The sequence below is a fragment of the Platalea leucorodia genome, assembly GCF_965183815.1.
Source record: "Platalea leucorodia genome assembly, chromosome: 9".
Taxonomy (NCBI): Eukaryota; Metazoa; Chordata; class Aves; order Pelecaniformes; family Threskiornithidae; genus Platalea; species Platalea leucorodia.
The window spans coordinates 30,598,516-30,668,829 of record NC_138831.1 but is presented as its reverse complement, the minus strand read 5'-3'; the positions used below and the strand labels follow the sequence as shown (position 1 = coordinate 30,668,829).

Genomic DNA, 70,314 nt, shown 5'->3' with positions numbered 1-70,314 from the left:
AGCTTCTGTGAGCACCCTAAATTTGAGCTGAGTTTGGTAAAAGGTTTTTTCAGCTGAGAAGTGAAATTTTGATAGTCAAAACACTTTGTTTCAGATGTATGAAGTAGTTTTAAATTACTTTTTTTGGACCAGATTTCCCTGGAACTAATCCTTTCTCTTGGATATGACATACTTTAGACCAACACTTGGATGTTTTGATACAGAAACAATGTTCTTCAGTTGGGGACAGCCTAAAGCCCTTTCGGGAAGGGAATTGGGGTCATTCAGCAGTCAAGGATTCATACAGCTGTGCCTGCATCTCTCTTAGGTGCCAGCCCATCACTGCCTTCCAATTCAACAGCAGTAGTCATCCAGGCAAGGAAAAGAAACCACATGAAGTGACCCACTGCAGAGCGTGATTAACTACTGAGAAACGAGGGTATTGGCCCCAGCTTCCACAATGTGATTTTTACCTAACTGCAAGGATGCTGGTGGCACCTCATGGTCATGGTCTCTCTGACTGTACCTTAAATTGCGATACACTGTGATTGAATTTGATAAAAATCAAACCAGGAGATATTTTGATGTGAAAGTAATACCTTTGTATGAAAAGGGACCCCTCTTTCTATTTTTAGTCTGCAACAGTGCTATCGCAAGCTTCTTTGTGGCTTGCAGTGCGCTTTTATTGTGGTGGATCCACTGGGCAAATATTCTTCAAAAACCAGGCTTTTTATCTTCTCTGCCACAGGCAGGTGTTAGCCTCAGGTTGCAGGAGAGCAAAGAGAACTCTTATGGGGAAAGCAGGAGCCTGTTGGTCTATCGGTGTCCTTGGCAGGCTCGTGGGGTGGGTTGTTCTCCGGGATGTGGGAGCGGGGTGGATGTGAGTCATGCCTCGCCCTTGTCATTCCCTTGTTTCCTGAGCTGTACTTGCTCATCTTTCTGAGCGCAGGATGTGGCTGGCTTTATTTGGAATGTTACAAGCATCCCTGTCCGAGTTAATTGACCAAGACAAATTTTGTTAAAAAACCTTGACATTAATAATGAGAAATAAGAGCTGGGAGGTAAAACACATGCTCTCTAGACATGCATTAGCAGTACCCCCACCCTTCCAGACTCCTCCTGAGGTAGCATGGCAGAGAGCTTAGGTCAGTTAGTTTTAAAATTAACTTTTAGTCCTCAAGGCAGCCTTTAAATAGAGTATTTGAGCTGTGACTATCACTAGTCTTTTTAGGCTGTATAAGGGTGTGAGTCAAGGAGGGATGGGAAGACCCAGAGAAATCCATAACTCCTGCCGACTGGTCTCATGACTGATCCTGGGCAGATCCTTCATCTCAAACCCCCAGGCCCTGCAAACTGAGCTGGGATAAGGTACACTAGTTAGCACCGGGAGCTGGGCATATTCCTCTCCTCCAAGGAACAGTCTCCATGTGCTGCAGCCCTAATCTGTCAAGGTCTTGCTGTGATAATGCAATCCACATGGATGTTTTTCCTGCTCCTCTCACCTTGGGCACTGGTGTGCTGATGTAGCTGTGCAGAAGGCTTGGCCTTGTATGTATGTGGAGGGACTGGCTGATGTTGCTTTGAGCATGAAACATGCGCTGAGAAGCTACATTAGTCCATCTGTGAGGCACGGAGCAGTTCCCTTCTCTTGGAGCAGTGGGTTGAGCCCAGGAGATACACGGGTTCCTTGCACAAAGGCAAGAGATAATTTTAAGGGGAGAAAATTCCTCACATGAAAAAAAAAAAAAAGGCCCACGCACCCTCCAAGCCTTGTTAAGCAAGGTGAGGCTGCTGAAAAAACACTTGCTTCTTGGCTGGGGTAGTGATGTGACAGTCTAAGCTGCAGTGACACAGGGTTTCCCATGTCAAAGCATGACGACGTTAATGTGCCTCCTCACCTTCCCTTTACTGTCAGTCGGGAGGAGTCTCCAACAGCACTACGGCTGCTGGGGTGTGAATCACATAATATATTTCTCCAAAGAAGCAAAGTTATCCCTGTTCTCTGCTTCCAGACCCAGACAGAAATTAGTGATGAAAAGATGCTCCTGAGAGTATCAGGACAGCAGTAAAAGGAATATCTTCATTTGCTTCTGGAAATAGGCAGAACCTCGACGCTTGGGATGGCTCCTGTCCAAAGTCATGGTGCTGTACTGGTCTCTCTTGGGACACTGTGCTCCCTTGCCTTCCCCTGTTGATGCGGGTCTTGCAGGTGATCCATCAGCCCGCATCTTTTCTGAAGTGGCAGGACTGCAGCTGTACATCTCTGATCAATACCGCCCAACCTTGACATGGAATCAGTCACTCGTAGCCAGCTCATTACTGCTGGCTAACCGTTTGCCTGCAGCAGCCCCTTAATAGCCTTTCCCGGCTGCTGTCGAGTCACAACAGGAGTGTTTAGCAGTCTTATTTACATGCAGCATTTCACCAGTCCCTCCTTCCCCTTGCTCACAGCTTGCCATCTGCTCCAGAGCCTCGGAGGAGACGGAGGTTGTGAAGCGGGGACGGAAGCATTGCGCCTGTGTGTTGTCTCTATGGTGACTGAGTGCCCTTCCTTCTGGTGGCTGAGGGGGCTGGTCCCAGGCCTGCCCATTTTAGGCCTTCTCTGCTAAAAACTTTTCTTTTTCCAGAAGATTTTGGCACTGTGCTTTGCTTTTATTCTGGCTTTGAAGCTGATTTTAGTTACAGCGATTTTAATCCACTGTGTGTTTCAGTCTTCTCATCTGTTTACACTTTCCAAGGGGTAGGGAAGGCTCAGGATGCTCTTCCTAGAGAGCAGCTTTAAAATGGCTATTTATTATTTATAAATTGGGGGATGGATAAGGTCTGGGAATGGAGTTCCTGCGAGTCTATTAGCTGGGCAGGTTGTGCCCTGTGTCACTGCAAAGAGGCTTGCCTTTGTATCAGCAGCAAAGTCTTAGACTTGACTCCTGACCTTGGTCATGAGCCATTAATGATCTCTGAAGGAAGAAATACACTGACACATGCACGGGGGGCGGGGGGGATATTTTGTACATCTGCTAGCATGCTATTGATTTACGTGAGCAAACTCAGAGTACAGGGTTTGGTTTTGTTTTTTTTTTTTAATGGCTTTTACTTAAACTGAAGTCCAAGTTTCAGCCTTGGCCTCTGATTTTCATGAAGAGAAACAGTTTCACCCTTGAGAGCAAGGAGGTGGATGATGGTGAGAAATGGTGTGTTTGTGCAGGCAGCAGGGTTGGAGAAGCAGCTGACCTGGGTGGGGAGGACAGACAGAACTGAATGGTGGAGAATGGGAAAAGGTACTGGAAATCAGGGGAGGTGGCATTTGAGACAAGTGATGTTTGTTATGTGGCACTACCAGGGACCTCTCCTCCTCTTGCTGAGGTGACCCTTCTCTTCCTCTTCATGCAGTCTCTTCCAAGGCAGTGTCACAGGCCTATACAGTGCAGCGTTGTCGCAGAAAACCCAGGCAGAGCAGTATCTGCATGTTTGCTGCTTTGCTGATTGTTGTGATATTTGTGATGCTCAGTTGTGGTATAGGAACCCCATGCTCTGGCACTGCAGTTGCACAGAACTGAGATGCAGCCCTGCCCTCAAACTCCCAACATCACTACTGAGGGTCAAACCGATGTATATGCCATCCCTGCCGAATAAAAGTGATGTTTTTGTGAATCTTAACTAGTTCAGTAAATTACATGATTATCCTATTTCTTTCCTGATTAGCGGAAAATCTTATTTAAATACATAGAGGGTGAGACTTTATTCTTAGACGTTTCAGGAGGAACCAACAGTGCTGTAGAATGAATTACATTAAAGGTATCTTTACTCTGGTGTGAAAGATGGGAAGGCTTCAGGAAGCTTATGGACAAGGAATCTTTTCGAATCTTGTGTCTAGAATCACTATCTTAGGGCCTTAGTTTGTTTTCAGTGGTGAGAAAGAAATGGGTGCTTTAATTTCCTTATTCCAGTGCAAGCAGTGTTTTGAGTATTGAGGTGCACTGTCCACTGCATTTAATGCCAGGGAGGGAAAGGTCCTTTGCCTAGAGCTTGTTTGGTGGAGATTTGAAACTGGAGAAGGCTGGCAGCTAAATGTTTTCCTTGTTATCAGGGTCTGCGGTCAAGCAGCTGGCAGGCTCTGGGAGTTTGACCTCCGTAAAGTATCAGCAGCAGATACCTAAAGACTTTTTGTCCCCTATGGTGTGGGACAGTCCTTGCCATCAGCACATCTGCACTGCACACTGCGTGCACACCATGGACAAGAGGTACCTGACTCAGTGAACTGAGGTTTTCAAGCCCGTGCCTTTCCACACGGAGGTGGATACAGTGTCCCTGGGAAAGCTGGGTCTCTCGGCATGTTTGACAGAATACTGTCAGCCTCTCAAGATAGAGCTGAACCTTACTGCTTCCCTCAGTACTGAGACCAGGCTTGCACAGGTGCAGAGTGTGCGCTGCTCCCCCAGCTATCTCTGCAGCCTGCCTCGGCAGACCCTGTGAAGTTATTAATGCTCCCACCAAGGGAGAGGCTGCAGCATGGAGCTGCACCGTGTTAGCTTACAGGATTACAGAGGAGGATTATGGAGGAGAGACTCTGAATGCTGAAATCATGGGAGCACTTCAGTCGGCATTTGTGCTTCCTGCCATGGGAGTCATTGAAGTATGAGGCATGGTCATAGGAGATGAGGCTCAGCACAGTGCCATGCACCTGCCTTGGTCCTCTTCTGATACTTATCTTCCGTGCCCTGAAGGGGCATGGCTGTTGAGTTCATCTGGGACTCTGTCCTCACATCAGTTGCTAACGAAGGAGTTTTGTGTTTCAGGGTAAGATTTGTAGGCCTCTGTTTCTCCTCTTGATTTCAGGAGCTGAATATATGGTTTCACAAGAGAGGACTTTGTGCTAAGTTCTCTTCTGTACAAATGTAGCTCCAGAGACTTGGAGGACAAAGGCAGCCTGAAATGGCTTTGCAAACCAACTTTTATGCAGCAAAGACTGTCTGCAACACAACCAAAGTTATTTATTGTAAGTGTTTCTTTGCAAAAAGTTTCCCCTCCTCTCATCTAAGTTGCAATTGGACAGCAGATTAATTTTCTTTTATATGGGAAAAGTTGGAGCTTCTCTGTGGGGTGAAGTAAAAATAGATCATCTTGACTTGCGCATGTTGCGTAATTTCCTGGATTTTGTTTCCTTTGGAAAAATTATTAGGAAAATAAAACAATCCTCCTTGGCTGGCTGGCTGGCATGAAGATGAGAGGGCTGGGCTGGATGGAGAGAAGGCCAGGCTAATAAATAATCTTGCCTTTTTTTTTTTTTATTTTTTTTTTAATTCCACTGTCAGAAATTGAATAACCAAGCTGTTAGGCTTCTAATCTTTGTGGTCCCAGCAACTGGGATGGTGCATCCTACCTGCAGGCTGGATGCTCTGGAGTGAGTAAGACTTACACCGGCATCAATAACATAGCACTGGGATATGTTCATCCTCTGTCTGAGGCTGGGCAGATCGGTGCAGTTCTGGTAGTGCAGGGTGATACATGACATCAAGGTCTGAGCAGCTGTCTAGTCCATCTCCTTCTCAGCCAGACCTCAGCCCCCTCTGCTGCAGTAATCCAGATGCAATCAATCCGGCACTTTCAAATATTTATGAATCACTGATGGATTTTTTTGAAGTTTGAAGTTGTAGCTTTCATGGAATTTGGTTTGATTAGCTGGAAAGTCAATATTTTCACTGTGCTGTGTCTGAGCTGCATTAATTCCAGCCCAGGCAGCAGCAATAACAGCACTGCAGTGCTAATGGCTCTCTGCCTGCAATGGCTGGCATTTAGGTAGTCTGGGATGAGCTTGGAGCATGTGAAGGAACCTTAGAGATGATAATAAAGCAGTACGGGTCATGGTGAAAATTGGCAGAGGCAGGTAAAGCAAAGGCCTATAGCAGTGCTTGGGAATCTGCAAGATGAGGTGTTGAGGCTGCCTTTCTTGATAAGTCATCTTTTTCAGCACATCCAAACAAGGTGGATTGCTTTTTACCACAGCTCCCATTAACTTGTCTTAAAAGAATAAGGCACCTTCAGCAGAGTGAATCAGAACCTCATGGGACGAGACCTTTATTCTTTTTAGCTGATGCAAATAGGAAATTGATAGGTGAGCAAAGTTATCCTTGTCTTTACAGGTGAGGGAGCTAAGCCATAGGGGAATTGTATGAGCTCAGCAGAGGCACAAACACCATCTCTTTCTTTCTGTCACCTCATGCCATGGTAGTCATTGCTTACATTGGAGAGCGCACCTCTCCCATTCATGTCTGTAATATCTGTCCTGTTCCAAATAAACTGTCCTAGTCCTGTTCCAAAGGAACCAAACAACTTCCATGCTAATTTGATATGGCTGAACAGACATAGGCTGTAGACAGAGCTTCCTGTGCTCTGAGGGTGTGTATCTGAGCATCTTTGAGTCATGCATTACAGTGAATATGCCTGCATCTGTCAGGGTCTGGATATTTCAGTGTCATCCCAGGAGTTAAGTGCCTGCAGTGGCAAGTCATGTTCTAGGGTATTTCCTTTAAATCCACATGTCATGGTGTACTTCTGTCAGACCAGGTAGCCCAAAGAAACCCAGTTGTTTGCAGCAGGAAATGTTTATGATAACCTGTGCTCCCTGGGCAGAGACAGCTCAATGGGGGCTGAGAAGGTTGTCTGCTGCGTATGGATGAGATCAGCCCTTGTGAGGCACAGTGGTGCTCTGCGATGGTCAAATGTACTCCATCCTGGAAGGCAGCCTTAGCTCTGGTGCTGAGGCTACAAGAACATGAGAGCCAAGGCCTTGAGTCAGATTTCTCCTGGATCTCTGCATCAGGAGCTGTGAGGCAGGGGACTAGCCTGGTGTGGTTGTGGTAACAGGATTAGAGAGCACTCAGGGATACAGACCATATTTCAGCTAGAACTTCTTGCATGCTACAGGGCTGTTATATTGCTGCGGTCTAGCTGAGAGGTGATGAAAGGCAAGAATAACTGTGGCTGTGGCACTGTTCTCAGGCTGGGATGAGCTGAGATCCTGGCATTAATAGTGTGGATCACAGGTGCTCTGACATGGTAGCTTAAAGGCAGTAAGGGATGCAAGGAAGCATAAGCTAAGAACTGAACTGACTGTGCCAGTAGCACCACTAACCCCTGGCTTCCAGTACTCAGTGCAGTTTTTGAGGTGAGTTTACATAGCCTGTAGCTTCCATTCAGCTCACAGTGTGGTCCCTTAGCTGTGAGCTGATCTTGTCTAAGTTCTAGGACACCCTTGTGGCATTGGCATCCGTGTGAATGACAGAAGCGATGACCATCCTGTTTTAAACTTCGCAGGCTTTTCAGCAGTGTTAAGTGTGCAGTAATGATGCCCAAGCTCTTCTGAAGGAGGAAATGCAATGGCAGGCTGCGGAGCCTCACCTGACTGCTCCAAGGTTGTCAGGTGCTGTGAGGCTCTTAGGCTGAAAGAGTGTGTACAGAGGTACATGCATAGTCCATCCTTCAGGAGAGAAACCGCAATAAGTAGCAGTGAGGGAGATGGCAAATCCTCACAGATTTATGCTGATCATGGAGGTGCTAATGCCTTGCTTTTATGGCTTGATCTTGCTCCTGTCTTTTGTGGTGGCTAATAAATACAAGCCAGTTCATCTTCTGCTTTGGCTCTTCCTGTGACCTTTCTTTAAATTTTGTCCAGTTCCTGATGCATAGATTGTCTTGCCCCTCACCATGAAGAGACCTGCCCTGGGATGACCCCGAGTCTCACTATAATTTCTGCTGCAACGCTTTATTTCAGACTTTATTCTGGAGGGATAAGTCTGCATTCAATCATGCTCCACAGGGTGCTAAAAGCCCGTGGTCTGGGTGATGCTCTGTGTAATCTGCCTTGTCAATACCCATCACTCACATCCACAGCAGTGAAGAGGGTTTTGCCAGCTGACTGGGTGCTTCTCAGCCTGAAGTGTGATGCTGACTTTCCTTCCCTAGCCTGGATATCCTGCTTTCATTTCAAGCATTTACTTCCCATTCTGGGTTCTTGGAGCATGTGGCAAAAACGTACTGTATTCGCCCCCAGGAGATGTACACACAGGAACGTGGTACAAGGATTCCCTCATTAGATGTGAGGGAGGTGTCTTCTTACAAAGGCAGCTGTGGGGGGCACTGCCATCTAGTCCTCTGCCTTAGCTGTTGGATCATGTTCCCATTAGTCACCTCCATAGGAGACAAATAAATCCATTGCTGCTTCACAGTCTTCCCTGCAATTGCCTGCCAAAAGCAACTCTTTTAAGGAAAAGAAATGTCACTTATTTGGAAACTCTGCTTTCTTATTCTGGCAGTGAATGAACTTACTGGAACATCAGAATTCCCAGGGCTGCAGGGTTGGTTCCCTACCAGCTCACACTAAGATGAATCAAATGCATGGTCAGAGGGGAAAGCCCAAAGATCATGTGGAGAATGACTGCAAGTGTGTCTTCCCTGCAGGCTAGAAATGTAGCTCATTGCAGGGGCTTGGCCATGGCGTTCTATAAAAAGTGCCATGTCTGGACATGCTGGCTCATTATTTTTGCAGGGCTTTGTTTGCTTCCAGTGGCAAACGCAACTGGAGATGGGAAGTCCTTGTCTTGCAGAGACTACAGGTTAAAATTGTGTGAGATGTAGCAGGGGAAGAGAAAGATCACTTGACAGCAGAATCAGATGCAGCTGGTTATGGGAAGGGCTTGAGAAGGCAGTTGGGACAACTTTATGAAACATGTATGGTGTGCACAGCAGTCAGATCTAGTATGTGCTTGGCTGTCATCATTAGCATGATGTGCTGCTGGCACAGGAACACCCTCCCTGCTGAAAGCAGCTCTCAGAAGAGAGAGTGAATGTGCCAGTTGCAACGAGGTGACAGTGATGCAGTAGATAAAGAGCAGCCTGGGAGTGGGAATTCATGTTTTCTGATACTGTTCATGGCCCTTTGAGCTTGATATTGATTCTGTTTGCAAGCTGCTTGGGAAGGGATGCTCTGAGTACATGCCTGCCTAACACAACATGCTGCTAGTCTGTCTTGGACCCTAGACACTACTGTCATAGGGTCAAGAACAAGAGGCCCCAGACCCCTTGCAGCATCAGTAGCCTTTGATATGCAAGAGTAGTGAAGCAGTAGTCCCTGAAAATTTGTTCATTGTATTTGGACACTTGTTCTTGGACAGCTGATTATTCCTGCCTGAGAGAAAAAACTGGCCCTTTTATCTGCCTGAAAAAAAAGGATGATTCCTTGAGATATCAAGATCTTCTAATCCTGTCTTCTAAAAGTACCTGCAGTTCTTCCCACCTTCATGCTACTTGCAAATTTAACAAGTTTCTTTTTTGCTCCATCATCCAGGTCAGTAGCGAAAGCCCTGAAGAGAGCTGGTATGTGACAGACTCCTACAAAATCCTGTTTGTCAACATGTTCTTCCTTTGCAGCAGAGGAGACCACTGGTATCTGCCCTCTGCATATGGCTATCTGAGCAGTATTACCTACCCTGTCATAGTTTCTCTTAAGACCATATTTCCCTTGCTTATGGGAATGGCAGGCAAGACAGTGTCAAAAGCCTTACTAGAGCTGAGATGTTTGACAGGTAGTGCTCTCTGCTGAAAGCCTGTTACGCTGTTATAGGAGGAAGATAGATTGGCTTGATGTGATTTGCTCTTGACAAATCCATATTGGCTGCAACTCATCTCCTTGTTATCTCATTGATTTTTGGAGGGCTTGGAATTGGGTCCTTGGGGAACAGGGCAGTGTGTGTGAAGGTAAAAGATCTTCCTATCTGCAGTACGCACATTGTGGTGTTGGCCACTGTCACTGAAGCGTCCCTCTCCTGGACCTCAAATTGTTTGTCGCTCCTTAGCACCAAAGTGGCAATGGGGTGGTTATCCGTGTGCCCTCGGTGGTGTTTTGTCACACCCTAGTGGCTAGATGGCACAGTGGCTATGGATGTGGTGCTGCTGCAGGCTTCAGGGGACTGACTCACTTTTCACTCTTCCTTTGGAAGCTTTTGTCCTGTGATCCAGTGGCCTGGGGTTCAGTCCCCCCTTGCTCACAGCATGCCTGGTTGTCTCCTTGCAGACACTGACAGCATTCAACCCCAAATCTTCCCAACATACAGCAGCCCTTGGGGTGTTGACCAGCTGTGCTGAGTGGAGGGTGAGCTTGCTTGTGCTTCTGTAGCACCAATTCTTTTCTCCTGTGTTAAAAAGGATGATGCTTATTCCCCCCCCCCCCCCCCCCATTAAGAGGCTTAGCTAGGGAAAGGCAGGATGAGATGCAATTTCCCTAGTCCCTCTCCTCTGAGCTCCCATCAAAGACGTGAGTCACTTTCTGGCACTGTAATGACAATGCCAGCAAAAATGGCCTTGTGGAGTCAGCACCAGTTCCTGCCCACTTGGAGGAAGGTTTGGCTAAGATAGGCTATTTACTTACTCTTCTGTGGCTGCTATGGGATCATAGTGTTCAGTCTTGTGGTCAGCACCTGGCTAATGGTACAACATGCAGACACCAAAGCTGGGGCAGAGGGAGCTTGTCACATACCTCCCTCACATGTGTTGTGGGTTTGAGGCCAGACTGGTTTGTGGCTTGAGCCCATTCCTTCCTGCCTTAGAGGAAATGGGTGGAGGGATGTTACCACCATCCTGAAGAAGACACATCACACTGTGGGTGCAAGCTGAGCTGCTCTGACTCACCAGTAGACACAAATACTTTGTCACAAGCTCCTTGGTGGCTGACTCTCTTTTAGAGCTCCCTGAGCTGTGGGGGGGTGATGAAAGATTGTTCTTTACGGGTTTTGGGTTATGAGTGCCTAAGGAAGCACTCGGCTCAGTTGCGGGACCGCTTTTGCGCTCTTAGTAATCGAGCCTGAAATCGTAGGGTTGCTGACACGTTAGTGCTAGCATGGAGCTGCCCCAGTGGGAACGCTGTGCGGATGGAAACCTTTGTCCTTCTTGTGAGGCGAAGCAGGGGATCACACAGTGAACTGTGCTCAGGTCTCCTGAGTCCCATTCCCGTCCTGCTAGAGGATATTCTGCCATACTGAGAGTAGGCTGCTGCTCCCTAGGCAGATGTCTGGGTGCTCATATTCAGGCCCACAAGAGGCAGAAACTATTCTTGGGCCTTTAAAATCCAGAAATAACCAGTGCTGTGAAAAGTCTGCTTCAAATTCCCATCAACCTACCAGAAGAAAACTGCTGAGTTTGTGCCCTTTCCCATATGGAAGCAGTGAGCATGTTTTCTGCTTACAGATGTTAAGGAAGTCAATGCTGCTGCGATCCCATGTTGTCTTCCTCGCAGAGCTTTTATCTCACCTTTGTCTTGTGTAAGGGATGTAGCTGAATTCTGATTTCCTACTAATGGGACTCTTGTGCCCCTGCCCTCGCCTTCCTCCTCCTCTCGCTTTGATCACGATATCTTTAAATATCCATTTCCAAAGTGTCTGAGTAGCATCTGGAGTGGATGGAGGAGAATATATTTGAACCTGAAAGTTAAAGACAGGTTTTTCTCGATGGTCTGTTTACTTGTTCACAACATGTGTCTGTCAAAATTCTTGTGTGGTCCTGGGTGAGATTCCCATGGAGGGGATCTACTGAAGGCTTGAAGGTCTGAACCTGATGCCTGGTGCTGGCTCAGGACTATTGCGGGGAGAGGTTGGAGAGGATGAGGACACTTGCAGATGGCACTCATGACAGCTGATGAGCGGTACCTGTTGGTGGCTGTGCCATATTCATCATCTGGCTGTGCTTTACCAAGCTGGGCTTCTCCAGGTCACAAAGCAGCATAGAGATGCACAAAGACAGGTTTGTCATAAGGGTGTTGATAGCAGGAGAGGTGTGCTGAGAGGCAGTGGGGCCCTTCTCTGAGCTGGAAGTGACTGGATCCAGGGGCACGGCGGCAGCAGGACAGAGAAGGTCATTCCCTCTGTTCTTTATAGCCTCAGAAATGCAGCTGAATCTGGGACAAAACATCTGGGCTGTCCTTGCTTTGTTTATGCTCTTTCCTACCCATATCTCTAATAAGAAGCAAATCGTGCTCTTGAGTCAGTGAAACTCAAGGTACTGGCCTCTCCAGTAGGTAGCACTGTGGTGGTTCAGATTCCCCCAGGGATGGCTGAGGTGTCCCAGTAGACTTGCTCTGCAATGGTGCTCAAAAGAAATGGCAGCAGCTTCAGGGTCACTGAAGCTTCCTGCTGTTCACTGTAAGGTAAAACAGGTCTTTGTGGATGCTGGGTTCCTGAGCTGGCTCTGCTGACGCGCTCTTCATTTTCCTCTCCTCCTTAGCCACCGGAGGGCAGGCAGGAATCCCGCAATCACCAGCCACCAGGGAAGGAAAGCACTGGAATAATTAAAAAGCAATCAATGTTTGCACTGCTAGATCTGTGGTGGCATTGCTCTTTCCAGTCGCATTCTCTGCCTCTGGCCCCTTCACCACCTGCTTCACTTTGTGGGTTTTCCTTTATCAGTTGCTTTTCATTTTCACTTGAGCTGGCTGTGAGAGCCGAACTAGAACTTCAGATTAAGTTGCAGCTGAGATCCGCTTTGCTGGGGGGATTATGGAGTTGGCTGTGATGTGTTAGCCACCAGGTAGGGCAGGATGAGCAAAGCCTTTTAGCAGGCTGTGATCAGACAGAAGCCTCTGCTTTCCAGGGCTGACAATGGTGCTGTGGGGCCAAATGTTCCTAGGCTCCGGTCTGTACTGGTGTAACCAATACCACTTCCTTTATGGAACTTGTTGATCCAACCTAAACAGGACAGCTGGGCTGTGTTGACCTCCTTGGTGAACTGAAGCTTCTGGGCTAGCCCTGTAGAGCTGTCATCACTGGTGGATGTTCAGGCAGCAACTGGAGAAGAGCAGATTCTGCTCCCACTGATGCATTTTAGCCTGATGTGGGTCCTAGGTGTAGTAGAGAGAAAAATTGGAGCTTTGAGATATATCTCAGCTTTTTTAATTGTTTGGGTGAGCTCAATTTCTGTAATCCCTTCCTTCAGGAAGCTCTGTGGCTATGCCTGCTGTGCATGTCGAGGAGATGCATCACCTGAGGATTAAAATGCAACTGTTGTGAGTTGGGAGGCAAAACAGGCCAGGGCCAGCAGCTGCCATGGAGGGAGCGGTAGGGCACTAGCAAATGTACATGCAATAGGACTGGTCTGAATGCACGGACTCTGTACTGAGTTAAAATAACCGATGCTGAGTGGCTGCTTCTTCCAAAATGTTAAAAATATCCCAGATTCTCCATGAATCTGAGCTGCAACTGCAGTTGCCTAGCATGAGTGTGGATGACCGCCCTCCCTCAGAGCCCTGGTGGGAGCTGTAATACTTGCACTGAGTTGATATTTTAAGGACCCTTACAGAGTAAATTGCCTTAATCTTTAGTTTGGCAGCTGGGCTGACCCAGCTGGGATGTAAAACAGTGGTTCAGGGTGATCTGCTCCTTCCAGTGGCTGAGCGTGAACCGACCTCTCATTCATTGCCCTCATGTGGGGCAGAAGGTCCAGCCCATGAAGTTGTCTGTATGTGATTGAGACTAAATATTTTGAGCAGACTGCCATATTTCCTAAAGAGTCCTCCAGAGGTGAGAGCCTCCTCTGTCCCGGGGTGGAAGGTCCCTGCTCTCAGGTTGGGGGAAGGCATCCCACTTCCCTCATCTCCCGAGCTTGCTGGGCTGCAGTATTGCCCCGCCATCATGCCACCGCACTGGGGTTACATTGCTGCTCCTGTATAACAAAAGCACACAGTAGCACAGCAATGCTGTTCCTTCACTCTGCCCTTTGTGCACATCTTTTCATTGCAGCCTGTTGCCAGGTGCTGCTGGCATCCTCTCCCTCTGAGCCCTGGCTGATAGAAGACTGATTTCCATCCTGCCACCTTCAGGCCTTTCTTTCCCCTCTGCTCTCACTTCCCTGAGTTACTCTAGGAGAAATTCAACAAGGAAGTCTGCCAGAAGGGCTGCAATTTTCAGAGCTGTAATTTCCCCACCCCACCTCTTCCGAGCTCCTAGTGTCACAGGCACAGCCTTGCTTCCCACGTGCTTCCAACTCCAGGACACACATGGCAGAAATGCCGCACAGCTTAGCAGGGGCCAAGGTGATCTCTAAAAGCACCTGCGTGTTGTTGAGATAGAGCTTATCTGTTGGGAGGGGAGTGAAGGAGTGAGCAGGCTTGACTTCAGAGCACAAATGAGGCTAAAACCTCATGCCTGAATCTCTCAGCTGATCTATCAGATCTCCCTCCACCTACAAAAACATGAAAAAATCGGTAAATATGATAGCAAGGTGCTAGAAGACACTTGGCAGAAAGGCGATGGTACTAATGGAGAGCAGCAAGAGGGTAGTGTGGTACTTGCAGCCATGAAGTATGCTATAAATTGGGTCCTGTGTGATGCTGAGCCACTGTCGCAACATATGGCAACCAGTGTGGGTTGTAAAGTCTGAGCCCTTCGGTGGGTGCCTACTGCCACCCAAAATGGCTCAAAGCCATCTGCTGTGACTACCCCTCCTCCCACCTCCTGCTGTAGTCATGGCCTGAGCGTGTATTTCCTGCTCGTAGCCTTTGCGAAGCAGCCGCATCCTTCTCTTAGGAGAGTTTGGAAAGCTGTAAACCCAAATGTTTCATGTAAACCTTCATGTCAACAGCATGTTAATGTGTTGGAGATGTTACAGATGCTTCCTGCCCTCCTCAACTGTTTGTTCCCTACTGAAAGGGGTTGGGGTGCTGCAAGAGCAGCAGTCCCAAGAGTTCATGTCCAGGCTGAAATTCCTAAAACAGGGACAATGAATGTTTGTTTAAAATTCCCTTCCATCTAATCTCCACAGATGCTAGTGAGATAACATTTTTTTGCAGGGTTACTCAGCAACGAAAAAATATTTGGGTCAAGTTGAGCTGTTTACATTTGTCTTGGTTTATCCATCTTGTAGGGAATGAAACAAGTTTCTTGTTAAGTTTTTTCCCCTTCATTTTATTTTTATCTTGGTGCTTTGTATAAAAAGCCTTCCATGTGAATCATGGATATTATGATTCCAGTCATGATGAAGGCCTTGTGACATCTCTTTGCTGTGGTGGTACACGAGGGATGAGTAAGCTGGGTTCAGTGCAGTAAGACCCAGCCTAGTGTCTGTCTCCTGCACTCCCTTGGCCTTCTGGTTTTGAATGGAGTGGCCCCAGTTTGTGAACCGGTGATGGTAATAGGAGTAAATTTAAACTCTTGTCTTCTAATGAGACGCCCAGTGGCCCAGGGTTTCACACATGATTCTCCAGTCTGTGTGTGAAAATGCTCTCAAGGGAACAGACCTGTTCTTTGCATTCCTATTATGTTTTCATGAACTCTTCACTTTGTGATTCTAAGTGAAGGTGCAAAGAACAAAATGTCTTTCAAAAGTCAGTTTCTGCTTTTTGTGTGATCACAAAGTCCTGATAAAGAGACTTACTGAAAGATTGGTTGTACTGGCCCTGGTCTTGTGGAAAGCTTAGTGTTGTCTGTTGGGGATTCATCCATCCTAAAAAAGCACTAATTGATTGAAGATTGTCCCATAGCTTTAGAGGAATGTCCCATGCCTATCCCAATATATTGGTGCCTCTGATTTATGATCTATGTCCTGGGGCTCTGTTGGTCTTTAATTAAAATAGTGGAGGCTGGAAAGCTAGAAATGATCAGCCATCGTTAGAGGAGACCATCTTGCCTGTTAGCCCTCCATGCTCACTAGCCAGGGGAAGCTGTCTCGCTTTAGGCCTCCTTGGAACTGCTGCCACTTGAAAAGCATGGAGAAAAAGCCCTGAAGGAACTGACTGTTCAGTGCGTCCAGCTGGCCAAGAAAGCCAATAGCATCCTGGCTTGTATCAGAAATAGTGTGGCCAGCAGGAAGGGCAACGAAGTTGGTGAAGGGCCTAGAGCACAAGTCTTATGAGGAGCGGCTGAGGGAGCTGGGGTTGTTTAGCCTGGAGAAGAGGAGGCTGAGGGGAGACCTTATTGCTCTCTACAACTGCCTGAAAGGAGGCTGTAGCGAGGTGGGGGTCAGTCTCTTCTCCCAAGTAACAAGAGATAGGACTAGACACAATGGCCTCAAGTTGTGCCAGGGGAGGTTTAGTTTGGATAGTAGGAAAAATTTCTTCACTGAAAGGGTGGTCAAGCATTGGAACAGGCTGCCCAGGGAAGTGGTTGAGTCCCCATCCCTAAGGGTATTTAAAAGATGTGTAAATGGGGAGCTGAAGGACATGGTTTAGTGGTGGACTTGGCAGTGCTGGGTTAATGGTTGGACTTGATGATCTTAAAGGTCTTTTCCAACTTAAAAGACTCTATGATTCTATTCTATGACTGGCGACAGATGATGCTGCACAGCTCCAAGGAGGCGCCAGGCCTGGCTGAATAATCTGAAAGCTTTAACTATCATTAAAGTCAAGGATGCTATCTTAGTACCCAGGGGCCTGTCCCATGCACAGAGCTCCTGGTGTTGCCACAGGGCTCTGGGCAAGGTGTGGATGGCTGCTTCCAGGAATACCTGGGGCTGCCATGGTAGACAAGTGTGTTGCAGGCACATGAATGAAAAGTAGGTCAGCAGTGGGAAGCAGGTCTTCATGGGCATTAGCATGCTTGTGTGTGTCTGGCAAACTCAGGGAAAGAAAAAAAAAAAAAAAAAAGCCATTTTTTATCCTCTCCTTCCCAATGTGTGCTGTGGAGGGAAGAAGGGGTCTTCAGGGACAGCAGGACAGATCCTTCTCTGGAGCAAATCTTTGTAGCTCCATTGATTTAGTTGATACTTCACTGATTAATACCAGTTGAGAATCCAGGCTGGCATGTTTTGTATGCTTGTAAATAATTGAACACCATGTGAATACAATGATGTAAGGGAAGGTGGGAATAAAGCAGAGACTCTGAAAAATTTTAGGGTTTTTGCAACGAGGCTTTTATGTGGAAACACATTGGCATCTTGGCTGCAAGGCTCTATGGTTGAGTGTGAGGTTTTTTCATCGTAATTATAAGGACTAGAGCTGGAGAGCTGTTGAAACTGCGAAAAATGGCAAGCACATGTCAGATGGGGAGAGGGAGACTGCTGCCAGCTGTTTCCCCCTCCCTGCTGCCTGACTAGGTTTGATAAATATGCATTATTTTTTAATACTAAAAATGAGTCCTAGTTCTGGCAAGGTGCTAAGTTGACAAACCTGGAGATTAAAGCCCTCGTTATCCAGGGCGAAGTGACGACACCACAAGTGTCCCCCACGTGCTGAGGGACCCAGTTAATGCTCCACTGCTTTGGTGAAGGCCAAGAGATGTGACTTGTGGTGATGGTGTTTTGTGGTGTGGACTACAGGCTCCTTTTACACGCTGGCTGCCAAATCCCTGCCCGTAAAAGATGGCTTTTGACAGCAGGGGTTGGTGGGAGCTGATGTTGACCTGTCCCTTCCCACAAGTTTGGGAGCAGATCAAGGGTTCCCAAATTCATGCCTCTCCCGTTTGCCCCCGCGTAACATGCCTGTGACAGCTCCAGCCCCTGCTCGCAGGGAGATGTGAGGTTAGGAAATCATTTGATGTATTTAAACCCATCTGCGTGTGTGATTTAGGGACAAGAAACGAGCCAAGCCAGTGGCCCTGTGAGCTGGTGGCTGCCCTCAGCTGCGAGGCAGGCGCTCCAGGGAGCCTGGATGGAGGGCTGCTGATACACAGATGCGAGCTTCAAAGCCTGGAGGCTTCCCAGGAGCTCCTATGGGAGGAGATGAAGCTGTGAGGTCTGGAAGGGGGCCTGCAGATCATCTATGAGATTCCTAGAGCTCTGTGTTATGCATGAGCTGGTTGCCCAGCAGAGAGGGGCTGTGTCTGTGCTGTAGCTCCTCACAAACCAGGGAGAGTAAAATGCAAATATTTAGAGGGAGTTGTTACTCTTTCTAAAGATTAATGCTTGAGTTCCAGAAAGATTCAGGTTTGGTTAGAGCCTGTGGGTTGTTCTTTTTGCCCATCACAGAGTAGAAATTAATGTCCCTAGTTTCTTGTCCACCTCCTGAGATCCTGAGCCAGGACTGAGGCGGAGGCTGCTGTGCAGCAGCAGGAGCCGCCGCTGCTCTTTGCGCTCGCGAAGGCAGGAGCTGGCTTTGCCCGCATGCAGGAGCAGCTGCCATTTTGTCTCTCCCTCCAGTTAGGCTGCGCGGTGAATTGCTGTGCTTAGCCTCTTGGGGAGGCTTTATAGTCTTCTTTTCTTTGTTGCTGTCTTTACCTTGAAATAACAGTCAGAAACAAATGACCATTTTGTGCTGGGTGTGGGGCAATGTAATAGGGGCTGCAGGTGCCCTCCATTTCTTGGACCATGGGCACAGCTTAGCACCATAAGCCATTTTTATCCAGGGCGTGGACTTTTCTTGCTGTAGTATTTGTCAGTTAGCTATTCACTATGTTGCAAATCCCTTTCTGCTGCAAGATACTTTTGTGTGCTGCCAGATCTATGCTCTGCTGGTCTCCGGGTCAGGGCCAGTCTGCACAGAGCCTGCGCTGACTGGAGTTGGCCCCACTCGTTGCCCATGGCCCTTGCCCAGGAGGGGCTCAGGCGGGAATGGAGTAGCAGGGAGTGTTGAAAGTCAAGATTAAGATGTGTTGGGTGACAGATGCAGCCTGAAATTACGTGGATGGATGCCCTTAGGACAGTGTCGCAGTGGGAGATGACAGGAGTGGGAGGGATGGTGGTCTGAGGGCAAACAGCAGAGCCCTCCAAAGTTCCAGGTGTGGTATGCAGTACTGCTGGGGGTGAGGTGGTTTGCCTGTGTTTTGAGGCAAGATGACGCTTTGCCACTGCTCCCTGTAACAACAGAACAGATATGGAGAATGCCATGTAAAACAGCAGTCCTGTCCCACCCAGGTAAATGGCAGGAATGCACAATTTAGGGGGCTGCAGTCCCCTCCCAGCTCAGCAGAGGTGGTGTGACCGGGAGCTTGTCTGAACGCTGCTGCAGGAAGAAAACTAGAACCTGTGGGGAAATGTCAAACAGCAATTGTTAGAGAACATGATGCTGGAAAAAAATTCAACCCTCACCCCACAAATTAATTCCAAAACATATATTAAAGGTTACCCAGACAACCTTAATACCTCCAGCAATGTGACCTTGAGAACCACCTAGAGAGCAAGAAACTTGCAGGCAATCTCAGCTGCTGGCCACAAACGGTGCCCACAGAGTAGCGTGCTTTATTCCTCACCTTGATTTCACTTGACTGCGGTTGCTGTCACCTGAGACTCAACTGGCATCACGTTTGGCTCGCAGACTTATTGCCCCTTGGGGGGGTTCTGGTGAGGCATCTATGCAGCACTGAAATATTTATTTCATAGGCATCCACCAGGGAAACTAAATTTCAAAACAAGCCAGCCCTGTGGGGGTACTCCTGAAAGGACATCTGAAGCAAATGTTGAGCTCCCTGAAAAGCATTTTTTTTTTTTTTTTTTTTTTAATTGTACTGGGACCTAAGCTGCCCATTGCAGGAGTGGCTGCCTTCCTCTAGAAGGCAACAGCTAGTCCCTGGGCCAGAGGGTTGCAATCTAATTTAAATATATGAAAATGGAGTTGGGGTAACTAAATCATCCCCATGACATTCCTCAAACTAGCAAAGACCTGACTTCTTTCTAGGGACTGGAGCAAGAAAATAGTGGGATTTCTACACCTGAAACATTAGTGTTAGGACATTGCCTTGGCGGGAAGGGAAAACAGTAGAAAAATGCTAAAACAGCAAGACAATCACAACTTTCAAACCCTCCTTTGTCACTTGTGTTTCATTTGCCTCAAGCTTCCCAGGGGCCTGCCCTGCTCAATGAGCTCCCCTGGGGCACATCAGGCTCATCAAGCTGTCACTGGCCAAGGCTGGGGACAGGGAGGTAGGAACCGAGAGTCTGGCATGTGGACTCACACAACCTGCTGCTTGTGGCCTGTCTTTGTGGCTTTGATAATAAGAAGCTCTTAGGAGTCCCTGAGACCAACCCCAGGTTATAGTCCCCACAGGAGAGGGACACTGTGGTGCCTCCACCCCGTTTGGTCTTGCGTTAAAGCACCAAGTTAAAACAGGAGTCAGACTGCAGGGGATGCTTTGGAGTGCCTGATGAAAGCTCCATGGATGGCCAGGAGAGTCAGGGAGCTGTCTCCTTGTGCAGACCATCTCGGAGGCTGTGGCAGCCCATTAGCCATAGCTTGCTTACTGCTGAGCAGTGGTGAAAAGGGTTGGAAGCTGCAGCAGGAAAGCAAAGCTGTTACTGAAAAAGGCCCAAAATGCTCAAGTGGTGACTTTCATGCCTGCCTATTTCAGGGACACTTGTAAGAGCACTATTTAAAAAAAAACAAAAAAACAAACAACCAAAAAACAACAACAACAACAACAAAAAGGCAAGTGAGATTTCTAATCTATTATTCATTCAGGAAAAATCATTTCAGAGTAAAATAAAATATTTTCCTTCTCCACCTCATTCTTAATATACTCTCTTCTCTCTTTCTCTCTCCCCCGCCTTCCCTCCACCCTGCAGGGCTCCAGGGAACAGTATGTATGAAATTATTTTGTGAAATCCAATAAAAATTTTAATCAGGTCAACATCATTACAGGAGAGGAAAGTGATGGAGCTTTCCTGATGCATAAAAAAAATGTAAAGAAAAAAAGCGATGTAAACATGCAGTTGTAGAAAGAGGTACACAGAGCTGAATGCCTGGACACCACGCAGTGCCGCCTCCTCATCCTGTCTCCATGGAGCACAGTCTCGCTTTCAGCCACACACATGCCAAATTTGTGGCTGCTCGCTGATACAGCCAGAAGCATGCACACGTGCCTTATTCCCTTGCACATATACCAAATATACTCCAAGGTAGGGAGATGCAGGCAAAAGTCTTTGGCTAGCACCATTTAGGAGAACATCCGCCTCTGCCTGTAGATCTTTACAGAGCCTTAAGCCCATATGTCCAGATATTGTCTTTAAACAGTGGTTAGTAAAGCAGAGGGACCAGCTAGTTATGTGGCAACTCCTCTTTTTAATCCTTGTCTCTCCGATTACCACGGAGGGGAATAAAAAGCCCTGGCAACACATGGTCATGCTCTGAGGATTTGCATAGTATATTAAGGCTTGCTAAGATCTCATTCCTATCCTGACATTTACAGAAACTGCAGCTGGTGAGACTCCTCTCCATCTTCCCTCTTTCAGATTAAATGTGAACTTCTAAATCTGCCAGGAGGAGCGAAGGGAGGGCTGGGGAATGTAACCGTCTCACGCTGACCTCGGTTCATTACCGCCATCAGAAACATGGAGCTAGGCCAAACGATAGGAGTGATGGATGTCCGTGCAGGTCAAAACCCCTATGGGAGAGGAGCAGACATACCAAGCCCTAAAAGTAATATACTGTTGACTCCAAGGGATTTGCAAAAGCCTCCAGGAATGAGGCAATCAATGTTGGAATAATTTAGTGTCACCATCAGGTTCCTTGGGAAGAGTGCAGGAGGGGCTGGCTACCTATCACACCCTTCCTCACCAAGGTCAAGGTAGCGATTGTGGCTGACAATGCCAGCTCCGGAGATGAGCACCATATGCTGGGGTGCCCACCCATGCAGTGGGAAATGTAACTCCTGAGAGCAACACAGCTACTGGTAGAGATGCTCATCTCCGCAGTTAGGACTTTTCCTGTGGAGTTTGCTGCCTCCCTTGGGGAGGCAGGGATCAATGGAGCAACCACGGGTCCTTGTGCTTTTCTGACTCTGCTGGGACATAGAATTGTCCTGGCAGACTGGGGATGTTTCTGTTGCAGTTCAGAGAAACTGGGGTGGGGGCTTTACCTCTTTGGGATTAGGATGCCTTGTGTTTTCAAGCTGGAGACAGTGGAGGCTGAGTGGTGGTTGAGCTCACCAAGAGGGTGGCATCAATAGGAGTAGAGCAGGGATTGCCAGGGCCACGGGCTGCCCTACAGAAGATGGCTGAATCCTACCCAGGAGGTGTCTGTGGGGACTGTATCCCCAGGCGGGATCAATCACTGAGGTTTTTCTAGTGACAACACTGACTTACATCAGGGTCGGAGTGTGTTGCAATTCATCACCTCAACTGTCCCCTTGGTGGTGGTGCCCCTCTACATGGCGGTGTCCCGTGCAGCTTGTGAGAACGCGTGGCTGGGCCTGTGAGCTGGAGCCTCCGCTCTCTGCTGGCAGATGGGCTAAAATAGGAGTTGAAACATTCAGCGCTTCTGGAAAGAAAAATAAACTCCCAGGCAAGTGCCAACTGCCGCAACCATTTTGGCAGAGTACCGTTATGCAGGGGGGTGGGGGTGACAGCCTCATGGTCAACGGGAACATCCATAAGTGGAAACAGCCCCAGCCCAGGCTATCTGCACTCACAACCTGCCCAGCAGCATTCAGGCTTGTGCCTTCGCCTCCCCCAGCTGCAGGCAGACGTGGGCTGTGCAGTTGGAGGCAGGTAGAAGGCACCCTGCCCATGGCACATGGGCTGGCACCTCTCCTCCTCCCCATGATATTTCTTTGCCACCCTCTGAGTACACGCACACACACATCCTACGGCTCTGACGTTATTCTCCTTTGGTTGATATGAAGGACTCAAAAATGTCCATTTTAGGGTTTTTATATTTTGGGAGGCAGACTGAAAAATCTTTTCATGGTCAGTGACAAGCAGCTTATGGGAAACAGATGAACAATACTCCCAGGAATTCGTCTTATTGCTGCCTGTGTTTAAAATCTAAAGTTAGAAAGGGAAGGGGGGAAAAAAAAATAAAGTTTTGTAGGCTGAATTCCAGTTCAGTGCTATGAGAGACAGTCTCTGCAGCTCTCCCTGTATGGATACAGAGCTCAGATGGTAGAAGTGGGCATGGAAAGCTTGGCCGGGCACAGATCTGATTTGGAGTGAGGCCCTGCTCCCCTGCTGGGAATTTGCTGATCCTCTCAAAGGGTTTGGTCTTTCCTGGAGCCCAGAAAGAAATGGCAAGTGCACCCAGAGGCCGACCTGCTGTGAGAGTCTTTGCATGGTGCACCCCCCTCCAGGTCTGGTGGCTCTTTGCAAAGGAGACCACGTTCCTCTGGTCTCTCCCACTGGGGAGAAGTGATTTGCTTCCAGGCAGCCTGATGGTGATGGAGGACTTGGTGACCACCCTCAGCCAATGCTGGTGTGTGCAGCAGGGTCGGTCTGCCTGGCTGCCACCTTTCCCAGCATCGTAGATGTGACTGTGTAGGTCCTACAGGATGGATGCCCTGGACCTGCCCAGTCCTGGCTGCTGGACCTTTCCTCTAAGCCTTGTGCTGCTGCCTGCAGGGCTATGCCTGGTTGTGTCTGTAGGCAGAAGCCATCCTGAAGCTGGGAAGGGAGAGCTGCAGCTCCCTGTAATAAATGGCAAGAGGGACTGATGGCCCAAGTGGTAAATAAATCTTGTGGGCTGAGTGATATAATAAAGCACTTGACCTTTGCCCTGGTGGTTTATTTTGTAATCAGTGCCCAGCAATTGATTTATGGGATAATCAATCTCTCCTTCTCTCCCTTCCTCTGGCCTTGGCGTTGCCTGCACCATGGTCCTTGCTTCTGAGTGATGACTCCAGGCTACAAGCAGTGCCCAGAGACAAGGCTGCCTACCTCTGCCCCCTTCTGTCCCCCATGCCCAGCTCAGGAGTGGACGTGCTATTTACAGCCTCATCTGCCCAATAAACATTTATTAGGTAGCTCTCATCCCTCTTGCAGGGGCAGCCCTCTTCACCTTGCCAATCTGCAGTGCTCCTGGCCTGACAATTGGCTTCCCAGCACCTCAGTTTATAACTCCTGCAACAAATTGTCCTGAATGAAAGGCTTTCATGCTTTGTGATGGATTTCCCTCACATAAATTGAGGCTGTGAGCATCCTTGCTCTTCCCAGGGATGCTCTACACTGGGAAGCTGCAGCTGGAGCAGTGAAGCTTGTGCAGGGGCAGAATTCATGCCCAGGAGATGCAAGTCTCTGATGCGTGTTCACAGTGTGGCTGCGAGTCCCCAGGGCTTCAGACAAAGGGCAAAGCGAAGTGCTGATCAGTAATGTGCAAGTAACTTCCTCCCTGGCTATAATGCACAATTTTTCATCTTTGTGGCTGTTGTTCTCCTTTCTCTTGCGCTGGCTTGTGTCTTTTCTACTTAGCGCTATGCTGCCTGACAGCTAGATGCAGCTGCAATCTGGATGGGGGGGCAGGCAGATGGGAAGGACCGTGGCGTGCCTTGGGATGGGGCTAGCAAGGATGGGGGCTGTGTCCTCCTTTGCTGTCCGGTAAATCTGTTCTTGCTGGGCCCTGGTTCCCCTTTGCTCCCTGGTTGAGAGGCTGGCGGGATCCTCGCTGCTCTGATAGCTGCTGTGTGGCCAAGTCTGTCCAAGCAATTGATGGAGACCTTGGAGGGATCTCATAAATATGGTACCATAAGGAATGAAAAGAGAACAAGTTAGGGAGCTCAGTGTGTAGCGGGTCTCTGACGAGGAGCAGGTTCACCCAGTCAGAGATAGCTTGAGGAAGGCATTTCGGTGCCAATTCCAGACGGATGGCGTTTGTGATGAGCCAGTGAGATATGAGCAAAGGAGGAAAGGTCTGAATCTCACTAGGCTTTACTGGCAGAGATGCAGCAGGGCTGAGGCCCTAAGTTCCTGAAAAGCTCTGGAAAATTCTTCCCAATTTTAATAGCATTAAATTCGGGCCCAGATTTCTTTCAGAGACTGATCCTAGTGATGCAAGATTACCAAGACCTGTGTGTCTTCCACCCACCCTGAGGATATGATATCATGTACCATGCTATGGGCAACCATGGTGAAATGGTGGCACCAGGAGAGCTGCCTGCATTGATGGAGACCTGTGGGATGGACTGAGGGGAGCTATGGTGGATATAAAGTGCTCTGAGCAGGAGGCTGCTGGGGAGACAGAGCCCCAGCCCCATGACACGTAGGGCACAGCTCTCTGTGTGAGGGAAGCTGTAATCCTGAGGGGATGCTGTGTGGGATGTGGGGCTGCGATCATTCCTAGTGATGGCACCTTTTCTTGGAGTTTGTTTTTAAACATCTCCTTCTTCCTTATGGGAAGTATTTTCTTATATCTATTCTAAACTTGCCCTTCTCTTATTTAAGGCCATTCCTTCTTGTAATACATCATCCTTGGTCAGCCTTAAAGGTTGGCAAACCCTGAGGGAAGAAAGGAAAGAGTTATAATGTCTGAGGGACTAAAGGTTTGATTTGGATGCAACCACATTTATTCAGCAGCAAATTACATCTTCAATCAAACCAATGCAAATCAGGCTCCCACTTCAGTCTATTTGTTTGGACTTAGTGAGTGCAAGGGGATTCATTATTTCTTGTTCTTCCTTCCATCCCGCAAAGTTTATATGCGCATGTGTGGACTTGCGCACGTATGGACTTGCGCACTCTCGTCTGTAAAAACCCAGTTCCTCCCAAGGTACATGATGATCTCTGGGTGCAGGTAGAGCCTGTATCTCTTGGGAGAGCAGTAGGAAAACAGCAGTTTCTGCCTAGGATGGTACTATGTGAAGGAAGGGAAGGGCACCTCAGAGCTGCAATTAGAACTCTCTGAATAATTCAGTTTTTCGATGTGGCGTCTTAAGCAGAACAGTTAAAAAATGTCTCGGGGAGACTGACAGTGATCCCTTTCCCCTCACACACACCCCGAGGAAGAAACAAGCTATAAAAATCCATTTCATTTGTTTGGGGTCACTTCATTTTTCTTCTTGTTTGTGCATGCTGGCTCACTTCCTAAGTGAAAAGTGCTCTGTTTCAGAAATGCCCAGGGAAAAAAAAATCAGGTCTGAAATTTCCATTTTCACTTCTTTTTCTGAAGTTCCTCTCCGAATTTGACCTGTACATCTCTGGGCTGATATGAAACCTCCATTTTAGGGGGGAGAGGGGAAAGGTAAATCCATTGCTTTTATGAACAGTTTCCCTTGCCTTTGTCCCAGTCTGCCCTGGACATCTGTGTGTCTGTCCCTGCCTGAGCCTGCTATGAAGCCTCTGTAAGTCCTTCTCCTGCACCTCATGCCCTACAAGAGGACTGGGGACTTGCCCAAACCCTGAGTCATGCATGGGCAGAGCCACCCATCCCATGATGCAGCCTTGCTGACTGGGAGCACGCCGGCTCCCAGTGCGTAGGGAGCGACACAGCCCAAACATGAAAGCAGCAATCCGATTTCCCCCGGGCAGAGGGAGGCTTCTTCCCTTGTAGTCGTCCTTTGTTTCTGGAATAACCATGACAGTGTTTGCGGAGAAGAACCTGCTTGTGGGTTTTTTGTGCTTGATCTGCTCTGACGCAAGGCAGGGAGGTGAGTGGGTGCACGCTGTGTCCTTCAGTGCTCCCGAGCTGCCTGCGTGCTTGTACCCCTTGCACACCAAGGCACTGATCCTGCACACACTCACACACGGGCTTAATTCCTTGCACTGTCAAATTCAGTAAAACTCGACTGGTAAAGCACAGGAGATGTTTGTGAGATCTGGACTTCTGGTGGTAAGCCCTTCGAGGCTAGAAGTGTCTTTATGTTGTATGTGTGTTGCGCAGGGTTTTTGTTCCTGCTTGCAGCCTCCTGTTGCCCCTGCCTACCAAGTCCGATCTGGATTCACTGCACAGAGTGTTTTGAGCTGAAAACAGCTCAAAGCACCTCCTGAAAACGGTAGGAAAAATTTCCATGCTGAGGATAATGAGCAGTGAGTGCAGAGGAGAGACACAGCGGGAATTCCTCTCTCCTAGAAAGTTGCTCTGAGCCTGAATTTCAGTGCCACAAAATCCTTGGAGGATTTAGTACATGGGTCTGGGTTTGTTGGTTTTTTTCACTTCTGAATCGGGTCAAAAAGCCTTGCCTTTTTTTATGGATCCAAAATTGTGCACAATATTATTTCAGAAACACTGCAACGGCCGTGTGCCTAGTGCTACGCCAGTTGCCAGGGGGTGGCTAGGAAGGGGACCAGCAGGCTTCCCTTGGAACATGCTTACATTATCAGGACTAGTTCCTTGGGGCTGGTGTTGTCTGGCAACGGTGTGTCTCTCAAAAATGTGTGCAAGTGGTGCCAGGGAGGATAGCAGGGAGGCTCATAACTGGTACAACACACGTGAGGCTGAGATGTTTGCCCTCTTCTTGAGCTGAAACCTGCTGGTACGGGCAGAGTGGTGGGTTGGCCAAGCCCGGCTTTCATGGATGAGCACAGACCTCTAGATGCTGGACCCTGATTCCTCTATCATCCCCAGGTTATCTCCTGGCAGAAGCAGAGCTGAGAGTTTGCAGACTTTTCCCCTGACTGCCAGCAAAGCCCACTGTGAACACCAGGTCCTGCACACAACCAGCTCTGGGCTAGCATGTGGCAGCAAAGACCTCACAAGCATCAAATGACTTCCCGTGCTTTCAGAGGGGCATGTGGCCCCCAGTGTCAGCTAGTTACCAAGGTCCCTGGACCCATCCCTCTTTTCCAGGGACCTTGCTCACTTTAGGCAAGGGGAGCTCATCTCCGAGTTCCTTGTCTCTGTCCCAAGTAGCCCAGAAGTTGTTTCATTTACCTTTTGTAGATTCTCTGCCCTGTAAATATTTGCTTGTAAAGCCAAAGTTATAGACAGTGTTATTTATGCGGAGGAAATGGATATTTAAGGCTGCATCACTTTGTTATCGCCCACGTTTTTTCCAAAGGGCAGACCCCTTTTTATAGGGCAGCTGCTGCCATTATCAGGATCTCTGAGCCGGCTGGTTTAGGGCTTTGCCTCCTGATGCTTCTCACCTGGTTGGCCTGTGGGAGGCTTGGCTGAGCTTGCAGGGGGGTGCAGTGACTTTTTCCTTGCGCTGTGATTCCCTGCCTCTTTCCCCTTTGATCTTCCCTTCCCAGACAGGTCTGATTTTCTTCCCTTCTACCTAAGACCCTATCAGCCCTCCCCCCGCTTTTTCCCCCCCAATTCCCATGGCTTTTTGAATGTGCTGTCGATTACTGCTGGCCAGCTCTGCTCCTCTGGTTCCAGCATGGGGCTGGCCCCGTGCCCTGCTTTCCCCGATGCTGATGAGCTCTCCCTGGCAACAGCTCTGCACCGGCAGGATGTTTCCCTCCTCCTGATCCCTCGTCCCACAGACCTCTTGAAGACCTGTCCTCCCTTGGCAACCCAAATAGTCTTTCCTGGTTTTCTGTCTATCTCTTTGTTTGTCTTGTCTGTCTGAAGACCACCTTCATCATGCCGGCAGATGGTTGGGTTCAGGAATGGCTCCCCAGAGCCCATCTTCAGTTGCCATCACCTCCTGCGCTGCCTGGACTGAATATCAGCATCCATGTGCAAGCTCCACTTGGGTAACTGAAGGTTATCCCAATCCAAGGGCCAGCTTGGTGTTGCCTGCGGGTGAGATGGCTGTGCTCAGCCTGCCTCATTCCCTCATATCGGGTTGCTAAGGTACAGCTAAAACTCTCATCCAGAGTGTCATCATCTCACGGCTCAATTCCTGCAACATCCTTTTCTCTGGCCTTGACAAATGCAATCTTCTCCCACTCCTGCCTGTTCAGAGCTCTGCTGCAAGGATCATTTTCCTCGCCTGTCATTTTGCTTGTGTCACCCATGCTTTACTTGCTTTTGCTGGTTCCTGCTGGCAAACAGCAGTTACCTGTCTCTGCTCTCCAGGCCTTTCACAGCTTTCTTTCCTGTTAACCTCGTAGTCCCTCTCCACACGTGGTTTCTCACTGTCAGTCAGCCTCTGGTGACAGCCTCTGCCAGCACTCACTGTGTCTCCCAGCACACAGCTCTCTGCTTTCTGCCTCAGTGCCTCTTGCTTGAAGAGGAGCTCTGAGATGCACCCTGCAAGAAATGTTTCCCTGCCCTTCGCCCCTCCTTTGCCAGCCTCTGTCCCAAACTGGTGACGATGGCTCAGGTGCAAGTGTGGGAACCACCTGTCTGACAGGCAGCGACCCTGTTTTCTCCTTCTGGCTCTTATCTTCTGCTTAGGTTGAAGACCTTTGGGGCAGGGCCTTTTTTAGCAGTGGTTGCCTAAAGAACTACAAGCTTGTGAGATCCTCCTGGCTCTGTGCATGTGTGATGTGTCTGTCCTGCTGCCATGCTTTATGGAAGCAATGGTGAATTCAAGCTGGATTTGGCAGGCTGGGATGTTAGGTTCCTCCGGGTTTAGTGAAAAGAGGTGTCTGGATACTGGAGAGGGACCTTCTCTGGCACCCAGAGATGGAGGCTTGCTTTGCACTGGGTTTGTACAGCTCAGTGCTGATGGTGGGGGGCAGGTTGAGCCCCTGCCCCTTCCTGCTTGCTGCCTGTTCCGTTGTGCCTGGAGCGAAGGGTGCAGGCAGCCGGCCCAGGAGAGCTTCCCTGGCCCTGAAGCTTGCTGGTGGCTGAGGGACACCCCAGGGCAGCATTTGCTATTGCAGACTGAGTCCAGCCCCAGACGCTACCCGCCTGGGCTAATCTGGAGCACGGGCAGGGGCGCAGTGATCCTGAGCAGGACGTGGAGCGCCGCTCTGTACCGCAAGTGTGGGAGGGAGATAAAAACGCATCAATGGTTTCATCTGCCCTTATGGATTTTTCCACCATATTTTATAAGCGTTCATTTTTATTTATGTGAGGTTAAAGTCAGTCCAATTTGGAAATCAACTTGTCTAAGGAGCTCCCCTCAGATCTTATTAGCTTCATGTAGTATTTCTATTCATTTTTGCTAATACCGTTCACCAGGCTGGCTGCGGAGGTGGCTGCGGGAGATGGTAACCCTCTCCTTGCCAGGCCACTGCAGCCATCAGCCTGGTGGCTGTGGGGTTGGCTGTGGGAGTGGCAGGATCTGGCCATGCAGTGAAGGGCTGGGGCTCCCAGCTTTCCAGCTTCCAACGGGGGGGGGGCGCAGTTTCTGACATCTGCTCCCATGTAGTCCCCCTTGCTGCACTCAGCATCACTGGCAGCCCACCTATCACTGCCGGCACAGAGGGTGTCTTTACCTGCCAGCAATGGAAATCAGTGGCTGGTTTGGACAGAGAACAGTTAAGAAGCACTTGGGCTAGCCTTGTAATTAGAGAAATTCCTGGAAGTAAAAAAAAAAAAATCCATTGAGGGCTTTTAAAGGAGAGATAGGATGCCTGACTCAGGAAGTCCTTCAGCCGCAGATTGCCGGCGGCTGGAGGAGCATCCTGGGGAGGTATCAGTGCACGCTTGGCCAGCTTTTACACCCGTCCCCTGGCATTCACTGCTGGGCCTTGCCAGAGAGGATATTGGCAGGACGGACATCTGTGCTGGAGCTAGCAGGCTCCACTTGCCTTCCTGAGGCATTATTTCAGTAACCCCAAAGGAGCTGGCTGCAGCCAGGATTGCAGCGTTAAGGTGAGGGTCAGATGTCAGCCCCAAGCGGGAGCGGTGGTGGCCACCAGGGCAGGATGCATACCTCCCTGTGCCGGTACCACAGCACGCATCTCCTGAAGCACCCCGGCAGCAGAGTCACGGCTGCCCCTTCTCTCCCCTGCCTGTGATTATTTATTGAAGTGGTTTGATACTGGGTGACTGTAATTAAAAGAAGAAAAATACACACAATAAAATGATTTCTAAAATGGCAACACGCTGGATGCAGTGAAGCAAGGAATGTATTAAATATTTATTGCCACTGGTCTGCTGGGGGGGAAAAATTAAAATTATTTAGCCTGAGAAAAACATTTTAATTATTTAATTTGAGGGGAAACCTCCCCCACAGCCCTCCTTAGTACTAAGCCCCAGACAAATGGCAGCATAATGTAAGGTTTGATTAAAATCTGAATGGGATGAAGGCCTGGTGGTTGGAACAAGGGATGGAGAGCCACGTGGTTGCCATTCGAGCCTGAGGTCCCCCTGCTCTGCCATGGCAGGTCTGTGTGTGTGATCCTGCATCTCGCAGGGGTAATTCTTTCTCTCAAGGGGTGGTTCATGTTTGGCAGCAGTTAGCCAGGGATTTGCTCTGCACGTGGGAGCCTGGGCTCAGGACAGGAGCTGCTGGGTGCATCAATCACAGTGTAGGAAGTTGCAGCAAATTACCGTGACCCGCCATCTGCAGCTTGGACCCGTGGGTTGCTCTGAAGAGCTTCACTGGGGCAGGAGCTCTGGTGTGTCTGTCCCAGCAGCCCAGCTCCACCGTGCAGGCTCTGCTAGGCTAGACTAGGCTCACCCCGCACCAAGCATCTATCTTGTGCGTGGCACAGGGCTCACACTGTGCAAACAGTCCATGAGGCTGTTCGAACACCCGTGTCTCATGGCATTCACATACTGCAGACGCGAGGCTTTTCCTGAAAGCCTCTGCGCTCCTCTGCAGGAAAGGCGTTGGGGCCGGTGCCCTATTGGCACGTCCACTTGAGACTGCAGCTAAGGATCTTCCAGCTGCATATCACAGATTGCGAAGTATGAAGTGTGGGGTCTGGCAGCAGCTGATTGTTTTCTGTGAGAGGAGGGGCTGCGATTTTTCCCTTGTGTCTCCAGATTGACAGTCTCTCATTATTAGCCCCCTGGAAACAAGCACTTTGACTGAAAGAGCCATCCCAGCCTTCACTGTAACAATCAAAGTGGCTCAAGAATAAACATGGCTTGGCAAGAATAAACACAAATTGCAATGCTTGCTGTGAACAGTGATATCCAAGGGAACAAACATCAAATGAAGGATTATCCCTGTTTGCAAGGAAGCTCTTCTAGCAAGAGATTGAATAAGGACCATCTGCAGCCCAGAGCAAAGGGACTACCAGGAGAACCTGTTCATGCCATCAGGAGCTCTCCTGCTTGAAGCTCGCATGGTGTCCTTTAGGCACTGTCTGGTTTTACTTCATATGCTCTATTGACTGCTGGAGCCCTGAGCTCTTTGCAGCTACCTCCAGCTTGCAGACAGCGTGGGCAAGCCCAGAAAGCCCAAGGAGGGGAGTTGTGTGGGAGGAGGGTTAGAGAGGATGAGGAGAGCTTCCCTGAGGCAGGCAGGTGGGGCAGGTATTGGACTTGGCTGGGCTGGCTGCTAGCAAAAATGCTGAGCTCCCGTGGGAGCTGGAGGAAGAATGCACCAACCAAATCCTGTGGGAAGCTCTGCTTTCTGCTCCTGACACTAACGCTGCCAGTCTTAAGGCAGGAGCCCTAAAGGCAGCTCTTAACCAGCAGCCATCCCCCTGCCGTTTGCGGGAAGTGAGCACGAGCAAGCCCTCCTCCCCAGACCCTCACTGAGAGACAGCCTGCGTGACATAAATCAAATTTGGAGGCACAGAGGTTCCATAAACAAGCTTATTTTCTGAAGCCAAGTCCCATTATGTTATCTGTCACTTTATTGGGGTTTCTGAGCCATTTATTTTTATGTATATACATCGGAGCTGGTGAGCCAGCATTGGCCTGAGAGTATAAAGCTGACAAGACACGGTAGCGGCGTGTGAAACCTGTCAGCAGAGCAGCCGCCTGTGAAATGAACACGAGAGCCGACGCCGACGATTTTATTTACGGGAAACCTCGGGTAGTGCGTGCCGGAGCGGTGGGTGCCACTGGGCACGCGCCCAGCCCCCGGCAGCGCTGCCCCGCTGCTGCCGGTCCTGAGCCCTCTGAGAGGGACCGGTACCAGACCCATCACAGGCAGGGATAAGGTCTCCAGGCAGCTGGAAATGAGATTTTCTTCTTAAGAAATATCTTAAGCTGCTGAAATACTGTGGCCACCCAGAATCCATATAAGAGGGCAAATTTTCTTGGGGTGGAAGGAAATTAGTACGGTTTTGCAACACTTTGCCTTCTAGTGTTATCTTCTTGGTAATTGTTCTCTTAATGTTTTGTTTATTTCTTCGTATTTAAGATGAACTCAGATTTAGTGTGAGGATTAGTTCTGAAATGGGAAAACTGGCATTTCCCTGTCTAAAAAAAGTAGGGCTGTTAAATGTTTTTGAAACTTTTTTCCCCAATTATTTTACACCGGGAGCAACATTTTGCTAAACTAAATAGCCTTTACAAAAGCCTAAATGAATAATTGTTTCTGTCATGTTCCAGGAGAAAAGTATTTAGATCAGCATTTTTTCCTCTCAGTTGGAGCAAACATTTTGGATGTGAGATAGTTTTATGGGTCATTGAAAACCCTAAAGAATCATCTAGATTGTTATCAGGGTGACAGTACAAAACATGGACCCTACTCTTGCCCTATTTTGACCTTGCTGTAAGTCCTCTGGTTTACCGCAGAGAGGATGTTGCTGTTGTGTTCTGGTCCTTCAGCAGGCAAAAAGTGCTTGGTGCACCTGTGTTGCTTCGGAAAGGCAGTCGGAGGTTGTGAGCGGCTGTGTTGCCTGTGGAGGTTGGTGCTCCCTGGCTACTCTTGCCAAATTTTCAGCCTGGATGAATATATTCACGCTTGCTGTGCCAGCCCTCTCCATTTCAGTGATACCCTGGCCAAAGCTGGCACGTGGTGGGTTGGTAGCCACCAGCGTGGGCTGTGTGCCACCCCAGCACAGGCTGCATTTCAGCACGGGGAGGTGAATGTTATGGCATGCGCCTGGCAGAGGAAAGGGTCAGCAGAAGGCACCGTGCCGTGTGGCGGTCCCGCTGCTGCAGGGAGAGCAGGGGCCCTGCGGGGCTGGCCCTGCGTGAGCATGTCTCTGATGCATAAAACCTGGTTAGGTTCTGTTTGGCAGGAATAATACTTAAAATTTTAATCTAGACTCCCACCCTGTCTTCATGGTTCGTGAGCAGTAGCAATGTGTTATCTTCCTAGAGCCATTCGGGAAAATGCCTCTGGAGCAGCTGTGTGTCTCATGGGTGCCCCAAGGACAGCTGAAGGCCGTGGGTTAGATGGTGGCATTTTTCCTCCTCAAAGCAGCAAGCCCTGACCTGTTTGCAGGAAGTTTCCCAGTACTGCTCTGCCGCCCGCTTAAAAGCGAGTAGTATTATTTTAATCCTCAGCTTTCTCTCTGGTTTGTGTGAGGAGCACGTTTCCTTCCCTGGTTTGACTTGCAGCCTCTTTCCCAGCACAACGTGTGCCAGCCAGCTGCAGGAAGGGCCTCGTCTCCCTTCTCCTCCATGAGTGAGAGCAGGCAGCTCTGCCTGATTGATATGCTGCCTTCCAGCCTGGATCATTCCTCTGCAGGTCTGTCTCTCACCTGCCTGGGCACTGCTAAATCTTCCCTGGAAGGAACAGCTATTCGTCAAGTGAAATAGGAAGGTTTGAGTCTTACGTTCCCTGAGGCCACTTAGCAGGGCTCTGGCTGCTCTCTGGACACTTGCTTTTCTGCACCAGCATGGTACGAGTGAGAATGAAGGCCATGAAACTTTTCTGGAAAGACAGCTGCCTTCAGCCTGCCCTATGTCAGCACCGCTGCTGTGATCCCTCATGGCGAGCACCACACGTGCACCTTGTTCCCCCTGGCCTGGAAAGGTGTAACGTGCCCCGGGTTTACCCTCTGTGGAGCAACGTCTGTGGTCCACGTGCCATCGCCTCATTCCTTTGTGCGTCTCTGCACTGAGCCGCTTATTGACTAGGAGCATAATTGTGCTGCATCATGTCTAATTGGTTTGCTCTGTCATTCTCCATTTGCTTTCTCTGTCTGCGCCCTCCCTGCTCCCCTCCGTAAATGTGCCGAGCTGTGAGCGTGAGCAGGGCACGAGGCCACAGTCCTGATTGCTGAAGGAAAAAAAGGCACCCAACTTCCTCCTTTCTTCTCCTAAATTCAAATGACAAGAAACAGAGGAAAACAATTTTGCAAACCCTTGGCAGAGGTCCAGCTCTGATAAAGAGCCGTAATTAATCTCCCCAGCTTTATTAGAATATCATTACAATTAACTCAGCAATCTTCTGTTGATCAAAGCCATTGTTCCCTGCAGAGCAGAGGGAGCCAGTGTGAGCCTGGATTGTGCGGTGCTTAAAAGCACCTAGAGCTGGATCGCTCCTGCCAGCCCAACAGCAGCCGCCCTGTGCTCCCGGCTGGCGGCACAAGGACCGGCAGAGGTGTGGGCAGGAGAGCTGTGCTGGCACAGCCCTCTGTCCTCATCCTGGCTCTTGAGCCACTTGCAGCTTTGATTTTTTTTTCAGCTGCTCTTCTTTGTTGAGCTGTTATAGCCCAGATCCCTTGCAGGCACCTAGGTGTCCCTCATTCCCGATGTAGATGCTTTTGGGTCCAGCCTTTTAAGCGCTGGGTTTATTCCTTTGTGTGTATTCACACAGCTCTTCGCGTGCCTGCTTCCTAGCCTCAGCTGGAGGTACGGTGACTGCTGCAATAATACAGCTAACAGCAGCATAGCACGTAAAGAAACCAGGGGAAACATTTGTGGAAGCCACATTTGAAAGAAAGGAGAGTTGTCAGAATGAAGCTTCATAAGCTCTGCAGTTAAATAGCCCAAGATGCATGCTATAGAAAAGCAGAGAAAATGAGCACCGTTAAACTACCCCTTTCCTCCTTTTCAAACTGTTCTTTTAATATCGGGTATTTATCTGTAATTTAAGCCCATGATTAGTTTTATCAAAAAGATAGTTCTGAGGCAGAGATCTTAAAAATGATTAGGTGTGTGTTTGAAAGACAAGAACAGCTCCACTTCCCCTGCAGGATAAAGACGTATCTGTGTGCTGCCTTGAGCATCCATCTGTGAGGGCCTTGTGCCAGAAGGAACCTTCTGCTTCTACACAGATCCCGACTCACCCCAGTCATTCAGGGCACTTCTCATTCTCCTTTGAAGGTGCCAGAGCCAGACCCTCTTGTCGCTGGGCAAGATTGTTTGTCTGAGGTGATTTTGTGTCTCTTCTTCCTCATCACGCTTCTGCTTTTGAAAAATACTCTCAGCTTTGGTGCTGTCACTGGGGTCCTGACAACACAGCATTACTGACAGCTCAGGGTGCGTGGACCTGGAAACACCTGGGGCATAGAGGCATTTTGCAGTTTTGCTTCAAGAGCATCCCATCAGAGAGCCTTGCCATGGAGGACGCTGGAGAGCCTGCAGCCCGTTCCCTATCTACTCCTGCCTCTTTCTGCATGGTGGCAGCCCTCTGCCAGGCTGGAGCAATGCCCAGGGACTCTTCTGCTCTCTGGTTGTTGGTACAGAACCAAGGAGGTTTGCTGCAGGGCAAACAGCCTGGCCCTGCCTCTGTTTTCAGCCTGATGTAAGGTGGCACAGGTGGAGGTTTTATCCCTAGAATGGCTCTGCCACAAAGGATTTATATGCTGTAAGCAGACACAGTGAGTGTGAAGCCATGCTATGGCTACACAGAGAAAGAGAAGCGTGGGAATTTAAAAAGCTTTGGGTCTCTTCTCCTGTGGTTTCTGGAGCGGGTCGCAATGGGCAGGCAAGCAGTAGTGGAAAAGGCGATGCTAAGCTGCCTCGCCAGTCTGCCTGGGAAGCATTGTTAGATGAAGGCATCTGAAGCCCTCACTCTTGCTTTTTGTCCTGAGTTCTCATCTGTTTGAATTGTCAACACTTATGAGCCCTGGGAAAAAGAAAAGAGAAAGAAAAGGCAGGTCCAGGGTTGGGTCTAATCGACCTTGGCATTGTCCCTTTAAGCAGCCACCCTGGAGAAGGGAGCAGCTGCTCCAGTCCATTTGCTGGTGCAGATACAGCAATAGCAGGCAGCCAGGCAGCCCTGCCTATCTTCACCTGCTCTCTGCAAATCCTTAACCCTTCAGAGGTGGGAAAAAAGGGGCAGGACTACATTTGCAGCGTAGATTTCCCATGCACAGTGCAGGGTGTACTGAGCAAATGCCCCTTGCTGGTGGCACCAAGCACCGAGCAGGATCTGGAGGTGGCACCCACTTCTACAACTACTGCTGCAGGCCAGGGGAGTGAGTAGATTAAAAAAATGCAGACAACTTCAAGGAAGTAAAGGTTTGTTAAGGACTAATAAGAAAATGGTGCAGAGACACTGCATGGCTCAGAAGCTCTCTAACCTCAGGTTGCCTGAGGCTGGGAGGGATTGCACAGAAGGAGGGTAATTGGGGTTATTCTGTACCCGCCTGGGCCTTCCTTCTGCCATAGGCATCTCCCTGCAGCCATGCCTGGGGACATGCTCCTGAGGGACACAGCCCTGGAGCTGACTCAGTGCAACCCTTCTCGGGGTGCAGACCTTCCCTGGTCCCTGAACCCTCATACAAGGGAAAGCTGAAGTTTTTCGTCTTCCCCAAGCTTGTGTCTTTGGGTATGGAAAGGAAACCTGCTGTGGCTGATGGACACCTGATCTCTCACCTCTCCAGACCACTGAGGAGGAGCTGTGGCTGGATGAGGGCTAGGTTTGCTTTCCCCGGCACGGGCGCAGAGACATACGCCCTGCAGCCTGCATCAGGGACCTGGGGCTGAAACAGTGTCCTCAGGCTGCCGCTTAGGACTCCTTTCCCAGCTCTCTTTCTCTTCCCCTTCTGTGGCTGTGGATCTGGGCAGATGACCTGAGGCAACAGAAACCCTAAGAAGAAAAACACCAAACCTGTAAAGGCCATAAAGACTGATGGCAGGGGTTGTGGCTTCACGTAAAGTGCCGTAGTCTCACTGAGGTCCTTCGCTGGTTGATCCCTAAGATGAGAACTTGTCCTTTCCCACTGTGGCTGCCAGCGCTACTCACCATGGGCGAGGGCAGGAGGAGTGGGCTGAGGACAGGAGGGGATGCTCAGCCTGGGCGAGCAGGCTCAGAGGGAGCAGGAGCTAGGGGGCTCCTCTGACAGGCTTAAAGCAATGCTTCCCTCCTCACGGCCTGTCCCGCCTTCCCTGGGAGGCAGCAAGCACTGCTCCTCCCCAAATGGCTGGGGACATTAGTCAGGCTTCCAGCGTGGCTGCCTCAGGTCTCCGAGTGAGACGCAGGGGCTGAGTGTCAGGTTGTTATTAAATATCATTAGTAAGTGACAAAACTGTGTGGAGCACTTCAGGCACAGACAATGGCTGGAGGAGGGATTGTTTGCAGCGCAGGGGAGACGAGCGAGTGAGGTCAGAGATGCCTCATTCTGGGCTCCCTCCGACTCCATCTCCTGCTTATCACCTCGAGCAGGCAGGAGGGATGGGTGTTTCCTCAGGGGGAGATGGGTTTGTAGACAACCCCTGCATGTCACCAGGGAGCCTCCAACATGCCCAAGCGTGGGGTCCCCAGGATGGCCTGTGCGTGAGGAAGGGGGACCTGTGCAGTCCCCAGATCCTCCTCTTGTATCACCCTGTTCTTCAGGGACTCCAGTATGGGGCAGGGCAGACTCCCACCCATCACGGTGGAGCTGCCCAGGGGAAAGGCTGTTTTAGCGTCTCCTCTACCTAGAGGAGGCAACTGGAAAAGAAATTTTGCAAGTGTTTTTCTTGCTAAATATTTTCCGTAGTTGGTGCTAGCTTTCCCCCAGAGAGAGCTGGAGGTGATGGAACACTGAGAAGGCAGCACCCAAACCAGCAGCCCCAGCATCTCCAGGAAAGGTGCTTGCTTGCTTCATTGCCTGGCTAGCCATGGAGCTCCAGGGAGGAGCTGGCTTTAGTGGCAGGGACACAAGCCAAAAAGCCAGAAAGCACCTGTCTAAGGGGCAAGATGAAGACAGAGGCACCTCTGGTGAACATGCCTGGAGTGGGAGCTGAGGGATGGTGAGTCGTGTAATCATCTGCTTGAAGCAATTGCAGGCCGTCAGCGGAGCGGAGAGACACTTCCTCGCGTTTATTTAAGGCGAGATGCCCTAGTTTTGTGCTTTCAGTGGAGTCCCTAATTATTCCTCAGTCTTTGTAGTGAGCTAATTAGTTTCGCAGCACTCAAGGCTGGGGAACACTGATAGGCTTGGGAAGCACAAGCTGGAGGGATGAGGAGGAGGAGGGGAGAGCTGGTGGGAGATGGCTGACTGGCAGATGGGAATGGCTGGGAGCAGGGCAGGGTTTGGAGAGCTGATGTATGATGGTCTGGGAAGGATGATGGAGGAGGGAAGAGCCATAATTTCATGTCAGGCGAGGTGCTGGAGTGTAATGATATGGAGAACACGATGAAGCGTCAGGTGGTAATTGAGGGGGGTGGCAAGGTGGGGAGAGAGCAAGAGGGATGGTCCGTGGGAGAGCAGCCACAGAGCCCAGCGTGAGGCTGGGTGCTTGCTGCAGGGCTCGGGAGGTGGGATCCTGCACGGATGGGTGCACAGCTGCATGCAGGGAAGGGCAGTAACTGTCCTCTTACATGGGTGCTTCCTTGGGCAGCACCTGTCCTGAGGTGCTGCTGACTCAGGCTTGCAGGACCAGCAGCGTTTCCCGACTGTCCCATCTCTTTTCTAGCTTAGTGGTGACACTGAGGAGCTCTGCTGGGAGAGGCCAGCTCCCGCCACAGGGAGCGGCTGGTCCACAAGCTGGATGCTCACCTTCCCACCTGATCAGAGACGGTTCTTTCAGAGAGCGCCACCACAGATGAAGGTAACCCACACTGATAACTGGGTCCACGATGCTCCCATATACACAGTTGGCTCTGGCTGGTCTGTCCCTGCAGATGCCTCACTGCTCTGACACAGGGTTGTGCTCCAGAGCCCACACTCCCTGCATCTGCACTGCGAGCCCGAGGATCACAAAGGTCTCATTCCTGCTCTCGCCGTCATTGGGAAGTTCCCAGTGGCCACCGAGTGCATGGACTGAGCGTGTGACAACTCTGAAGTGCCCAGGTGGCCGTGGATTTATTAGGGTATTATCCTACTAGTGCCGCAAATGGTGTCATCTGTCTTCTAAACTTTGCATTTTATTTCAGGGAGAGAATTTAGTATACCCAGGCAATATGCTGTAGTTTTAGCATATGATAAAGCCCTGCTGGGAAGTGTAGTTTTATTGATTTTGTTATTAAAGTGCCACTGGAATAAATTTGCTCATTTGAATGAAATGTCTTATTACCTGGGTCGTAACAGGCACATGATGAAATCTCCAGAGGGGCTGGAGCTACCTGCTGCCTGGTGATGGGGAGCTGAGACGGAGCAGCTGACAGGGACCCAGAACTGCCACCCTGCTCACCCCAAGCTGGTTCCCCCCGAGACCCCCAGCGCCTGCCCAAGTCCACCGGGAAACTCTGCTTGGAAACCTCAGGTGGGGAACAAACTGCGGTGGCAGGGGACACTATGTCTTAGTCGAGGTTCGTATTGTTCCTCTGATCCTTTGCTCAGGTAAGTACGTTGTTTTAAAGGGAATTGAGGAAAAATCTCTTTCACAGGGCAATATTTCTTTAATACCACCAGTAATGGGGGTGGATTGGGAAATGAACCGTTCCCCATTACACTGGGACCTAACTGCACAGCCCATGCTTTCCAGTTAAAATTTGATTGCCTTGAATCCTGCGGATTATGGAAAATAAGAAAAAGGCCTAGTAAAATTTATGGGTTTTAATCATAAACCCATAGAATCACAGTAAATCTATCATAAGCATGCAGATACGGACGCAGAAAAAAGAGAGGAAAGCAATAGGCCCATTTTTTCGTGGAGGAGCTGCGTGTACCTATGGCGGGGTCAGGGAGTTGGGGAGCAGGGCTGCTCCCCTGGCCATCTCGTCCGGGATGCTGAGTCCCTCAAAGCCTTCCTCCTCTGCCGTGTCCTGCAAAAACCTGGTAGCAGGGATGGCACAGCAAAGTCCATGCCCTGTCTCATGGCAAACCGGTGGAGAGCGAGGAAGGAGGAGGAGGGAAAAGGGGGACAAGGCAGGAGGGTGGGGGAAAAGAGGGAAGGAAAGGGAAAAAGGAGAAAAGGAGGTGAAGCTCAAAGGTCTTTCCCTCCTCCCCTCCATGCCACGGTGCTGCTCACCGCAGAGGGAGCAGGATGGGACCCTGCCAGGGGAGGAGGGAGGCAGAGATGTGGGGGAGAAGTGTGTGCGCAGAGAGGGGACTGCGGGAAGCACAGATGTGGCGGGGAGAGAAGAGCACCTGACAGAGAGAAATGGCAGGAGAGTGAGAGAGAAGCACAGAAGGCAGAAAGTGTTTAATTTTTTTTTTTTAAAGGAGAGAGAGCGCGATAAGCAAGAAAAAAGGGAGAGAGTAAAAAATTGACTCTGAAGCAGAGATAAGAGAGGGAGGGCAGTTAGTGAGAGAAGGAGTAAAATTAAGCGTGATAAGGCCTGCTAGAAATGGGGGAAGGCAGCAAGCCCGGGCAGCGCAGCCAGGGTCTGCAGGCAGAGAGCCAGGCGGGGCTGCGGGGCGCAGGGGGGCGAAGGAAGGGCCAGCCCGACCCCCGCTTGTCACCCCTGCCTAGGCACAGGTATTGATCTCAAACCTGGCTTTTTGCGCTGCTCTACATGCCTCTGACACTCTGGGGCGAGAAGCTGAGCAGGCGAGGGGATTGATGAGGAGGGCTGGGGAGTCGGCAGGTATAAATGTCTCTCCCGCAGGATGCTCATAACTCTGCTCCTGCCTTGGTGGTGGAAGGGGAAAGCCGGGTGCCTGCCAGCCACAGCCCACGGCGGTGAGGGGGAATGGGGAGCCTGGTGAGGAGGGAAGTGCCTGGGGCGGGTGACGTGCCCAGGTCAGAAGTGCTGAATAACCTCGCGTCCTCCTCCCCGCCGGGTCCCAACACACAGGTGCCTGTCACGGAGATCCCCCTGGGGCTCCCGTCAGTCTTGGAAGTAGGGGAGGTAAGGCACATTTCACAAGCAGCCTCCCCTCCTTGCCCTGAACGCATCTCTTCCTGGTTTTTTTTTGCTACCTCTTTTAAGCTGTTTTATTAAGTGCTTTTTATTTATCCTTATTTAAAAAAAAAAAAACAAAAAAACCAAAAACCACAAGTGAGAAGAGCTGTCTGGCTCTGACACATAGCCCACGATTACCTGAGGAGCAATGCTGGAACCCAGCCCCTGCTCTCTCATCCCTGATTAAACTGCAGAAGACACACACTGTAAATTTCAGCAAAGGAGAGAAAAAGAGTTTATTCTTTGGGTTTTTTTTTTCCCCATCTTTACCAGCCATGAAAATTGCTGAGCTGAGATGCTGGCCACTCTGAGATGCTTTTCTTCTGCTCCATCCATCTGCTTTAATCACACGGTGACTGAAAAAAAAAATCCAGTTCACAAAGCATCGAAGATTAAAAAATCAGTGTGGATAATAAACTGCGTGGCAGGCAGCAGTGCCACAGAGCATCAGGCAAACTCGCTAATGAGGGACTTTGAGCTGCAGCTCGGATGCAGGGCAGGCAGCACGGCTTTACCCCCAGGAGGGTTTTGAGCAGCAGAGGTGGTGGGTCTCGGGGAACGCGTGGGTCTGAGTCGCAGGTCCCGGGCTGGGAAAAATCCTGCGCTAGCGCAGCCCAAGATGTTACGCAGAAAAGAAATAGTTTTCTCTCTTCTTTTCTTTTTTTAAAGCTTCTTTTTAACTGTGAAAGACTTGATTCCTCTCTTTGATTGCTGGGATACTGTAGTGTGCTGCAAATACCTTCTTGGACTTGGTTATTAGTGTTTTTTTTTAATCTGTGTGTGTTGAATTAGCTCTTTTAATTACAGCATTAAAAAAGGATAACTGGAGTCAATTAAGAAGCTCTTTCGGATTGCCAGTGTTAATAGCTGCCCAGGAACATGGAGACTCCCCTCCACCTCTCTGCCGTCTGTTGAACCGCTGACTGAGTTATTGTCAGCCCTGGCAACAAGGCTCAAACTGATATTTCTGCACCTAACGTGCCGCTGTACGCGGCTTTCTCGGCTGTGCTCAGCTTGGCATCTTCCTCCGGAGGGCTGAGGCCTCGGCACATCCCTGCCTCTCCCAGGGGAGCGCTGCTCCAAGCCCGTGCCTGGGGTCGCTGGAGCAGGATTTGTGGTGCAGGTGGAGCGAAGCGCGCCTGCCTTCAGCTTCAGGCCTAGGTTTGTGTGTTGCTGTTTGTGGTTTCATATTTAGCTCACTGAAAATGTTGGTTAAACACTGGTGGGAGGGGAAGCTCGCAAAGAAGCATTTTGCTTTGGCTCTCTTAAAAAGCAAAACAAAAGCAAAAGGCTTTTAAAAATGTTTTGGTTTCAAAGTTAAAAAGGAAAAGATGGGTTAGAGATGAGAAACTAACAAATCAAAGCTCCTGAAACCTGCTGCGGAGAAAGAAACACAAAATGTTTTGTTTGAAGATGAATAGAAAGCTGAAACCAGCAAAAAATCCCCCCTCCCTGCAAGCACAGATGTTTCAGGTTGGTTCTTCTAGATTGGCACATTGCTGGAAGAAAAGCAAATCCATTCTTTTCCCCGTCGGCACTCCAGGTTCCTGTTGCTTATTTTTTATCATCTTGTAGTGACTTTGATCCCTGAAGACTCCTTAAGTGCTTTACAAATCAAGCATGCAAATCTCGGCTCATCCACCTTGGAGATGCCGCCGAGGCTGGGCGGGCCAGGAAGCCGCTTGCTGGTGCGATGCCACCGATCCTGGTGGCAGCCGGGAAGGATGGGAAGCACCCGCCGCTTCAGTAACGCTTAGAAAAACCTTTAGTGCCCACATTACCAGGGTTTGCAGGGATGTTTTGTGCTTCTGGCACAGCCAAAGGCAATCGGGCTGTGCTGGGGTCCCCAGGCCACCTGGTACCAGCCCTGTTTCTCCCACAGAAAGGCCCCATGGGAGGGCCGGCCATGGCCTTCGCCGCACTCTGCACCTTCTGGGGGGTGGGAAGTTGGCACAAACCAACCGGGGAAGGGCTGAGGTGGTCTGATGATGCTTCTCTTATTTTCAAGGCTTGACTTGAGATATCTCTTTCCCCTTCGCTCTCTGTCTCTTAATTTTACTCTCTCCCTCTGTGGTTGCCCTCCTGACTTACTCCTTTTAATTCATTTGCTGAACAACACTTTTATGCTGATGCTTTCTGTAGCCTGTGCCATGTCTCGCTGCTGTAGGTAGCTCTGGTCTCGGGGCAGGGTGGCACTGTCACACCTCTCCCGCAAGGGATGCACCGGTCAGCGCAGCCCTGCCCGGGGGCCAGTTTGTCCCACGTTCCTCACATTTTCCTCCTTGAGACAACACAAACCTCCCAATCGCAAGTACCAGAGCTGAGCAAAGGGAGGTTGATGCCTGGTGACCAGACACCGTGGTGATGGGCATGCTGCAGCTAGCACCAGGGCAGCCAGCACGTTACAGCCTGCACCACCTCCCTGCTGCAGCCCTGTGCCTGTTCTCTTCTGGCTCAGGCGCTGTGTGTGTGTGTTTATAAACGTATGTAATTTTTTTTTCTTTTCAGACAAGGTCTCCTGCAAGCCTTGAAGCTAAATTCCCTTGGACATGCCTGAAGGTGCTTGCAAGTCTGGCTGCCAGCACTCAGGTCTGAAAACCACCGCGAGAGTCATTACAGGCAGGTGGGGAGCAGCGCTGGAGCTGCTGGCGCCGCTGGGTACCAGGGGTCAGGGGTGCCCGGGCGGGCAGGGTCAGGCAGGGCACTGCCTGCTTGTGCTGCCAGCAAGGGCGCTAATGGAATTGCAGCATCCCTGCCCACAGGGACAGATGTCCATAGCACAAGAGCCAGCTTGTCCCCCATCGGAGAGGAGACACCACTGTGCTGCTGGCAACGGCAGGCAGAAAGTCCTCTCCCCAGGAAAGAGGCAGTGGGGATCCCCAGGTACCCGCAGTCCCGCTGCCAGCATCACCCGCGCAAAGCCTGGCCCCGCTGGTTCTCAGCCCGGGGGTCGCGGGCACGGCAAGCGGCTGCCTGCCCTGCCATGGGGCTTCGCGTCCTTCTCACCGCGCAGAGGGCAGGCAAACACAGCCCTGCTCTGTACTGCTCACGCACATCAGTGCTGCAGCCCGGCTCCCCCGGGCTTTGAGGGTGGGCAGGGGAACTGGCTATAAAACCACAGCCGGTCCTTGGGAAAAAACGTCAAACTCCTCTCGGTGCTGTGCGGGGCCCGAGGCACGCGGGAAGTGCCTTTTGGGGAAGCCCAAACCTTTGGCGTCAGCAGGAGACTCACTCTGGCCTGGGGCTGTTCTTACTGAGGCGGCTGGAAAATGCCTCCAAGGCGAGAAAGTGAGCGCTCGCCGGAGATACAGAACTGGACAGATCAAGAAGTCAAGATTTTGCATTCCAACTATCTATAGGAAATAGGGTTCTTTTATTATTTCAAGTTTTCATAAAAATCCATAATTATTGAAATCAAAGTTACAGAAGAAAGTTCGTAACTTTTTATTGATTTTATTTCTTTTTTCTTTCTTTTCCCCCCCCCTCTGTTGTTTTTCCCTCTCAGAGTTATATCTGACACCACAGTCCATCAGACAAAGTCCTTACAAACACAGGAGTCCTGAAGACATCAGCTGAATGTTTTCCTGGTATAAAGAAGAAGAGGAGAAAGAGGTGGTGACAGTGCGGGTGCAGTGGGTTTGGACAGGGGTGGAGGGCGTGGTGGAAGGAGAGAGGTCAGTATGTTTGTAGCAATGTTTGTTTTTTAATTATTTTTCATTTGTTCATTTGTTCCTTTTTTTTTTTTTTTTAAAAAAAACCCCACCATTATTATTTGCAAATTGTTGCCTGGTTAAATCATTTTCATGTTGAACTTGCGCGGCGCGTCGGCAGAGCTGATGCCCGCGTCGGACTTGCGTGGCACGTACTCGATTTCAATGTTGTGCTTGGTGTTGCCTTTCCCCCGGCTCCACAGGAAGAGGAGCACCAGACAGAAGAGGACGACGCCCAGGAAGGAAATGAAGCCCATGGTGGTGGCAATGATGAGAGTCTTGATGTCAAAGGGGAAAGGCACGGTGGCGCGCGTGCTGTTGGCATCGCTCTCGTTGGGCTGGTTGGAGATGAACGCGAAGGTCTTGTTGGGCTGGTGGGGCCAGTCTGGGGAGTAGCTGCGCACGTGCAGGTGGGCCAGCATGGTGTCGTTGCCACCCGCGTTGCTGGCGATGCATAGGTAGGTGCCGTTGTCCTGGATCTGGGCGTAGCGCACCTCCAGCGTGCCGTCAGGGAAGACAGTGAGCCGCCCATTGGTTTTGGTAGAGATGAGGTGCTTCCGGGGAGAGAGCCACATGATGGTGGGGGGCGGGTCCCCATCTGCCCGGCAGACAAAGTGGACCGTGTGGCCTTCGTCCACGAAGATCTGCTGAGGTTTGCGGTCCCGTATCCGTGCTCGGCGGCAGGTGAAGTAGTTGGGCAGGAGGACGTCGGGGAAGTCTTTGAACTCCTTGCCCTGGACGAACTCGGGGGTGGAGCAGGTGGGCTGCTGCTTGTTGAAGTTCAACCTCCATCGCCGCCGGAAAACCCAGAGCAGCCGACAGTCGCAGGCTAAGGGGTTGTTGTCAAGGATGAGCGTCTCCAGGTTGCCCACCGAGTGGAAGGCCGACTCCTCCAGGGTGGTCAGCAAATTCCCCGACACGTTCAGGATGCGCAGGTAATTGAGGCCGCGGAAGGCGAAGGGTTCGACCGTGGTGAGCTGCCCTCCCACCAGCTGGATCTCCTGCAGCCTGAGCAGGTCATGGAGCATGGAGCCCTCGATGGTGACAATGGGGTTGTAAGACAGGTTCAGGAACCGGAGGTAAACCAAGTGCCTCACCGACACGTACGGGATGGATGTCAGGTTGCAGTGGGTGATGGACAAGGAGGTCAGGTTCAACCCGTAGAGGCAGTTGGACGTCATAGTATCCAGGTAGGGCCAGTGTGAGATCTCGAGGACCTTGAGCCGGTACAGCCTCTTGAATGAGTAATCCCGGATGGTGTTGATGTTCAGATGGCGCAGCCGCAGCACGATCAAGCCATGAAGGTGAGACAGGGCCTCCGTGGGGATGGAGGTCAGGTTGCATTTCTCCAGGGTCAGCTGCTCCAGGCTGTTGAGGCCGCTGAAGGCCCGGTGGGAGATGTAGACAAGGTCGTTGTCCCCCACCTCCAAAGACTTCAGGTTGTACAAGTCCTGGAACATGTAGTCTAGGAGGATCACAATTTTGTTCTCACTAATGTCTAGCTTGGTAAGGTTGCTGAGTCCGGTAAACACCCCCAAGGGGATCAGCTTGAGTCTGTTACTCCTGAGCCCCAGCGTCCTCAGGTTGAAGAGGTTGTTGAAAGCCCCAGGTTCAATGGCACTGATAATGTTCTCATTTAGCTCCAGCTCCTCCAGGTGAGGGTAGTTGGCAAATTCATCCTGATTGAGCGTCTTGATGCGGTTCTTGCCCAAGTCTAGCAGCCTGGTCTCAGTCGGGATCCCCTCCGGCACGACCATGAATCGCTTCCGGTGGCACAGGACGGCACGCTCCTGGGCAGAGCACTCGCAGCGCGGCGGGCAGCCCGTGGCGGAGCCGGACAGGATGGATCCCAGCATCAGGAGGAGAATCGGCTGCCAGCAGGCCAGGATTGGGCTGCGCATACTCGCCTCCCCAGCTACCATCCTATCTCTCACCTGCAGGTAACACAGGGTGGAGAAAGAGCAAGGTGGACATGAGCAAACAACGGGCATGGCCATGGCAAAAGGTTTACTGTCCTGGTAGAGCTGACATTAAGGCAAAAGGCACTGCTGAGGCAGGGCAGAGGTTCTCATTTTCCAGCTGAAATCCAGCCCTTTGGCTACAAGACCATCTCTCCTCCCCACCCCCCAACTTTCCACTTGATGACTGAACGTGCACAGACTTTGAGTGGAAAGCCTTGAGGAATCTGTGTCAGACAGACCTCGCTTCCTCGGCTTCTTAAAAAAAAAAAAAAAAAATTAATACCAAACACATCTATCTACATCCTATTTTAAGCTCTTGAAATTATTCTGTTCCCTGTAGATGGAGCCTGAATATAAAGGCTGCTTTGCAAATGCAGAGGAGCTGAGCACAGGATCGAGCGTCTGGGGGAACCCCGCTTGGGGTTGGCTGGGAATGGGGGTGTCTGAGTGGGGAGCAACGGCAACAACTCTGCAGGAACCAGCCCCCTTCCTCCGTGATCCCCCAGGCTCCGCAGCGGCCCGGTCTTGGTGTCCCCGCCCAGGGTTAGTCCCTTGCCTCCCACCATGCCTGCCCGCAAGGTGCAGACCCGCCAGCGCTCACCTCTGAAAAACAGCAACTGGTCAGTGTATCCATCTACAGAGTGAGCTATCCCCTGACGTGAGGTCCGGGGGCGCTGCGGGTAAGGGGTCTGCGGGGTAAGGGGGCCAGCCCAGCCTCAACCGGGCAAGGCCTGGCCTCCTGCTGCCTTCCCTGGGGAGGGATGGGAGACCCACTCGGGGGTTAGGGTCTGGCTTGTGCCCTGGCCCAGAACCGCCCTGGCCCACGGCAGGCGGAAGCGAACGCTCCCTCTGTTGCATTTATTTCCTTGTTCAAGCTGTTATGAGGGATCAAATCGTATTAACATTGCATATTAGATGTACAGCTACTCGGGACCACACTTATATCTATCGTTACGTGTACACTGCTATTTATGGCTGTCACTGAATATACTCAATACATTACTTCCATTGCCTCCGTTTGTATCCATCATTATATATCCTGTGTGTTACTTTCCCTGCTCTGGTGCTATTTATGGGTCTGGTATGCATTCTGTGCATTACTTCCATTGCGTCTGTTTATATTCATCATTTCCTCCAGACATATGACCCAAGTATCACTTTTGTTCCCAAAAAATTATTCAAAATTTCTTTGCAAGATGCAAGGATGAAAGATGATGGACTGGCCATAAAAATGTCCACCAGCACCATCTCGGAAACCACCAGGCCTTGGCACACCAGGCGGTCTGGCTGTGAGGTCCCAGAGTCCCCACAGAAATCCTCCTGCGGTTTTGTCCTGGCTCGCTGTCCTTCTCCATCCCCTTCCCCTGCTACCTCTGCAAGCGGGGCTGGTTGCTGGGGACCACCCAAAGCACGTCACCCCCGAAATGAAGGGGTGCGGTGCTGGGAGCTGATCCCACACAGCTCCCCTGGCAGCGGTGCCGAGCTCCCTCCCGCTGGCCCTGGGCCAGCACATCCCTGTCCAGTGGAAACATTTCCAGTGGGTTCGCTTGGGCCTGGGCCAGGCTGCAAAGAATCATTTGCTGGGTATTTACAATTCATCATCTCTCGTGTCATCACCTCCCTAGTGCTGACGGTGCTGGGCAGCCTTACAACTACAAGCGGGGCTGCTGCTACCGTTGCGATGCCACTGGGGTGGGGCTGGGGATGGGACCTGCGACCTGCTGGAGGGATGGGCCGGGCCCCGGGGCCAGGGTGGCACGGCCAGCTGGCAGCCATCAGGGAAAGGGCTGCACGTAGATTTGCCTCCCAGGCTGATGCCGCAGCCCCGGCCGGGGCTGAGCTGCCAGGGTTCCCATCGCTGCCTCTCCCCGCCAGCGAACGCCCCCTCCTCCTGCCCGTGAGGTGCGGCAGCGCTGCTGCTCCCACGGCTCGCTTGCCAATGCACACCGGCTCACTCGCAGCCTCCTCGGACGGTGTTTCTCAGAAACCAATTCCTGCTCCTCACAGCCGTGCTGAGAAAGCCATCAAAGAAAGCAAAACACTGCATGCGAAACAAAATACAGTCTAAGGGGCTTAATTATACCAGGGCTGAAAAGACTTCAGCTCATTAGAGTGCTCGGCAGCCGGCCTTATTTGGCTGTGTTCTCTGCTGAAATTTCAGCTCTGCCCGTGCGTGCAGCCGTGCGCTGGTCCCTGCGGGGTGCGGGTGAGAGCCGAATCCCGCCGCAAGGCCCCACGCACAGCTCCCGCATCAGCCCGGGCCTCCCCCAGGCCAAATTCTGCCTCTCCACCAGCAGGAAGGGGACTGCACCTGCAACACGTTTGGCTCCATGCTGTTGTCGCCGCACCAGCCTTGGCGGAGGGGCAGCGGCCAGAGCTGCTGGGAGCAATGCAGCATCAATGGCTAAAATATAAGCAAAGAAGTGATAGATGAACGAAGCAAAATCGGCATGGTGTTAAAGACGAGACAAGCCCACTTGCATAGAATTAAAGTCTAGACACACCTCACACGTTATTAGTTCTCAGCTAAATTTAAATCCGTGATAAATACAATCCCTGACAAAAACATCCGTAATCTTAATAGCCAGAGTCACAGAAGAGCTTTGGGAGAAAGACAATGAATAAGCTGAAAAATTCTGGGCTAAGATGAGCTTTAAATCACTTCTGGTTCCCATTTACCTCTGGCTGTTTGAGAGGAATATTCATGCTTCAAGGTGAGGCAGATATCAAGAGGTGCCCTTCTAAAAATTACTCAAATCGTGATTTTTGTGTGAGCTGAGGTCACCAACCCATGCATGGCTTTACCGCAACCGTTGCGCATCCCCCCCACAGTGGCCGGACTCATGTCGCATCAGCGAACCTCAGCCCAAAGCTAGGGCTGCCCTTGCGGCCATCCCGCGTCTGTGCCCCCACGGCGCCACGGTGCCCTGCGCTGGGGCTGTGGGTGCCGGCCGGGCAAGGGGCTGCAGCCACCTGAGGCGAGCTCGGGTGACTCTGGGGATGGGGCGTGGTGTCACCGGGGAAGAGACAGCAGCAGCCACTCTCAGCAACTGCTGCCTGCAGGGGAAGTGACTGAGACAAAATGCCACCAAGGACTTTCCAAAAATTGAAGCCCTCCAGATTTCCTCTGAGGAGGACCGTGAAACGTGCCCAAGCACCCCTCCAGGGTGCCCAGCCATGGCCCCAGCACGAGCTGCCAGGCAGGATCAGACCGCATGGCTGTGACGCACAGGCCAGGCCAGCCCAGGGAGAGCTGCAGCCCTCTGGCAGGAACATGGCTCTCATTTCTCACATAAAAAAAGAATCGATAAGAAAGGAGCAGATGCTGGACTCACTGCCCTTAGGCAATGAGCAATCCAGTGCAAACCAAAGCAAAAATCATGCTCAGAGCCATGGCATCCACTGACCCCTGTCCTCACCACCCCGCTGCTGGGGGACAAGGGCTCCAAAGTACAACCCCTTCCCCGGGGAAGGTGCTAGACTTGGCCCAAGAGGTGCAGATGGGCGCACTGGCGCCACGCTGCCTTGGTGCTAAATGCAGAAGGACCTGCTGAGTGTCTCTGGCTGGGACCAGCGCTGGGAGGAAAGATGCTATTCTGGGCCTGTGCCTGGAAACGCGGCCCGGGGCTGGGCTGGAGTGCTGATGTCCGTGGGGATCGCTCCGTCGTGAGGGGCACAGGCTGCCCTGGCGCAGGAGGAACAGCCCCGGGGCAACCAAGCCCAGGAGATGACCCAGGAGGGAGCCCAGGCTCTGCGCTTGGGTTTGCTCCAGAGGCTGCTGCTGCCCTCCTGCCCTGAGGGGTGGGCAGCACGCCTGGCCGTGCCCTCCACTGTCACCGCTGTCCCTGGGCTGTCCCCTGCTCACCGCCCCGTGGGGTGCCCAGCGGTTGGGGCCGGGCCGGTGCTCCTCGGCACTGAGCAATCTGCCACACTGACAGTCAGCAAGTAGCAAAAATCCCCGAGTCAGCTATAACCCCCACCTGGCAGCCATAAATTACAGCGTGGGAGACGTTCACCCTTGAACCAGATGCTTTCGAGAGCATTGAATGACAACGGGCAGTTTAGGACGAAGCGAGCCATATCTCCGGGGGGGGGGGGGGGGGGGGCTGCGGGTGGAACTGCAGTGCTCTGGGGGCTCAGCAAGGCTGGGGGAGCGCGTCCCCACCCCGTCCATCCCTGCAGGAGCTGACCTTGCTGCGGTGCCACGGCAGCACGGCCTGTGCTCCCAGCTCCACACAGGAGCGAGCCTGACCGCTGCAGCACTGGGCTCCCACACCACGGGCTCACCCCCATCTCTGGCCTGCTGGCTTTGCATGAAGCTGCTGAGACACAGCTCTCGGAGTCAGTGCTCTCATCTCCTCCAAGCTGCTCCAGCTAAATCAAATTTTATTGAACTTGACTACATTTTAGAGATAAAGACTCCAGGTTTACAAATAAATATTTAACAACCTTTCCTGCTGCTAAAAGAGTTGCTTATCCAGACCCCGGGCTCTGCACTAAGTGTTCCTGTAGCTATCTGCAAAGCAGCAAAACAAAGGGAGAAGCTTTAATTTGCCAAACACGTTCATGCCCATTTCCTCCTCTCTCCATCATTCCCCTGGCGTCCAGCACGCACCGTTGGGCCCTTTTGCTTTGTCTCTCCTTCCTCCCCACCCCACCTGCTCCCTCCTCCTCCTCTTTTCCCACCCAGTCCCTAGAGCGCAGTAGTAGCTGCTCTCCTCCCCGGTGCCCAGGGACGGTCGGGGGTGGGTGGGAGCAGAGGCCGGCGTGCAGAGCAGAGGGGGCAGTTTCCCTCCTTGGACCACGCTGCTTCACATGGGTAAAAAGAAACCAAAGAGGGAGAGCCTAAAGTAAGCCCTGAGCGCTGCCAGGGCTGGCTGGTGGGCAGCGGACGGGGCGGCTGGAGGCACAGCGCTGGCCTGGGTGATGGAAAGCTGCCGCCACATTTCCTCTGGGCCTTCACTAATGGTTGGGCTGTTAACGAAAGGCATGAAAACAGGCCACCACAGTGCAACGGGCTCCCCTGTGTCCTGTCCTGGCCCCAAATGCCCCAGCAGCACGGGAGGGTGTGAGAAGTGGGGGAGAAACGGGCAGAAGCCGAGAAGGACCTCCCAGCAGTGCCTTGTTCAGGGTGGTGGGGACACAGGAGCAAGCCGTGCAAGGCAATGACCGTGGCAGGTTAGCCAGAGAGGAGACCACCCCTAGCCCCACCAGCCACAGGCTGCCCGGGGTCACTGGCTCCCGCTCACCCACGTGAGGCATGGCTCTCCAGCCCGGAGCTTTTGCTCAGCCTTCTGAAGTATCTGCTTTCAGCTGCTCTGAGGCGGGAGCCTGGAATAGGTGTGCCGCAACCTGATCTGCTCTGGCAGTTGCTCTGAGGCTGTAAAAGAGCACGAAGCTGTATTTAAGATGCAAATCCCCTTCCGGCACTGACACGCCTGGCTGGCACCAGATACCCCCAGCAGCCCGCCTGCGGGACTGCCCTGCAAAGGCGTTGCCTTGTGGCAACCGGCTCTTCTACCCAAAGTGTTTCCTCGTGGCAACTGGCTCTTCTACCAAAAATGTGGTGCCCCAGTGCTGCAGGGGATTAAGCCAGGGAAGCACCAAGCCAAACGGCAAGAAGAGCAGAAAAAAAGGGGAGGAGGATGCACAGGAGAGAAAAGCCCTAAAGTGGGCTGAGGGGCTGGGACACTGGAAGGGGGAGGCTTTGGCCCAGCTGTCCACTGCTTTAGCTCTGGGATGTGGATCTGCTTGACTCCACGTGGGGACAGATATGCACGGTGGAGGGACAACCGGCGATGGCCTAGAGCCAACCTGGAGAGTGGTTTTCAGGCTCAGCAGGCAGGTTATCGGAGCAGGGTGATGGGAAGGAGATCCCGGTTGTCTCTGCAGGATGCTGAAGCTCAGAGCAGTTTTTTTTGCTCAGGCTGTTTCTTGCTGCAATCACATCTGTGCCAGAGCTGCTCACCCTCCTCATACCTTTGCTCCCTCGTTTGTAACGTCTTTTCTCTATCTTTGGCTGCAGATGCTTCAGTGCCCCATCAGCAAAGAAAACATCCTGACAAGTGATCAATAAGTAATTGCAAAGGCAGCTGCGGATGCTGGGGGTGTAAAGCCCTGAGCTAGCAAGAGATAAATGAGGAGTGTAAGGGTGCAGTGCACCGTGGAGCTCGGGCTTGGAGCCAGCCATGCTCCCCTACTCATCGACCGAGGTGGCCGGGACCCGGCCTGGCCCACCGCTGCCGCAGCCGCTGCCGGTTGGTGGTTCAACGTTTCCCATGTCAGGCAAGCCGGGAGGAGGATGGGATTATCTTCTGCTTGCAAGACAAAGAGCAGGAGAGCTGTGTTTCTTGGGGGAATATCTCCCAAGGGTCAGCCTTGGGACTCCAGCACTGGAGAGGTTTTGGGCTGGGTCAGCAGGAGGATGGTGTGCACTGGGAAGCTGGGAAGGATATGCACCAGCTAGTTGAATGGGGCTTCTCCTTTTTCTTTCTTTATTTCGGCAAATCTCCTTGGGATTCCCATCTCTGTGGACATGGAGTGGGTCACCAGGATGTTTAAGGTGCTCACCCAAAGGCACCCAGCTCAGCAGAGACTTGAGTGATGAATGAGTGCTGAGCAGAGGAGGCTTCAGTATGGCATGAGGGCCTCTGTAGATGTTTTTTCTTCCCTGTCTGTAGCTGTGACAGGATGGAAAAACCCCAGCCTCTTCTTAGGGCTACGGAAACATTTGTAACGGAGAGGTGAAAGAAAGGTCTGTCCAATGAATGTCTTCTGGGAGAGCCGCCAGGGTCACGATGACATTGCAAAGGCATCCCCTGCCCTCTGCCTCGAAGTGCCTGCGGCCAGCAAGGCGTCGCAGGACACGGCTGTCCCCAAGGCCCTTCGGGGAGAGCAGGGCATAGGCAGCTGCCAGAGCCTGGGCCACTGTCCCACTCCTGCTCATGCAGGGAGAAATCTGCCTTCTCCTCCCAGCACAGCCCAGCTATGGCTGGCAGCCGCCCTTTCTTGTTGCACTGGAGGGAGGATTGTTTTCTTCCTGGGAATGGGCTCGAGTGGTACTTGAACACCTTCTGTGCTCCCCAGGAGCGCTCCAAGCAGCCCTGGCACCTACCCTGGGCAGCAGCAGTAGATTTTGGGCTGGAGGATGGGGGACAGCCCAGGCAGCTTGGCCGTCCTGCCCACCGGCTCCACGCAGCCCCAGTGCTGCTGGGGCAGCTCTGCATGGCTCAGCACGCTGTGGCAGCGCTGCTGAATCAGCCGGAGCACAGCTGTACGGTGCCTGTGCTAAACCCTGTGTTTGTGTCAGGGGCAGGACACCACCTGATCTAGCATAAAGTGGCTGGTACAAAGTCACCCCGCTGCCAGAGCGCGTTTCCTCCAGATCAGGAGCAGATGGCATTTCTGTATGGGCTCACCTCGATGCTTGGTCCGGGAACTGGTGGCTTCCCACCCCCCAGACCCAGGCACCAGCCCCCGAGGACAGTCCCTGTGCTGCAGCCAGCGCCAGCGTCCCAGCAGCGAGGCGGGCAGGCCCTGCCAGGCTGAGCCGCTGCTCCTGGCAGTCCCAATGCACAAACCACACCTGGGGGCACTACAAAGGGCCTCGCAGGGGCGGCTGTCTGGCACCAAGACAAGCTGCTCCCTCCCTCCCGCTCCCTGCCTGGGGACATCCTGTCCCCTCCAGCCATCAGCCTCTGACAAAAGGTGTCCCATGGCTCTGCAGTGTCCTGGAGCTCTGCTCAGCACCCGGAGCGGGGCTGGGGCACCCGTCAGCTCCAGCAGCAGAGAACCAGGGCCACAAGCAGAGATGGGGGAGCATCCCTGGTGCCTTCTGCCCTCCTTTACCCAGGGCTGGCTCAGCAGGACAGTAAACACCAAACCAGCCCAACACCCTGGCCCCATGAGCAACCTCACTCCACAGGGCCATAAGGGGACATCGCTGAAGCTTTGCGATGTGACCCCCTCTAACAGCCACAAATCCAAGCCGCTGTGTCCTCACTGTGTCCCTGCCACTGCCTGAAGGTGGAAACCCCAGATCAAAGTCCCAAACGCTGCACAGATGCAGCAAGTGGGGATGAGGGACCGTGTCCCAAGCTTGCAGTGCTACAGAGCAACGCTGCTGCCAGGGACTGGTCACGTTCCGTACGTTTAATTAAGCCTAGACCATACTTATGGCACCACTTCTGTTCCCATGCCACATCCCTTAAATATCCCTACAACCAGTGCAGGATACCTAGAAATGTATAAGGGCTGCTCCGAGTGCTGCGTCTTCCCCTGGAAACCTTTGGGATAATAGTGAGAAGACTTCAGAGGACATAAACCCTGCAGCTCCGCGGACTCCAGGGGAACCTGCTGATTTGCCTCCCTTTAGGACCAGCCCTGATATTTTTATACTGCTGCCTAAAATAAGTGGCCTCAGAAGCCTTTTGGGAGAGGCCGAATGCAGCCCAGCCCAGCAAAGATGGCTCTCTGATAACCCGTTGGTGGGACAAGCTGCACGGGGCAATGAGGGTGCACATGCCGTGCTGCCAGGACCAACGGCCCTGCGAGCGCTGGGCAGCATCGGCAGAGCTGTCCCTGCCCCGTCTCCTGCAGGGATGCAGGGGCAGAGCGGGGTGGCAGGCTCGGGCAGGGGCACGGCTGCGTTTCAAGGCACTGCGAGAGATGAAAGCCCTGGTCCTCTCCATCCAGCTCCTTCCCGCAAGCCAGATCTCTCTCTCTCCCCCTCCCAGTTATTATTTTCATTCACATAATAACAAATTTAGTGCCGCAGGAATTTCCAGAAAGAGAGAAGTGGAGAAAAAAGGGAGCCAAAGAAAGCATGAGCAATGGCAAATGCAGGGAGAAGATTCCTCTTCCCAGCCTGGCTTTCTCTGTGCTGGTTTTACATGTATAATTCTTTTTTCTTTCCCCCTTTCTCGCTTGTTTGATTTTTGCATTATTTATGGCTTGTCTTCAGGGCCTGTATTTGCTGTTATTGTTTCATTCAACAATAAAATAGATTAGATAAAAAACAAACTGTGCTGAGCCACGGCTGAGCCCGCCTGTCCTGCAGTCAGCCGTACCCACGAAGCCCGGCAGAGCGGGTGCCGTGGGTGCAAGCGGCCAGGCAGTGCCAGCCAGCTGGGGACGAGGGGTCACCGCCTCGCCAGCCCTTCCCAGCCCAAATCCCTGTGGGTGGGGAGGTGCTGTGGGATGTGGCCTGGCCAGGATTTGGGCTCTGGGTGCTGCCAGCCCTGCAGATATGTGTCCTCTGCAGGTATGGGGGCTGCGCAGAGAGCTCCTGGGGTCCTGGCACTGCACCCAAACCTCAAACATCCCCCAAGCAAGAAGGAAAAGGTGGGAAATGCCGGTTGAGAGGAGAAAACGTAGCAGTGGAAACTCTGGGATTTTTTAGGGAAATTTCATTAAATTCAACATGCTGATTTCACTAGCGAGGGTGCCCCAAGTTGAGCCGGCACTGGCTGCGGGTGCTGTGCCCCAGCAAATCTCAGCTCCAGGTGCTTTGGGAACACATCCCGGGAGGCGCAACACCGTCCTGCAGCGTTGTGCCGGGGAACGGCTCAGTGCAGGGCGGGCAGTGCTGGCCTGCGGCTGCAAAGCAGCTGGAGCAGGGGCGAAAAGCACAATCGGTTTAATGCCTATGATAAGGGCTGTCAGCACGCCGGCAGCCTCAGCTGCGCCACAGGGAGCTGCGCCGTTCCCCAGCCTTTTCTGTCTTCCAGCAGGCAGCGCGCTGAGCCCGTGGGCACAGAGAAAAAGGAGGGACCCACCGTGGGGATGGAGCAGTTCCCCCGCTGCCCTCAATGGAGGGCTGCTTTGGGGTGGTTTTGTTGTGTTTTGCTTTAGCTGAAAGATGCTTTCCGCCCCTTCCTCCTTCTCCCCAGTGATGTTGATAATAATGCAGAGACTGCACTCTGGGCTGTAGGTGAGAACAAAAGTAATCACAGGGAAATACAGTGCATAGAAATTAAATCGGAAATGCAAGACCAGGGTTTCCATTTTGGCTGAGCTTCTGTATCGTTTCCCATTGAAAAGGATAAACATGCTGAGCACAAATCAGTTTAATGGCAGCACCTAATGGCAGCACAATTCCACGTTTCCCAGAGCAAATCGTAGCTCAAGCCCAAAGTGGCAGCACGATACACAGCACGCCAGCTCCGTGGGACAGCCATGGCATGGCACAGCCCCAGCTGAGCACTGGGGGACCACCAGGGCCCCCGCAGGACTTTCCACCCTTGGCAGCAGTGCTGAAATAACCTGGCTCACCAGGGCGCAAGACGGGCTAGTGTCCGGGCTTTGGGATGCGAGTGGGCCCTCGCCTGGCCAAGTCCCAGCAGAAAAGAGGTGTCTTGTTGGGTGTCCCTCACATCCCTGAGGTCCTGGCGGCAGACTCGGACCCACTGGGAGCTTGCGGAGCTGTGCCAGACCGCTCCCCCAGCATGGGCTGGGCAAGGAGGTTTACATCCTGCTCACCACTGTGGCCCCAATTCCTTCCCTACGCCTGGCTCCAGCAGCGCACGTTCATTTAAAGCATGGCTACAGCTGCCGTTTATTTTTTCTACCTAATCCTCGTTGCTGTGCCTTGCTCCATGGTACAGTGCATGAGCCGCTTGCCAGTGGAGCTGGGGCAGAATCAAGCCGCCAGGCCGGTGCTTACCTGTAATGCCCTCCCTGGCTCCCCAGGCTCACATTTTGGGTTAGACCATATCAATTTGGCTCTCTGCAACTGCCCCCAATCCAAAGGGGCGGTGGGGAAAGGCCGGGTTCAAGTACAGGATGGAGAGGTTTGTCCACGTGCCTGCGCAGAGGGAAGAGCCTCTGAGAGTGCTCAGACTTTGCTCGCCACCCCCAGGTTGCCTCTGAGGTCTAAATCAGTTGTTTCCCATTTCACACTCGACATCTCAAATCCAAACAAAGAGCTGAAAGAATAGATCACGTCAAAATATTTCTGCTTTTCCCTCCTACGAGAATTCCCCATCAGAGACCAATCCAATTAAGGTGCTGGTTATGAAATTAACCATAATTACAAGAGTGATATTTAATGTGTTGCAGTCTGATGAAGAAACAGAATGGAAATGACAAAAAAAAAGAAATTGTGGGTCCTGCCGAGATAACTAAGAGCAATGTGGGGTGGCGGGAGGGAAAGGGCTGCCAGGGGAGTGAGGGCTGTGCAGGGTGGCAGGGGCTGGGCCGCACCACGAGTGCCCAGCCTGGAGACCCCACAGCAGCAAGGGCAGGGGCTGGGTGCTCATGGCACATCCTTCAAGGAGCAGTGGCCAGCCTGTCCCCCCTGGGATCAGCCCAGCCTGATGGCTGCCAGCAAGTATTTTGCCATTTGGGCATCACTTGGATGGGGTTGGGCCGCAAGAACCATGTCCCAGGAGGCACAGGCCAGTCCTACACCTCCTCACCCTGTCCCCACTGCCTGTGGGGACCCTCCAGCTCACCCACAGGACTGTCCCCAGCTCAGGACACTGAGCCCAGCCCTGAGACAATGGACATGAGAGCTTCAGTGGGCAAAGGCTTTTTGCTTTGTCCTCCTCTGGAGCCCAGGAGAGTCATGTCCATGGATGGACACATGTCCGCTGCAGGATGCCGTGGGCACTGAAAGGCTGACTGGCTTATAGAGACACAAGGAAAAAAATTATGGAAGAAAACATGCAGGATGGTTAAACAGAAGCCATTTCTGTGCTTAACCAGGAGAATGAGCGAAACCAAGCCAAGCTCCCTGGCCCCTGCGACAGAGATGCTGACCTGCTGCCTAGCCTGGTCCCATGCTCAGTTAGGAGATGCTGTTTGGATGGACTATGGGGCCATGGAGGGCAAGGGATGGTGGCCGAGGTGTTGGCGAGGCCAGAGGGAGGACTGAGCCGCTGGCGGGGCTCATGGCAGGGCCCCCTCCAACATGGCCCTGCTGCCATATTGATGCTGCTGCCAATGCATCAATACACTCTGTGCATTCTCCTGGCCGGGCAAGGCATGGCCCGGATGGGTTCTGTTACTGACTCCTAACTCCTGCCCCCACAAGGTGGGAATCACCTGGGTCTTGCCCCAGCACAGCTGTTAACTCCAGCGGTGTGGGGTCTCCACTCAAGCTGGGCGCTCCCCCCACTGTCCCTCCTTCCCGCGCCAGCCGGCACGACCTGCTTCTCTCAGGGATGGAGGGAGCCTTTGCTCCCTGCCTCGGCTAAAGAGGAGATGAGGCCCTCTGTGGCATTTATCAGCATTTATTCAATTGCCCGGGTCAAGCTGACAATTAATGCTGCCCGCTCAGACATGGCCACCTTTGTGCGACCTGTCTTTCTCGTGGCTCGCCGTGCCAAGGTGGGGCACAGGCCACGCCGTGCTGCTGACGGCACTCCCGGGGCTGGGGAAGCTACGGCGGGGGGGGTACTTGTGGTGTTTCTCCCCTTCCCCAAGCCAGTCCTGTCCTCGGATGCTCCTCTCCCTCTCTGTATCACACATGCCCTGCAACTGTCCCAGAGGCTGCAGATTCAAAGAGCCACCAAAACTGGCTGTTAGTAAGACATGTCCCCAGCCAGGGTCACGCAGCAAAGGCAGGGAAACCTCTCTCCATGCAGCCATTTCCCTCCGCAAGCTCCAATTTTACTCCCCCAGATGGAGAGACAGAGGAGGGGAAAAATTGACTTGGAAGAAAATTGAGGCCGTGGCCTTCAGTTGCTTTCTCCCTTTATTTTTCTTGGGTTGTTTGATTTGAGTTAAGCATTTGTAGCCCTATTCTCTCTCATCCCAGCCTTCCCCGCTACCTGACAAGCTCATCTGGCTCTTTTCCCACCAAAAGCCATTTCTGCTCATGCTAGGATAAACCCTACTCCCTTCTCTTCTCAGAGTTTAGCAGAGAAGGGAGGGGAGCTGCTGACTCAGTGCTTTGGATACATTTGAGAGCTGGGCGAAGACCCTCCCTTGCTGAGCTGTGCCACAGCTTGCACCGCCGGCTGTGCCCTCCTCTCGCCACCTCCAAACCACTGCCACGGTGGCCGGTGTCGAGCATAAAGGGTGAGTATGGGGACACTGCTCACATCAGCCTGCACCATGGAAGGAGAGTCAATACGAGCCAATGGCGCCACTAACGTCCACCCCAGCGCCAGCACTGCCCAAGCGAACTCCCCAAGGGGCCATGAGCCAAGGGGGGGACGCAAGGGCTGGCAGGGCTCAGCTGAGGTGACGTGGAAGAGTGTCTCTCCAGCAGTTTCCACACCTCAAGCTTCTCAAAAAAGTTGGTGGAGTCGCATTTTCCACCAGGACGTTCATGGAGACGTACCCATTGCAACACGTCCTCCCCTGCCTCGAGGCGACGGGTCCAACCCCCAGCCCTGACACAGGTGTCACCCCAGAGCTGTCACAGCACCCCCACCCAACAGCCGTCCAACACACCCGGGCCCCTCGCTGCCCAGTGACAACCACATACATGAGACAACACCTGATGGGGTGTATTAATCCTCATCGAACCACGATAGGTTCAGTTGTGCTTTATAATTCAGCAACCGTAATTACACTATAACTACACTATAATTGTGGCGTTATTATAAAGTGATTTATCAATCCCTGAAATTAAACCTCAAGTTACAGGATTTCATACTTGTTACATACATCAAGCAGTATAAACTTCAGCATCATTACAGTGACTGTATTAAGCAGGAAACTAAAGGAATAATAAGTCGTTCAGTCATGCTGTTAACCTTCCAGAGATATGAAACAGTGGTAATTAGAGATATCACAGAGTAATTACGTTATAGGTGTAGAGTAACTGCAGCACGGTACAGTATTACAGAAGTATAACCATTCGTTTTGTAATTAATCCCTCCACAAAAAGGCTTGGAAAACCTGACTCTTCACCAGGTGCCCTGAACTCGGCCCCACTGTCTCCTCCAGTCGCTTCCTGCCCGTCCTGCGGGAGCCTCACTGAAAGCTGGGGCTGCCCAAGCGCCTGGGGCAGGCAGGTGCCCCTGCCCGCGGCCTTGACATCTCCAAGCTGCTGGCCAGGGGCTCACGGCTGAGAGAGAAGCCCCCTCCTGCCACCTGGTAACCTGCAAAGTCCCCGCCAGGGACACCGCTGCCTCCAGGGAGTGTCTGTCCCCACCCCAGAGCGGCAGTGCTGGGGAGGGAATGGAAGGCCCTGGCTATGGGGAAAACTGCCCCAGCATGTCTGCAAGGAAGATGTGGAAGCTTTAGCCCAGGGCCACATTTCTCTCTCGGCCTTGCTCACCAGCCTTGCTAGGCTAAGATCTTCAGAGACCACGTCTCCTCCATGGTATTCAGTTACTGAGCCAACGTGGTCCAGGAAGGAGCCAGGAGCAGCAGGCGAGAAGGCACGGCCAGCCCAGACATCTCCTCCCACCAAGCCCCAGCCTACGCTGCTGGGATGGGCGGAGGGCTGAGCGAGGCTTCGTGCACCAGGAGAGCGAGGCTGCCCTCAGCTCCGTGCCACCTGGGACAGGCACAGGCTGTTAGTGGCCACTGGCATTTGCAAGAGGTCCAGGAGACGGACAAGGCTGCACTTGAAACCGGGGAAGCAGAAGCGGAGGAAGGTTGGGGCTGTGGTGCGGGCGTGGGGCTGGAATAGCTGCCTTTGGGGTGGGGATGGGTCGGGCAGTGCAGGCAGCCCTGGTGAGGTCCTTGCAGCCCCCGTGCCGGCGGGCTGGCTGGAGGCACAGCCACACCGCTGCCCCGGCAGGCGTGAAGGTCAGGTCAGGGCTGCTGCAAGTGGCAGAGCGGGGCGGAGAGGGTTAAGGCTGGCGGGAGGGCTGGGATGGGGATGTGGAAGGGATATCATTTCAGAGTGGGGGTCCGGTAGGAGGTGCAGAGGAATGGGAGATGGAGGGAGAAGGAGCAGATCCGTAGAGCAGGGCTGCTCCTGGGGATGCCTGAACTGCTCTGCCCCACACTCGCCCCGTGGGCCAAGACCCAGAGAACAGCGTTGGCTGGGGGCGAGCGCAGGGCTGTCACACAGGTCCCCTGCTGCAGGCCAGCAGGTAGAGTCACTTGCTGGACAGGGCGTTTGCTGGGGAAGGAGTGCGGATGGCGACTGCTCGGGTAGTAGCTGGGCTAGTGACAGGCAGAGAGAGGCAGCGGAGCCTTGGCTTCAACAACCAGCACGTACCCACGGTGAGGAGACCTGATCCCACGGGTGCCCACACTCACGCTGTCCCTCCCTCCTAGTGCAAATCACTTTCACAGCACCAGCACTCTCATTTCTTCTCAGAGGCAGCACCTCCAGCACCTGGAGCAAAGTGTGCCTCTGCCCTTCGCTCAGAGCTATTTATACATCCAAGGCACAAGGTAAAAAATCCAATAACCTACACAACAGCATCAGAGAGCAACAAGCAACAGCACCACCTGGGAGGGCTCCCAAAGCCCTTCTGGCCAGCAGGCTCTTGGGCATCCTTGCAATCCCGGCTGTCCTGTGAAGCCCCTTCAACATTAACCTTCTTTTTTCTGCCAGATGCAAACCGAGGGCTGAGCCCACGCTGGCAGCCTGACCCTCCCCAGCATCTCCAATCCTCCAGGCTGGCTCCTGTGTGTGGGGCCCCGGCGGGGGGACCCTTCAGTGCCCCCACATGCCCCCCCGGAGCCTGAGGGATCATCCCATCCAGCAGCAACTCCCCATGGCCACAACTCACCTACCTCCAGGCTGGGGGGCTGGTGATGGAGGGGTGAGCCCCCACCCCAAAAAATTACCCCCCATGACTCCTGCCTCCAGCCTGGTCGCTCAGGGCTGGTGGGCTCCCTCTGCCCGTATTTAACCCTTTGTGTCTCTGCCTTGGGGATATAGGCAGAGGGCCGATTCCTCCTCTTGAATTAACCCTTGCTGGCTGGGGAGCTGGGCACAGTCTGTTTGAGAACTGATCCCCCTGCTCCCCAGCAAGCCCTGGCAGGTAGCGCTGTCCCGGCCATACCCTACCTGAATATGTAATCTGCTCCAGGCTGGCTAACTCATCTGCTGAGCTACCGGGGGAGGAAGAGGGCTCCCACATCAGGATGCAGCTCTGTGCTCGCCTCAGCACCACCGAGCCCCAGCCCTTGGCCGGGGGAGTCAGCCGCGGGTGGCTGGGACCCCAGCCCCGCACGCCGGCCCCGCCTGGCTGCAAGCTGCCCTTCCCGCAGGGGCTGGGCTGGGGCTGCGGGGAGCGGCTGGGGAGAGGCGCGGGGGGAAGATCAGCGGAGGGAGGACGCCCGGGCAGAGCAGGGCGGTGGAGGCGGCAGGACCAGCACCAGAGGGGCTGGAGGACAGTAAGGCACACGTTTCCCCACGCCCGCCCCACGGCGAGCAGCCCCGGCAGCCCCCGGCCGCGCTGTCCCTTCGCCGCCCGGCGGTGCCCGCACCGCTCCCCGCGACCCGCACCCCGGGGCGCGGCGCACACCCGGCACCGCCGGGCACCCGCGGCACGCACGCACACACACACACCCGCAAACACACCCACGCACCCCCCCCGACCTCCCCGGTGCACGCACGAAGTTCCCAGCCCGGCGCCGCCGAGCACCGGCGCGGGTCCGGCCCGGGGGCACGGAGCCCCGCAGCTCCCCCGCACCGCCAGCCCCGGTCCCCCCGCTGCAGCATCCCCGTCTGTCTTACCTGCATCTCATTCTCGCCGGCGATCTCCTTCGGTCAGAAATGGCATCTCCCCCGGCCCCCACCCCCTCCGCCAAAACCTCCACCTGCAGTAACGCAGCTCCCCCTCTCCGCAGCGACAGCACGGGAAGCGGCGGCACTCCCGGGTCCGAGCCGCCCCCCCCAGCCCCGAGCCCGGGGGAGGGCCGGGCCGGGCCGGGCCGGGCACGGGGCCGCTCCGGGGCCGCCCTAGGGACGCGCGGCGACCGGCTGCCTCCCCTCCGCTCCCGCCGGGCGGCGGCCGGAGGCGCTGCGGGGCGGCGGCATCGCCCCCCCGGGCGGGCTGGCACGGCCCGGGCTCCGCACGCCCGCTGCCGCCGGCCGGGTCTGCCGCGGCAGGGCCGGGCTGGAAGCCGCCGCCGCCGCGCCGGCCCCCGCCTCCCCTCCGGGAGGAGCCGCCGGCGGGCGCGGGGCGGTGCGCGGAGCAGAGCGGGGACGGGAGCGGCGGCGGCAGCCGCGGCCAGACCCCTCCTCCCGCCGCCGCCCCCGCTCCAGCGCGGCGAGGGGAGGCGAGGGGCGGGGGTGCGGGCCCCGCCGGGGCCGGGGCTGCGGGGCGGGAGCGGCGCCGCGTCCCCCGCGGGCAGGGGGCAGCGGTGCTTTTCGGGGAAGAGCCGCTGGCTCCCTCGCACGGGCGAGGGTGCTGCGGCACCGGCAGGGCGAGCGGCTGCCCCCGCCATCCGGCGGCGAACCGGGGCCGGTGGCGGCTGGTCGCCCCCGGCAGCCCTTGCAGGGAGGGAGGCCACCGGCAGTCCCCGCTCCTCCGCCGCTGGTGCAGCCTCCTTGCTCGCAGGGGACGGACTAGAGGAGCGCTGCCGGTCGCCCTTGCTTCAGTGCCCAACCCTGCCTGCTGAGGGAAGATGCCCGGCTACCCTGGAGATTTCAGAGTGGTCCGTCCTACAGCAGCTACCTCTGCAAAGCGTTTTGCTCCTCTTTTTTCACTGCCCCCCCCAACCACATCAGAGGAAAAGGGCTGCAAGGGGTGGGGGAGACGCCTCCGGGGACTGATCTGGGACCTGGTGATCCCAAAGGCCTCCTCAGAGGCTCGGCGCATGCTGAGCTGGTGGCATCTCATTCAGGACTAAGTGCACGACTTCCCAAGCGCTGCCCACTGCTTCACCCCCTTCCATAATGGACACTGATTTATCGAGCAGCATTAGCAGATTTGCCCAGTGCTGGCTTTTCCAGCGGAGGCTGATTTCTCCAGCAGTAATGGACACAAACTTTGCTTCTAATGTGCACTTTCCTCTCCTGCTTCCTCTCGGCAGGGCTCTCCTGGGGCGCTTCCCACTCCATCCTGCTTCTACCCAGCTGTCCCCGCAGCGTGGCCGGCCATGGGCCAAGGTGGGCCTGAGACAGCTGCACCAGGGCCCTCTGTGCTGGCACGGTCTGGGGCCAGAGGCTCTGTGGGAGTCCCTTTGCTGGGTCCCATGAGCCTTCCCTTGGATGGCTCTTTCAGCCAGTGGGAGCTTTTGAGGAAGATGATGGCTTGGCCTTCCTCCACGAGCCATTTAACCAAGCCCAGGGGTGGAGATTCCCATGCAGAGCATCCCTCTGGGCAGGCCTCCCTTCCTCCCACCTGTGAAAGCGGAGCTGCGTGCTCGCCCCAGGCCTCTCCCGTGCGATGGCGTCCCCTCAGCCTGCGGGGAGGCCGGCGGGCGGCGTGCCAGAGCTGGGCGAAATGCCCACGCGTGCCTGCCATGGAGCATGGGAGCCCAGCGGCTGTCCCGAGCTCATGTCCCTGCAGTGGGCTACGAGCAAACCCAGGGCGGCATGAGCCCCCCTCCGCACTCAGACAGAGGCTGCTGCCTCCCCGGAGCCCACAGCGGAGCTCGTTATCATCCTGCTTGGCACATGCGAGCTTCTGAGTGGAGCAGGAATAAACAAAGGGTAGGCACCAAGAGCTTGCCAGCTGAGGGCTGAATCACTCCAGCTCCCTGCTCCCGCTTGGCGGTCCTGCCCACTCCTAGGCTGCCGTCTCTCCTCCTGTGGGCGCAGACCCCGGCTCGGCTGGGAGGGTGGGTGCCTGTCAGGCGTGCAGCCCTGCGTGGGCTTGTGCAAAGGATCCTCATGGCAAGAAACACGGGGAGGTGAGAGCGCGTGTGTGCGTGCAGGCGCGCTCTGTTCCTGACATCAAGGAAATTCAGCCTGGCCCCTCTCAGTGGTCCTCAGACCTTTACTCAGCGCAGATCGATGCCTCTTATTATTATGGCTATTTCAGCGATGCCATCGATGTTAATAGCACTTCACAAACACAGACAAAGCTGGCAATCTGAATGCGGCCAGAGAAAAACAAACAGAGGACAAAAGACAGGCTAAGAGCTCTGAATGCCGTTTTTAATGCTTCCCCCCCCATGGTTAAAGCCCCACTAAAGTGCAGGGCACCACGTATTCAATAATAACACTCCAGAATAATTCCTGGCATTGTCTGGTGTGAGAGGGGAAATTTCACCTCAGCCCTTCCACAAAGATACAGCAAATAACGCCATGCAAGCGGCGCTGGTGGCCGTGTGAGAGCGATGCTATACGCTGCCTGGAAGCAGGGGGCCTTCCAAGACCGTCTTTCCCACCTCAGCTCCAACTGCCATCCCCACTCTGGTGGCGGCGCGGTGAGCGGCAGAGGATGAGGGACTTGGTGTGAAGAAGCAGAGACGAGCTTTTGGGCTAAGATGGCATCCATGCACGCCTCTCCTATAAAAAAGTCCTGTGCAAAACCTGCACCTGCCTTTTCTGTACCCTCTGTGTGTGATTTCCGACTTGGGCAGGCAGAGGGAGCGGTGCAGCAGGAGAGGCGAGGGCAGCACAGGTACGCCAGGCACGGCAGCGGAGCAGAGCCCTGGTTTGCTCTGCCAGCTACGGTGGTGCGTTTTGGCCAGCAGTGAGGCAAGGCAATGGGGAACATGGAGAGCACAGTGAAAAGAAAGCATCACTTAATAACCCCTCTCCTAGCTGGGCGCAGGAGCATGAAGGCCCCTATCCATGGCACCAGAGTTTATCAGGAGCTGTTACACCTAATCTCCCCAAGATCTGCTACACCCCTGAAGGAGCAGCGCTGCCACTTGGGCTTTTTCCTTCCTCCAAAAACTCTCACCCCACCTCATGGGTGACACTTCCTTACCCCAACAGCCCCAAGGACACCTTGGGCAAAGGCAGATCCCAGCAGCAATAAACCCCCTTGATCTCTGCAGGAGGAACTGCACAGAAGCCCTAAAGGCTCGGACATTTCTGCATTTATTGACCTGTCATTGTAAGCTCCGTGCTGGCCAACCCTTTGTGCCCTTCTTGCCCCAAAATGTTGCCGTTGTGCAGCCCTGGTGCAGCAGTGAACTCCTGGGATTGGAGTAAGTGATCAGGACAGCTACCCAGGAGTGAGGCCAAGGCACTTTCCCCCAGGGACCAGTGAGCAGCACAGCTCACCCCACACAGCACCAGAGACCCAGACCTACCTGGGACTGTCAGGTTGTCCCCAGCTCTTCATGGGCCACCGCTGGCCAGCATCTCACCACCACAGACAAACAACTACCACGAGGGGCTGAGATCATCCCACACACAGACAGTAACGCAGCCCACCCTTAACATGAAGGACCCACTTGAAGGGGAGCAGCGATGCAGCTCAGAGGGGGTAAGTTTGTAATGTTACCTGGGAGAAGGGCATCAATGAGACATTAGGAAAAAGAACAGGATAACTGGGTGCTACCGTTCCTAGCAAGGGGCTGCTTTTGTAGAGGAACATTCTGAGTTAAGGTAAGGGCGAGCTTACTGTTAAGGTCCCCGAGGTGTTGTAGCATGGGTGACAGAGCGCTGGAGACAGCTAGAAGTACGCACCCAAACCTCGCTGGAAGTATTGCCCTTTCCTGTCTCCACTAACAGCCTGTATCTATTTGCAGCTGCTAGCTTTACAGTAGGCATGCTTTTTTTTCCCTCTCCCATCACCTTTACTGGCCTCCCCCATGCTGTGGAGACCAACTCCGGCTGTTGTGGAAGGCCACAAAGACCCACTCAGCTGGGTCAACCTCCTTCTTGCAGCACGGAGCGACTCAAAACAAGGGGCATCCCAGCCCTCCAGGCGTGACTATCCCATCCTGACCTCCGTGTAGCCCCAGGCTGCAGAGGACACTGCAGAGAGGAACTCTGCTCGCAAGTCCTCATCGAACATTTTCCTCTTTAAAACCTGCAGGGAGCAGCAAGAACATTTGGGTGTCCATCTGCGGGGGCTCATCCCTCAGACAGATGCTCCAGCTCTTTGCCATTGCCATCCTCAGATGATAACGGGCTGTGGCAGATGGTTCCCTTCTGTTGGCAGGAGGCAGGAGTTTATCCCTGCTCTGAGCTCCCTCCCGGAGAGGCAGCACCTGCACACCGCAGAGGTACCAAGCCTCCCGTCCGTCCGGGCAGCAGGGAGTGGACCTGCCCCTCAACCAGGCTAGCTGGGACATGCCCTGATGTTCCCCAGCAGCATCTCTCTTGGTTTCAGTGCACGTGTCCAGGAATCCCACAAAAGGTTCAGAAAGGGCTGAGCTGGCAGGAGGGAGATGGATTTTAATTACTCTCATTATTATTATAGATCCTTTTCTTTCAGATTTTCACACTTTTGTCGTAACAAGCTGAGCTGAGAAAATACATGCAAATGCCAGGCTGAGATAAGATGTACCACACCTTGAAGTACTGCCAGCACCAGCTCTGGGAACGCCAGATCGGCTGTCTGCCCCTCCAGCCTCCTCCCTTTGTCAGCAAGGACAGAGGGAGGGTCTGCGCCCGCTCTGCCCCTGCGCACCCAGAGAGGAGGGTGCCTTGCATTTCCCCTGCGCTTAGCCGGCAGCTGGCTCCTCCATCCTGCCCAGTACTAACCAGTCCATGGAGAAGGCAGCTGTAACCTCCTAGCTGCTCAGGACAGGGATGGAAAAGCGACCTAGCTGTCTCGTGTTTGCCTTGCACAACACATGCACAGACCTCCTCTGCCCACCTTGGGGCCGCAGCTCTGCAGGCAGCAGGACCTGTTCCTGAGGACAGCTGAGAGCACCCAGCCCCTGTGGACACAGTCAGGAGAGAAACGTGCTCTCAGATCACGTGTGCTTTCTTCCTCGGAGGTGGTGACATTTCAGGGTGTGTGGCGGAGAGTGGGACGAAGGGGCAATGCAGGATATTCCTGCTCCCCCGTCCCCACGGCCATCTGGATGTGTACTGATGCCTCCTCACAGCAGGCTGACTCAGTCCAGTGGCTTCTCATTATCAGCTGGAGGGAGTCCAAATTCCACATTGTACGGCTGCTCCTGAGTGAAATTGAGGATCGTTATCAAGTATTATCATAATGGTTTCTCTCTGTACTGTCTTGTACTGCTCCTTGCCCTGGTCAGCTGATTGATTTGGAGCAGAAGGAGGCAATGTACCAAAAATCCTTCGACCACCAGCCGCCGACTTGGGACAGCTGCGGCAGGAGCCCCACAACGTCACCGTTGACGTGGGCTTGGGCTGTGCAGGCCATTGAGGGCAATCCCGCTGCCATCCCCACACACAGCCTCACTCACTGGGAGGCTGCAGCCCCTCTGGCAGCAGACACGTGGCTGAGCCCATCTCCAGGCATCTCTGCTCAACTAAAGCGAGGTGACAGGTAGGAGATGCCATGCTCATGCCTTGCCCATCTCAAATCATGAGACGACCTCTGCGATGCTCCAGAGAACAGGTAGAAAGAGGGAAAAAAGCCTTCCTGTAGCCCCCCTCAAGCAGGTGCTGCGAAGGGGAGATGAGCTGCTGGTGCCAACGCCGCTGCACAGGGGCTGCTCCAGCTCAGTTCACCCAGGTGTCTGCCAGGGCACTGCCACCACCCCGTCCTGTTCAAGCTCAGGGGGCAGAAATTAGTCCTTGCTATGAAATGCTCTGCCGCGGAGAGAGGCCACATGTCCTAATGTCAGCCTGACTCAAGTGCCTGATAGCTTGACTGCTCTGTCAAGCAGCCCAAACACACTGCATGAAGGGCTGCGGGAAAAGGCTCCATTAAATTCTTAAGCTCATTGACACATATACAGAAGGTATTAATAATATCAAGCATCTCAGTGTCTATTGTAGCCCACATCCAGGAGATGAAAGATAATTTCTGGGACAAGGAAGTTATGACAGTGACAGCTTTTTAACAGCTTGGCGTAAGAATAGGAGCCACACAATGGGAAGAGCAATGATTAAAGATCTTTTCACAAAGGACAGAGGGCCTGGAGACTGCGACGAGTGTGGAGGACATGAGAGTCGTGTCAAATGCCCATGCAGAAAAAGAAAAGGCTGTGTTGGACAAGGAGGATGGGAAGGTGGTGTGGGAGATGTCCCGCTGGGGCTGACTCACAAATGCTTGGCGACTAATGGAAAGGGGTCAGGGTGCCTGGAAGGGATGAAATGGGCTCCTCACCTTAATGTTTAAAAGAGGTTTGGCCCCTGCCTGGTGGGCCAGGCAGAGAGATGGGCATGCCTCAGCTGGGGCTGCAACCAGCCTGGCCAGTGGCGCAGGGAAAGGTAATGCTGGGGAGCAGGGGAAGGAGCTGAGCTGCATTGGAGGCTGGGCAGAGATGGGGGAG

At 52.9% G+C, this 70,314-nt stretch overlaps 1 protein-coding gene across 1 annotated transcript; it reads right to left on the bottom strand.

The window, feature by feature from the left end:
• Window positions 1–45,175: 45,175 nt before the first annotated feature.
• LINGO1 (leucine rich repeat and Ig domain containing 1) lies at window positions 45,176–63,778 on the bottom strand. Its single transcript, XM_082322572.1, has 2 exons — window positions 63,722–63,778; window positions 45,176–47,094 (listed from the first exon to the last, which is right to left on the bottom strand). The coding sequence occupies exons 1-2, from the start codon at window positions 63,725–63,727 to the stop codon at window positions 45,241–45,243; spliced, it is 1,860 nt and encodes a 619-aa protein (XP_082178698.1). The 5' UTR covers window positions 63,728–63,778; the 3' UTR covers window positions 45,176–45,240.
• Between the last annotated feature and the right edge of the window lie 6,536 nt (window positions 63,779–70,314).